The sequence below is a fragment of the Paramisgurnus dabryanus genome, chromosome 24 (genome assembly GCF_030506205.2).
Source record: "Paramisgurnus dabryanus chromosome 24, PD_genome_1.1, whole genome shotgun sequence".
NCBI lineage: Eukaryota > Metazoa > Chordata > Actinopteri > Cypriniformes > Cobitidae > Paramisgurnus > Paramisgurnus dabryanus.
Genome location: NC_133360.1, coordinates 19717060 through 19776024, shown reverse-complemented (window position 1 = coordinate 19776024; position 58965 = coordinate 19717060). Strand labels below are relative to the sequence as shown.

General features: G+C 37.4%; 2 protein-coding genes across 3 annotated transcripts; one reads left to right on the top strand and one right to left on the bottom strand.

Annotated features, from left to right (window-relative positions):
- Positions 1-3851: 3851 nt before the first annotated feature.
- Positions 3852-6886, bottom strand: nppc (natriuretic peptide C). The gene is made up of 3 exons (XM_065259874.1): positions 6713-6886; positions 4862-5160; positions 3852-4314 (listed from the first exon to the last, which is right to left on the bottom strand). Coding segments are annotated over exons 1-3 (393 nt in total). The 5' UTR covers positions 6806-6886; the 3' UTR covers positions 3852-4313.
- A 5427-nt stretch (positions 6887-12313) lies between these two features.
- LOC135741207 (uncharacterized) lies at positions 12314-24948 on the top strand. Of its 2 annotated transcripts, XM_065259872.2 has the most exons (7): positions 12314-12735; positions 13494-13583; positions 16620-16823; positions 16954-17061; positions 17425-18432; positions 21389-21557; positions 24554-24948. In XM_065259872.2, coding segments are annotated over exons 2-7 (1620 nt in total). In that variant the 5' UTR covers positions 12314-12735; positions 13494-13582; the 3' UTR covers positions 24684-24948. The 2 variants fall into 2 exon arrangements, with proteins under 2 accessions (XP_065115944.1, XP_065115945.1); XM_065259873.2 differs by lacking the exon at positions 12314-12735 and having other exon boundaries at positions 12756-13583.
- The last annotated feature ends 34017 nt before the right edge of the window (positions 24949-58965 follow it).

Below are 58965 nucleotides of genomic sequence, written 5' to 3'. Positions count from 1 at the left end.
TTCCACCTGTCAGAGAGTTAAAAACAAAATTCCCTACATTTACATAACACAGTTTATATTGAGAGAGGACTTTGTTATACAAGAGCTAATAATTATCAAAGAGCCTAAAACAGTGTTCCCAATCCTGGTTCTCAAAGTAACTAATCAGCCTCCTTCCAAAATGGTAAACATTTTTTCCTTAACAAGCTGATGAGTTAAATCAGATGTGTTGAATAAGGAGACATCTAAAACTTTTTGGGAGGGGGTCCTCGAGGAAACACTGGTATGAAGCTAAAGTCAAACACTGTTTCAGGATGCCATAGAAGAACTGTTTTTGTCTAAATAGTTCCTAAAAGAACCTTAGTTTAACATCCAAAGAATCTTTCTTTATCATCAAAGGTTCTCTGTAATGAATCTTTCTATTATATAAAGGTAAGAAAGAAATGGTTCTTTTGAGAACTTTTGAATAAATGATTTTGTCACTAAAAGGTACATGAAGATACACAATTGTCACTGGGGAACTACCTTTTTGAAAAATTTATACAATACAGTTGTACCTTAAAGGTACTGGTTCCTCAAATGTACATATCTGTACCTCAATTCTATAATGACCTTTTATAAGGTACCATCCCAGTTATTTTTGAGGGAAAATGTTTCTTCTATGGCATCGATATGACACCTTTTAAACACACATTTATTTTTAAAGCAAAAGTAAGCTCAGTGGGTAGCACAGTTGCCTCACAGCAAGAAGGTCCCCGATTCAAGCCCGGCTAGGTCAGGGGGCCTTTAATGAGTTTGCATGTTCCCTGTGTCAGCGTGGGTTTACTCAGGGTACTCCAGTTTCATCCCACAGGCCAAAAACATGCAAATTGGAGATGCCAAATCGTCCTTTCCCCAACCTGTATCTGGATTAACTTGTGTGAATAAACTTGTGAATTGATTAACCAGTTCTCGCCATCAATATAGCCATAGATGATTGAATGGCATAAAGAAAGAAAGAAAGAAAGAAAGAAAGAAAGAAAGAAAGAAAGAAAGAAAGAAAGAAAGAAAGCAAAAGTAAGGAAAAGTAAAGCATGGGACTGTATCTTTTAAATAGATTTTGTTATTATGTCTTATTAAGTATTCGCAAGGTTGAGCTAAAGGTGCTCTTTCTTTATCCAGACCAGGGTTTCTGGCCCTGGTATACTGCGGGGTCAAAAAAAAAATAAATAAAAAATGGGGAAAGGGGATAGGTTTTTTTTTTATTCATGCCATTGAGCAACCACAAACAATACCATTATGTTAGTTTAGTTAAAATTTTAACAGTCTTGATTTAAATTGAGAAGAGCTTAATGTGGCCACAAGATGGCGACAGTGCATTTTAATTAATTGGAAAAGCAGTGTACATCATAGTGCTTGCTTTGTGATCCTGTGTCTTCGTGTTTTTTCAATAATGCTAGTTTGTATTTTAAAGAGCCCCCATTTCATTGCTAAAAACAAAGTTATTTTGTTTATTTAGTTTAATACAATGTGTTTGCGTGGTTTATGGTTAAAAACACATTATTTTCCACATATTGTAAATTTTTGTAGCTCCATATTTCACTCTCTTCCTGAAACGCGCGGATTTGTACAGCACTGTGTTCCTGATTGGCCAGCTAATCTGTATGTTGTGATTGGCCTAAATACCTTTGACGTCAGCTGGAAATGTGACGCTCCTTACCATGTTTGAAAGATTCGGTCACAAGGCAATACTAACAAGATTTTACTTGCAAGCTGTGAGTCCAAGCGGGAGGAATTATGATAATGTCTGTCTTTTCTACATCACCAATCACAGGAAGTGTTGCCTACAATCCGTGTGCTTTATATTTAGCTAAAATGCATAGTGTTTGTACTGACATAAGATATAAGTGTAAAGAAACATTATTATTCTATACAATATAAATATTTTAGCACTGTTTAACAAATCAATTATCACAAGTCACAAAACAGAAAATAGGCTATGTAGCAATACAACTCTTGTGCATTCAAGTAAAACACTGTTCCGGTCATTAAAGTCCATAAGTTACTAATAAGATGTTGCTCAATACACAATGTACAAAAGCCTTAATGTACTTAATCTTCCCAATAGTCACCTACAGTATACAGTCACGTGTAAAAACAGCCTACACATTTTCCTTAGTCTGGAAATTTTGCTAGCTTCACATCTTAAAACCTTTTAAACACCACGAGAAAATAAATAACATTAGAAGCAGAGCAACAATTACAATTTCATCTAAATTTCATGAACTTTTGAAAGGAGATACCTCCAAGATCTCTGAGTTGATATGATCTGCTATAAATACTAACAACAGATACTAATAATATAAGTTAAAGTAGTCATTATAATTAACATAATCTCTTCCCTTGCAATACAGACCTACAGCAAGGCATTGTTATTCAAGGACATGATGTGGATTTTTCTTCCCCTGCTGAATTCTCCATTAAAAGCACACTGCAGAGATCATTTACAGGAGCTCAAAAGGGTATTCATTCATGGTAATGAATCTGATATTTCACCCCCTTAATGGGACGTGCATAACTGTGGTGAGTGATTTACTTGGTGTCCTTTTGTTATTTCAGCTATAGTTTAAATTCAGTAAAGGTGTTTCAGAGTATTTGGATGGCGTCAGAATCTTAGTGCTGCCCTCTGATGTTGTTTCAGTTTTATTCTTATTATTAAAGATCTTAAGGGGATGACAACTAAAAACATGTCGACAAAGGAGATTTTTAGTGTAGATGAGCTATAGTTCACTTTTTACAATCACCAGGAAAAAGTACACATGTGATGTTAACGGCTGCTGGCATTTTCTGATATCAAGTAACCTAAAAACCCCTTTACACAGAAACACTTTGGGGCAGTTTCCCGGACCAGGATTAGCTTAATCCAGGACTAGGCCTTAGTTTAACTAGTTTTAACAAACATGCCTTGCTAAAAACATTACCTGTGTGCATTTTGAGGTAAAACAAAGGGCACTGATGTATTTTAAGATATGTCAGTGCAAGTTGTTTTCAATTTGGAGAGCTTTAAAAGTGTTTAAGTCTAGGACTAGTCTAATCCCTGTCCGGGAAACCGCCCCTTAATCACTTAATGGGGTAGGGTTTAGATTAATCCAGGACTAGGAAATTTTAGTAGTTTGCAAACATATCTTACAAAAAAACAATACAGGCGTGCATCTTGAGACAAAACAATTGCACTGATATATGTTAAAAAATGTCAGATCAAGATGTTTTTAAGTTAAGGCAACTCAAACATGCATTTTAGTCTGAAACTAGGACAAGCCCTGTCTGGGAAACCACCCCTATATGTTTTATCAATACCATTAATAAATCTCACAATGAACCAGATACAGTAAATAGCCTTCTGTGCCATTGCTCGATTCACCCACTTACTATTTTAGAGTTCATGTAGCAAATTTGGTGCATTGTGTTGTTTGTAAAACTCATGGGTTTGATCCCCGATGAACACAGATATTAACATGTACTGGCTTGGATAAAAGCGCGTGCCAAATGCATAAATGTAAATGCATTTTACCGTAAGATTTACACTTAAATAATAGGTTTAGGTAATAAACACTGTCAGAAATAAATCAAAAAGTTGTCTTTAGCTGTAAATGGGGTGGTACATTTACATAAACTACTCATTTGCACAGAAAGAGCTCCTCAGAGGTACCTAAATGGTTACTATTAAGACCTTTTCAAAGGGCACCAGTGATAGCTTGCACCAATTTTTTTTTCGTACAACGTAGAAGCAACTGAATTAACCACCACTTATCAAAGCTTTAGAAACCACATTTAAAAATCAATGTTAAAATATCTGTATAGCAGTCCATGGCCTCTTCATATGAAAACTAAAGTAAACTTTACGGCTGCGTTTATTTCTTTCTTTTTGTGCATTTTTAATGGTTTTTAAAACATTTACAACTATTAGAGACGTAAAACTTACAAAGGAATTCATTTGCAGTTTGCATTCATTTTGAAATGTTACATAAATAAACATATTTATAAATATCTCTTTTATAAACATATAAATAGATTTTAAAACATAAATACATTTATGCGAGAATGAAATACATGAATTTACAGCAACAGCAGCAGCAACAATATACAGCTTTTTTATCCACATTATTTGCCAAGTCTTTTTATTTTATGCATATGTTTAATCTATTTTATTTTATTTCAATTGTACGTATCATTATTGTCCCCACAAATGATTCTTGTAGTGGCTTTCGTACCATTAGTTCGTTTCTTTTTTGTTTTTCCGCCGAGGAACAACATATGAGTCCATTCTATCCAAATCAGTGATGTCTGGGATACGCTCTGAAATAAAGACAACATGGCATTTTGTGAGATGAATTCATTGAGGCAGCTGATGCGTCACTTCAGCATCTTACACGCGTTCATGTCACTGACGTCATAATCTGAACAAGCAACTGACGAAAAATTCTGCATCATAGAGTCGGATATTGTTATCATCAGTTTAACTTATTTGCACTGCCTTATCCGTGGCTGACTAGTAAACGTACACAGTAATCTATTAACCAAAGGTCAAATCACATCACCTGTAATAGCCTTACTTAAAGACTTTTACCTCAAGCAGCGTTGTAATTATAGTAATTTAGAGAATGCAAAATATGATAGATGATAAATATCAAGTGCACAGGGCCTTAAAAGACAGTTGTGCCAATGTACCCCAGTTGCATCCCTGCATACACATGGCAGAGAAATGGAGATATTATAAATAATATATCCAAATGTTTCTCTCACAAACTGCTTTCCAATTATGCAACTCTTAATTTACACCTAAAATGCTTTAAATAGGCTAAAAAGATATAAGATCTTGTGTAAGATTACTACAGATACTCACCAAGAGAGATTGTTTACAGAGGGGTAGTGAGACGGTTGACAACCCATCCCGCTCATGGTCCCTATCCTATCCATCTTGTGTCCGAAGCATCCACTCCTGGCTGTTGCTCCTCCTTTCTTAGATCCAGCTTTGAGTTTCCGTGATCCGGGCTGGTCGTTCAGGATCCGAGCCCACATGCCTTTGGCACGCGTGTTCATTCGGATGTCCCGGAGAAGACGTAGTCTGTCTTCCAGCCTCCTCTGACTGTCATCCGACTCTAGGAACTCGGACAGCTCCTCTCCCAGCAGCGCCCTTAGGGACTATGGGATACAGGTATACAGAAACTTATTACAATATAAAAAAAACAGTGTTTAAGTGATGATACTGAAGTTTGTCCTCAGTTTACAACTTTATTCCAGATCTTACATTGTTACCTGTCCAATGTATGTATTATTATTTTTAATTTTAAAACTGAAAAAAATTTACAACTTTTACTTAAATGTTGATATTAACACTGTTAAGGCAAAATTGTGCAGTTGTTTTCTTAACCTAGAAGCATTTATCAAGAAATGTGTTTGGCTTTTTAAAGTTATCACTCTTTAATGGTTCAGAACTGAAATGCCTTGCACCAAATATTTGCACCAGATTGACATCATGGTTGATCTTCTATTGTAAATCTGAGCCTATAGAACAATTAAACCTTAAAAAGTTAAATTATGTTCATCTAAAATGTGGTAATATCTAAATCTGCTGTTTTTATTTAAGAAAAAAAAGACATCTTATGTATAATATACTAATATATTTCATTTTTCTCTGTTAATCTGTAAAGCTGCATTGCTACAATGCAAAACTGTGAAAATCGCTATAGAAATAACGTGGAATTGAATTAAATCGAATTGAATACACTTGACTGTTAAGAGTCAGATGAGGATGATGCTCATTTCTTAATGACTACACAAAGTAACATAAATCATTAAAAACAAGTACATCTCCCAGTCCAATATTAAACTTAAATGAAGACAAATCCAAGCACAATTTTATGGCTCAGATGTATTTTCATAACTCATGAGACTCAGGTAGACTTGAGTTCAAATATTAAGATGTTTTTTTTTTTAACTAAAATGCCTTGGAAGAAATTTATCACCATACATTTAGATTATAGTGTTACCCTAAAATGAACTTAAGATGGCTCAGATAATTTGTTCTTGAATGAATTTGATAAGTATTTGAGTTGACACTGAACTATTTTAAAAGCGTACTTTGGGTATCACGGCAAATCTGATCACAGTTGGAAACATTGTTGCAGTCTCTTCTGAACCTCTAGAAATAACCCTTAAAATCCTTGGATCAGGAGAAGCAGAACAGTCCGTTAACTTATTCTCTGTGTTTAATTTAAGTTCCATATAACAGAAACTATTAAGATAACGAAGTAATCTCACGTGCGCTTTTCTTTCCTTTACGCATATGCGCGTCTTTAAAACGATGTGTTTTCTTTCTTAAAAACAAACAAACAAATGTTTGTGTAAAAAGCTAAATGTAATGACTTGTTTAAATGCCAAAAATGTCATAAAATAAAGCAAACATTTGCTAAAAGAAAGTTTTAAGACAAGCATTGTGCGTGAACAAGTGTCCGCGAGTTTCTGACTCTCTGTGATGCTGATGTGAGCTCCGTTTGCGCGATGGTTAATATACGACCTGATGCATCATTTTGATAAAACAGTGCATTATCACCTAATCTCGTCCCGTCACTAGACTGTTCGTTTCAATTTACCGATCAGAAAAATCCGCGTAACGCAATTTTTCCACATTTTGCGCGTTTCTTTGTCGAGTCACACAAACTCTATTCAATAAAGTTGTATTAAGAATACTCACTCTCTGTTCTGCCTGCGTTAATGGTTTTGCCTCTGTGTTGGTTGTAAGGAGTGTCACAATAAGTCCACAAGCCACCAAATGCGAGATGATCATCGTGTTGAAGTTCAGTTGATCTCAATGCTTAAGTTTAAACGCAATCACAGCTCTTCATTTACTCCCAGTGGTCTCCAGCTCAACTCTAAGTGAACGCAATCCGGGCTCAAGGTTTTATAGCTAGCTGTCATGACATCATCTCAGAACCCCCCCAACCCGTTCCGGGCTTCACCTTTGCCAGCTTCTCCATTAGGTAGGCTACCTGCGTCATAGGTTACCATTCATTATATCAATGACCAATAGAAAAGCAATACAGTGCTTTTAATTGATCAAAGGATATTTGATGTAAATTTTAGTCATCATTTGCAACGGCCAGTAAAATACAGGCAGGAATAAATCTTGTGATTAGGCCTAACTATAAATCATCATAAAACTGAACAGAATGTAAAATCATTCACAGCATCAAACGTCATTGTTTTTCAAAGTGCTCATTTAAAAAAAATTGTTTTTACATTAAGGTAAAATACATATTGTTATTGTTATTATAGATTTAAATTAAAATGAGTGTGCCTTGACTAACGAAAATAATCAATAAAGTAAAATAAAACTGAACAGGAGTGAGTCATCTGCATTTATCAAATAAAAACCAGCAAGCAAATACAAAGAATGTAAAGTTGAAAATATTTTATTTGACACATTGAAAGCATACAGTGCACCACATGAATTAAATAAACTTTTGTATTGTGATAAACATGATAATCGCAACTGAAACTAAACTGGTGCTTAAATATAAAACACTTACATTAATACAAGTAAGCGTTATTTTTCATAAATACAGTTTAATCAAACCAAATATGGTTTGAACAGGATTAAAGGAGCACCATCAGTCACATCTGAAAGCACCTTCTCATTCAAGACACTGTGTGGCAGTATATGCTGTCTTGAAAAGGTTTCAGCCATCACTGCATCAATCCATCACTTTAGTTTTCATGATTCATATCCCCAACATTTTAAAAGAAGCATTGCTGTGCTTAAATGCAAACACTTTATATTATATATACATGCAGTAGGAGTGACCAGGACAGAACAGTTGTCATAGGGCTACCTCGAATGCACAAATGTGTTTTGGTTTGTAACACTTTAATTTAATTTTCATATGTCTTAGAATGTGAACAGCACTTAAAATATGAAGTCCTGTTATGGACTTAATGCACCTGTCCAGGGTCTTTCCCTGCATTTGACCCAAATTATGATGGGATAGAATCAAGCACTCCATGTGACCCTACACAAGTGCACTCTCAGAATAAACGGTACAAAGGTTGTCACCGGTACAGTACATTTTAAAAAGGTCACAACATGTACAAAAATGTACCTTTGAGGTACAGTACCAGTATGTACCTCTAAAGTACCAATGTTTAGGGTAACAATATTTAATACTACATCCTGTTTAGCTCAGTGGTAAAGTATTGGGTTAACAGCACAAAATGTCATGGGTTCGAACTCAGGGAGCACCTCAGGGAGCACACATAGTGATGAAGTCGGTTTGGTATAAAAGTGTACTTTTTGAAAAGGTAACAACTTTTGTACGTTATTGCACATTTATTTTCTGAGAGTGTGGTATAGAAAATGCATACATGGGTGGATGACAATAACAAATGTGGATTTTAACTAAAAGGTCGAACTGTGTTTGTAAGACAAGGATATTTTCCATTTCATTATTATGTTAGGTAAATTATATAAATGTATCATTAATAAAATAAATGTCTATAAATGTTTCAGAAATGTCAGTGGGCAAATTGTTGAGTGTTTATGTTATAATTTTATAAAATGATTAATTACAATTTATCTTAGCCAAAACAACAGATATGTTACCTTTCAAATTTTGCTGTTTCATAAATAGTTTAGTGTTTCAATCTGTTTACACCATAATACATAATTTTACATTATATACATTATTTACAAATACATATATACAACATTTTATTTGTTATTATTTCGTGCCAAGATTTTATTTATCTATTTATTTTTATTTAATAATGTCCTTAAGAAGCTAAATAAATATTTACATCAAGCAAGATACTCATAAACAATAACAAAACATAACAACCGATCAACCAGGTAACATCAATTCATTATCATGGGTATGTAAACTTTTGAACTGGGTTATTTTTGTAAATGCAGCTATTATTAATGTATTGTGACTCTAATGTAAGCATCTCTTATGTCAAAATAGACAGTAACAAAATTAAACACTAACTGCAATGTATGTGAACACTGCTCAGATTTTGCAAGGAGGTGTAAACGTATTGTCTTAACTGTACATTACACGTTTCAAACAGTATTTTTCCTCAAATTTATGTTAATAAACAGCAAGTTCCCTTTTAATGCGTTTCCTAGAATGTGACAACATGCCACAATACCGATCAACAAATAATGGTGAATAATCTAGTAGTACTTTTAAAATAAGACTTTTACATGTGTCTATACAGAAATTGACTTTGAGAAATACAGTAAGCCTAACTTGGGACATTTAAGTGGAGAAATTGTCTAAAATATGATATTTATTAATTTGATTTTTTGCGATATCCATACAAACCTCAGAGATTTTTATTTTTAGGTACAAAAGATTTGTCCAAGATTATGTTCAGTATTTACCAACAATGTACCTCATGTGAAGTTATGTTTCTCTGGCTAGTAAGTCAAATAATCTAGCAGTAAAAATGGCCACCTATAAGCAAAACTGCAGCGACAGGGATTTCAAATGTAAATGTTATACACAGTTGTCCGCTACAGGAATATATGAAACATGTCTGGAAAGCATGGGGTGCCAGGCAGACACAGAACAGCAATCTTAGCTCTCAAATGAATAATTTTGGTGGAAAGGTTCAAGGGGGTTCATATACACAGTAACACAATAGTTCTGATATTATGAGTCCTGACAGCCTGAAATTTAGTCTTCATAAATGTGAGCATATGTACTGAGAAAAGTGTCATTTAATAGACATGTTTTATTCCAAGTGACATTACACTATACACTGTTTGCAGGGATAACCTTTCTTCAAAGGCATAGGAGGTCTTCATTTAACTAACAAATCACTTAGATCATTAAATTGTTAGTTCATTATCATTCTTATCCTTTGGTTAACATAAACATGGATTATTTTATGATAAAGACTAATCCACTGAGTATGGGAACATGTTTATAACTGTTTTTAATAATGTTTGACAGAGTTGTTGGAAGCTTGGTGGTGATGACATTGAATTCGAGCGATCATGGTGATGTTCGTTTTTAGTATCATAATCTTTTGTTGATCTCAGATATTTTTGCAATAATCCAAAAGCATATGGAAAAATCCTACTGACCTTTTGCCAAGGAAACCCATGCGTAGGGTTGGCCTACAAAAATACATCATTCCTGCATCTCTCTATTGGAACGCCTCCTGGGAAACCAATGCCCAAAGCAGTGCAAACAGGCCAATTCTATTGGCCAACACAAGGTCAGGTGACGTAGTGTGACGCCGCAGTGACACCATATAAGGACATCCATATCACAGAATCCCAGGGCCGGCTTTTTGAAAGAATTCTTTTAATGAAGTCTACTTCAGTACCATAAATTTAAAATATTACAAAAAAGTGAATGTCCCACAGAAAAATTACTACTTTGCTCTCCTGACTCATCCCAGTGACCCGGGACAATGCATCAATCTTCTCCCACCCAGCTGCACTTGCACAGACATCCGCTGCCGGATTGTGATGGATGGCTGAATTCAATTAAATTATCATTATGTCAAAAAACCCAAAGACTCTGGTGCCCAGGGTAGAAACAAAGAAGAGAAAACAGGATAAAGAGATAATGTGATGTATGTATGAATGAGTTAGTTTAGTTGATCTATTTTGCATATTACTACACTGTAAAAAAAAAAAATTTTTTTACAGTTTTTGCCAATACATTTTACTGTGTTTTCCCTGTTTTTTTAAATTACAGAAATGTTTTATTAAAATTACAAAAAAAAACAGTTAATTGACATGTGTAATGTAATTAAACAGAGAAACTTTGTATAAATGGAATACAGTATATATCTGTTTTTTAAACAGATTTCAATGATAATTTTAACAAAACTAACTGTAAAAATAAAGTTTTTTTTATTAACCTGCTGGCCTCTTTTAACACATGAAATACTGTAACAGCTGTGTTAATTTCTGACACCCCTTAGCTTGTCACAGATTATCAGTGATCTGTTAAAAATTTAGATATCCTAGTTAAAAGTATATACTTGTGTTAAGCAGCTGCAGGCCTCTTCTTTTTTTTTTTTAAACCAGTCTTAAAACCCATATTTTCTCTTTGGCTTTTGAGACCTAGTAAGATGTCGACTTTATTTGCTTGTTTTAATTTGTTACTTTGAATGCTTTTATTGTGTGTGTATTAGTGATGCAACAATACAGTTAGTCCACGGTTCAACACAATTTTCGATTCTTGTCCACGGTTTTCGGTTCGGTTTCGGTTCTCATGACCTTGCTAAAAAAAACAGCATACCAGCATGTGTTGTGTTTTGGTGCTGGTTTTCTGGTGACCACAAACCAGCAACAAACCAGAACCAGCGCCTGCACCAGCACCAGCATCCCATGCTCGTCATACCAACAAGACCAGCATATGGTGTGTTTTGGTGCTGATATGCTGGTGACCACCAGCTAAACCAGCAACAAACCAGCATGGACCAGCATGGGAATTATGCTGGTCTATGCTGTTTTTTTAGCAGGGGACTTGGCCTATTAAATCGTTTTAAATTTTTCTATGCTTAGGTAACAGGAACAGTGAGATAAGAAGCAAAAAACTAGTTTTAATTGCAAATCTCTTTATTTTATGTAAATGAAAAAACACACTTCTAGTGTATAAACATTTCTAGTGTATTGATAAAATAATATAAGATATTATTAAATAAAGATATATAAAAATGATATCCTAATCAAACTGGGGAACACGTGAATTCTTACATTTACAAAATAAACACATGTAAACATAAATTGGCCATTTTATACCTGTACTGAGTAAATAAAACTTTGATGGCTATACCTTAATGCACTACTGTTAAGTCCAACATCATGCTGTCTGCGTTCCTTACTCAAGATTACTTTTAGCATCATGCAAATTCTCTTCTGGAGTTGAACTTTCCGCGGAAGACGTGTTTGAGGCAAATAACGCGCGTTTGCGGCAAAAAAAAGCCAATTTGGGTCATTCGCATTGCCCCGCGCGAATTTGCATCTTTACATTGATGTTGTATCATGTAATCTACTCGCGCAAATAATTAATCCACACCACAGAATTAAAAGACAGTAATGCTGCTTTTATTTGTTGTCGGATTTTTCTGCTCGTGATCACCATGTGACTGCGCGAATGAAATCTGACACCAGCATTGCAAGCAGTTAAAGCAGCTAGTGCATAGTGACTGGATATCAACTCGCTGGAAGGCGTTTAAGTTTTATATCCCAGCGCGCAGATCATGCGGGCACGCAACACACTGAAGTACAGGGAATATAAAACGGACAGATTTGAATGGATAAACCGAAAAACCGCAAATCACATGCGTGAATTGAACCGTGGGGGTCCAACCGACCGGTTCAATATTGTATTGAGAATTGTGGCATCCCTAGTGCGTGTTTATTGTACTTATGTTTATTTTTCTGTACAGCACTTTGGACAACTTTGGTTGTTGTATAGTGCTTAACAAATAAAGTTGGTATGGTAAGTTTAGCTGTTTAAAAAAAAAGACCGTTGCAATTTAAATAATAAGCTACAAAAACCAATGCAAAAGACAAATCAAAAACCTCTGTGTTCAGCGAATCATTTTCACGGCAATAATTATTTAAGCCAATCAGAATTGACACCTCTGCTACGTTGGTGGCGCACGCAGGAAGAAGCGCGCGACATGATGAAGACGGCGGCGCGCTGGTGAACTACTCTGCTGTTTTCGACGAAGCAACACTTGTGAGAGGTAACATCGAAAATATTTACTGATACATTCAAAAATTCAACGCAGTACTGACATAGCTACAGTATACATTAAGACTGACGACCGAAAAGAAAACAAGTAATGTATGTCAGATGTTGCATTAGTTAGGTTGCAGATGCAGTTTAGCTTTGTGTTAACGTTAATTTACCTGAACGCAATTTAACGTTGCATTTATGAGAACATTACCTTTGTGCTGGCTTGTATTTTTGTGGCCGTGACTGTGTGGCACGTGGCTGGCTAACTAAAAAATTTAGCTAACTAAAGTTGACCACTGCTAGCGACAGCTTTCAAATATGCTGCGCATTAACTGGCCCAAAACATGGTCAAAATTATTAGAAAAAGATACTTGTTTGGGTTAAAGTGATAAGTCAACGTTGACTTTGGTTTCAAATGGTACACTAACAGCACTCTCTAGCAAAAGCATCCACGATTCTCAAAAAAAGTCAGCAAATTTAGTGTAATTAATATAGCACTCTACAGCTAAAATAACATAAGGAAAATACTCGTAGTGTGGTGCTAGATAGTCACATTGTAAAGGTTTAAGAAACAAACACACTTTATTTCAATTTCTAAAGGCTTAACACTGAGTGACTGTTTCAGAAATGCCTAAATTACATATTTTTTGTGACTGAATCTGAGACTCAAGTAAATAAAGAAAATTAATGTTGCTGTATTACAATTTTTGTAATGTAATTTTGCACAAACATTATGCAAACTAATTTTTTTCATTTCTTTTTCAGTTTTTTGATTCAATACCAGGAATTGGAACAATAGCTATCTGGAACTTCTGGAACTGAGATCAGTCAGAAGCCTTCAAGCTCAAACATTAAGTAAGTTTGCAATATGGCAAGTGTTCTAAAAGCTTTCACATGTCCTACATGTGGCATTTCTATGGAAACAGTGAAAGGGTATGTAAATCATCAAAAATTACACACAAATGAAGCACATGGTGAATATGCCTGTTGTGTAATTGGGTGCAAATCAAAGTTTATCAAGTATAATTCCTTTAAAAGTCATATGTTGCGCCAACATAGGCGGTCATCTGTGTCACAATGTGAAACCGTACAGGGTCTGAAATGTGAAAAGCCACATTGCCAGAAACAATGCATTGATCTGAAAGATCTTTTAGGTCATTTAAAGTTGCATGTTTCAAAGAAAGAAGAGGTGAAGTGCCCATTTAAAGGCTGTGGCAAAGCCTTTTCATTGAGGTCCTCTTTTACGGCACACATTTCTAGAAATCATGAAAAAGCTGCATCTGTGCACGTGTCAGCTATGTATCTTGTTGATTCTGTGCCAAGCCAGTCTTTTGATGTTGCTCAAAGTCCGTCAGATGTAAGCATTGACGAGCCTGAGGATATCCTGGACCCACCAGATATGAAAGGGCTATATATGAGAAATTTGTGTATGTTTTACATGAAGTTACAGGCCAAATACCTTGTACCTTCATCCACTATTCAGATGATTGTGGAACAAGTAGATAGTCTCAGTGATGTGTGTCACCAGTACACAAGAAATCAGCTTAAAGGTGTCCTCCAAGCTAATACAAGACTGACAGAGTCAGAAATAAAAGATGTTCTGGCAAGTTTAAATGATTCTAGCTTGCATGCATCCTGTAGCCCTGCACTCTCTTCTGGGTATTTGAGAAGGCAATATTTTCAGACAAACTTCTCTTATGTGCATCCTCAAACTATTAGTTTAGGCACAGATCATAATAGAAAGGAACAATTTGCTCAGTATATCCCAATAAAAGAGACTTTGCAGGCTTTGCTAAAAGACCCAATTGTGTGGAAAGAATGTACAAAGCATGAAGATGACACTTCTGCACATGTTCTAAGTGATGTGAGAGATGGATCTGTTTACAAGAGTAATGCACTGTTTAGGGAGTCGGGTATAAGTATAAAGCTCATACTGTATCAAGATGCCTTCGAGGTTGTTAATCCTCTTGGGTCAGCAAAAAAAAAATACAAGATACTTGGGGTTTACTTTACACTGGCCAACCTTGACCCATTTTATCGTTCCAGTGTTGAAAACTTGCAGCTTGTGCTTTTGTGTAGGGAAGAACACTTTAAATATTTTGGCCACGACAAAGTGTTCTCCACACTGCTTTCAGATATCAAGGAGTTGGAGACAAATGGGCTTGTGATATCTGGGCATGTTGTTAAGGCATCAGTTTTTTGCATTGCTGGAGATAATTTGGGGTCTCACAACATTGGAGGTTTAACAGAGAACTTCAGTACATCCACTTACTTCTGTAGATATTGCCTGGTAACTAGAAGTGAGTTCCATGATTTCCAAAAAGGTGCACCACCTCGAACAGTGTTAAACTACAATGAGGCAGTACAACAGATAAGAAGTGGTGCCCTGACAGAATTCAGGGGTGTAAAATTTGATTCGGTTTTCAATTCCCTCACTTACTTTCATGTCAGCCAGCCTGGCCTCCCACCTTGTATTGGACATGATGTGTTTGAAGGAGTTGTGGCATATGACTTGGCCATGTACATCAAGCACTTTGTGAAGGTAAAGAAATTCTTTACTTACAGTCAGCTAAACCGGAGAATCAGGCAGTTCAGCTATCAGGGATCTGATGCCAGTTCTACTCCTTCAGAGGTTGTTGAAAAGGGAGTTAAAATAGGTGGCCAGGCAGCAGAAAACTGGTCTCTCTTGAGGCTTCTTCCTATTATAATAGGTGAAAAGATTGCCGAAACAGATGATCCGATATGGCAGCTGACAGTCCAGCTAAAAGAACTTGTGGAATTAATATGTGCCCCTAAAATATCTCACTCTCAAGTTGCTTTGCTCAATGTTCTCATTGTGGAGTATTTAGAAACAAGAAAGGAGATGTTTCCTGATCATAAACTCAAACCAAAGCACCATTACATGGGCCACTACCCTGCTTTGATTCTCAAGTTTGGCCCACTCATAAGATTGTGGACTATGAGATTCGAGAGCAAGCATTCCTATTTCAAAAGATGTGTGAGAAGAACACAGAATTTTAAAAATGTGTGCCAGACACTTGCAAATAACCACCAACTTCTGCAAACATATCTAAACTCAAGTTCTGTCTTTGCTCCTACTTTGCAAGTGAAACAATCCACCCCTTTCCATGCAGAGTTGTACAGTGATGCAGTACGCAGTGCAGTAGAAGCAAGCTTGCCTGATCAGTGTGCTCTTGAAGCATCTACTGAGATACAGTGGAAAGGCACTCTATACAGAAAGGGATTGTTTCTTTGCATAGGTCCTGGCGTGTCAACAGAGTTTGCACATATCGAACTTATGCTAATAATGGATCAAAATGTGCACTTCCTTGTAACTCCTCATGGTTCACAGTATTTACCTGAGCTTGGACTGTATGAAATTCACACAGCATGTGGAGGCATGATGTGCATAAATGGAGAGCTCTTGTTGGATTACTATCCATTGCCTGCTTATGCTTTTTGTGGAACTCGAGTAATTTCTCTCAAACATAGCAAAGTAGATATTGAGTAGGGAATTTAATGCTGAGTTGTGACTGTGTGAGCACTAGGTAATGTAAGGATGAGTACAGTAGACTGTGCAGGACTTGAGTATGGCTGAAGAGGTCCTTAAATGCTTGAAATTACATGCTAGAATTTAACTTTCAATAACAGAGTTCCATACATATTTTTATGTAGTTAAAAACAGCTAGTGATAAAACGGTCACCACTTCACACAGATGCAGAAACAAATCTACACACACATGAGGCTAATGTTTAAAGCTGATCATGAAATGGCTGCCTCTGAAGCTAAGAAATGAAGAATACATTACATTTTCCTTTTGGGCTGAATTGCACTTTGGATATTTTTTTGGGGCTAACACTGAATTACAATGTCTGACTATCTTTTCTTAGTGATGGATGATGTAGACAGTGGTCTTTCTGACTTCATTTACTCTGTGCTGCCAAATTCAAGTTCAAATGACCTGCTGTTAGAGGCTCTTCAGACCCTGGGTGTGGAAACCGTTGAAGATTTAAAATATGTCCAGGAGGCAGATCTTGTTAATACCCTCAGGCCAATTGAAGCTCGAAAATTGATTGCGACATTTAAAGCTTTCTGTAAGTATACTTAATTGTAAGTTGTAAACACATATTATATCCTCACAACATAATGGATCAGTTGGATTTGAGTTTTGCAAAGTGATTTTGAAAGATTTTGCAGGCCTAAATCCTATTGTCTTCTGTCCAGCTGAAAAGGATGCCAAAGAGATTCCTCATCTGCCTACCAGAGCTGAGCCAGAAAGATTGTTAAGCACACACACAGGAACAATGCCATGCAGAGACCATCCATCTACAAGTATGTGTGATGAAAATGTTTTGGCTTAATTAAAATATCACAGCGTATTTTCTAATTATTACTGTCATTTGATCTGAGACAAACAAGCCTGAACAATACAATAAAGGGATATTGCATTGTTCAGGCTTAGGGTTAGACTGTGATGTATAAATATTACAAATGAAAATGCGTTATCATTTAAATTCGATCTTAAGCCTGGTAGAATAGATTAGTGTTTCACATACAGTAGCTGTTTTTTTTTGTCGTTTTATCACACTCCATCAAAAATGTACTAGAGTTCTGGCATGTCTTCTGGTCATAGGCCAGTAGTGAATGCTAACATTTAATGAAGTATTTTGAAATATGTTTTTCTGCCCTCTTCAGGTGAATACAGTACAGATCATTCCAACTCTCCACAGTCTTCCTCAAGCTCAAGTGAACTCTCAACTCCTCATAGAAACACTCCAGTGGATAACAACTGGCACTTCAATTTTGAGATGCCCTGGAGTAAAATGCCGTCAGAACTTACCAGAAAGCTTGAAAATAAAGAGCGCCCAACAGGACGTGAAAGACGTGAAATGATTCGCCTGATGTTAGGAGAGATTCTAACCATCTGCCCTGCACCAGGGAAGAAACATCTCTGTGAAATTGCCAGGAAGATTGTTTTAAGATATCCTCTGTCATTTAGAGATGTTATTGAAGATCAAGTTGTTGGTAGTGGCTATGACTCCCTTACCAAGCAGCTGCAGGCTAGACTTGACAACATGAAAAGAGGGAAAACCTCACTTTACCTGAGAAGACAGACGTCCAGCACAAGTGACGGAGAAGACCCACCTTCCAAGAAAAGAAGAGTGGACACATATGGGTGCACAAATTGGCAACCAAAACGGCTGCCATTGGGTGAAACTGAGGAGACTCAGAAATGTGCACAAGAAGAATTAAAGAACATGCACAAAAACAAAAGCAAGAACACCAAAAGTATTAAAGAAAAAATGCTGGCTACTTTCTACACTCAGAGAAGCGACATAAGTAGAATGGAAATCCCTGTTTTGGTAAAAGAGTGGCCATATCTGTTTGAGATGTGCGGGATAATGGTCCACTTCAAAGAGCTAACAGATATGGATGTTGACAAAGGAGCCATCTCAAGTAAATGTGAAAGAGTAATTTCATATCTCATGTCCCATGACAAGAAGAACAGCAAAATGGAGGGCATCGGAGAAGGCATTGAAAGTGCCAAAGCGAAGCATCTAGATCCTTATCTTCCTGGATGTGTGATGCTGCTTCTGAAACATTTCAGTGAAGATCAGGCCAAGATGTTCGTGATGGTTGATGAGACGTGTCTGCCATCTGAAGTTGATCAACTGCCCAGCACGCCTTGCGTCGTTGTGTGTGGTATGTGGTATTTTATGTTTTATCCCATTTGAGCAAAAGGCATTTTTAAATTTATGAACGGGTTGATACAGGGATATTAAAGGAATACTCCACCGTTTTTTCAATATTTTACTATCTTTCTTACCTCAACTTAGACGAATTAATACATACCTTTTTTTCAATGCATGCACTGTACAGCGCCTTGTGAATGTGTTAGCATTTAACCTAGCCCCATTCATTCCTTTGGTATCAAACAAACGTTTTATTTTGTGGCACCATACTTACTGGTGTAACTCCTCATGTAACAGTATTTAAATAGGGAAAACACTGAAGTGTTTGGTGGCTTCTAAATGCATCCCTGTTTGGAACCATAGGAATGAATGTGGCTAGGCTAAATGCTAACACATTCACGACGTGCTGTACAGTGCACGCATTGAAAAAAGATAGATATGTATTAATTCGTCTAAGTTGAGGTAAGAACATAGTGAAATATTAAAAAACGTTGGAGTATTCCTTTAAATCGGGGGCTGGCTGGAGATTCTAGTAAACTTAAGTATATGTTGTTAATGGGTTAAGCATTTTCTGCAATTAGACCTTCATCACCATAGCACTAGCATTATGGAACTAAATTCATTATTTTTTTAAAGGTCATTAAAGGGGTAGTCAAGCTGAAACAGAAAATTGGCATTTATACATCATAATGTCATTCCAAACTTGATTGATTTGTTCATTTTTAGAACACCGATATTGCAGAAAGTTATCAGCTGTTTATGTATATACATTGATGGAACTTTTTGGTTACCATTCACCTTTAAAGGACAAGTTCGGCCTTTTTACACTTAAAGGCCTGTTTTCAGATTGTTTATGATGAAATAGAACGGTTTTGACTGAAATTTCGACATATGGAGCTGCCCCGAGAATTTTCGGCTGTTTCTGTGTCACCTCACAGCTCTACAATGGGTTTAATGGTGCACTGGAACAATCCTTCCTAAAATGCATTAAACTTTCGTTTACAAAGAAGTGAAACTCACCGAGTGGTCAGGGGTGTTCACTGGTATGCTCACACAAAAATCGCTGCAAAAGATGCTTTCCAACAGCTGTTTTAGCATTCGTTGTTAACTTGTGGACCTATTTTTCCAAACGCCTCACACCCGTACATTCTTCTGCTTAGAGCTTGGATAATAGACACTCCAGCCCAGGTGGTGGCGCTAATCCGCCATTGCTCATTTCAAGAATAGAGACAAAGTTCCCGGCGCGGAGTAATACCGTACCTCACAGCACATCTAATACAAGTCAATGGAGTTGGCAAAAACTACGATAAAACCTGTTGGAATGCGTATTTTGCAGCGATTTTTGTGTGAGCATACCAGTGAACACCCCTGACCACTCAGTGAGTTTCACTTCTTTGTAAACGAAAGTTTAATGCATTTTAGGAAGGATTGTTCCAGTGCACCATTAAACCCATTGTAGAGCTGTGAGGTAAAACAGAAACATCCGAAAATTCTCGGGTCAGCCGCATATGTCGAAATTTCAGTCAAAACCGTTCTATTTCATCATAAACAATCTGAAAACAGGCCTTTAAGTGTAAAAAGGCCGAACTTGTCCTTTAATGTAATCCACGTTACGCGTGTTTTAATTCAAGTGTTCTGAACAAATATGGTCACTTATGAGATTTATTAACTACAGTATCAAATCATAACACATTTTAGTGTACATCAACATCACATACAAAATGTCATATCTTTTAGCATAGAATTGCATTAATCACCATTGCCATAATGTATAGACAAATTTGGTTTCACTTTACGGCCTTATTTATTTTATGTGATTTTAAATTGAGTGTTACAACTGCATTTTATATTTATAAAGAGTAAAGTGATTGTATTGCTTCAGAAGACTTGAATTTAATCTCATGGGTCAAATGGATTACACTCATGCTTTTATCTTTGTGTATCCTCAATGTTGGTTGTCTTTCATCTACATTGTTTGGATCAAAACAGCTGAGAACTTTTAAATATCTTAATTTGTATTACACAGATAAACTGTCTGTTTTGAAAATACAGTTACTGTGAGAATTATTTTTTTGGTGGACACCCTTAACTTTTTAAAGGAACACGCCCACATTTTGGGAATTTAGCTTATTCGCCGTCTCCCCCAGAGTTAGATAAGTCCATACATACCTCTCTCATCTCCGTGCGTGCTGTAACTCTGTCTGACGCAGCCCCGCTAGCTTAGCTTAGCACAAAGACTGGAAATGCATGGCTCCAGCTAGTATACTGCTCCCAATAAGTGACAAAATAACGCGAACATTTTCCTTTTTATGTGGTGTGATTTGTATATTCACACCGTGTACAAAAAACAAGGTCTTATGAGACACAGCGATCTTTTAACAGTATACATACTGGGAACTATATTCTCAGAAGGCGAAGCACTGCTACTGGGTGGAGTGATTTGCACAACTCTGACCGAACTCTCTGCTCCTCACCAGGGGCTTCTCGTGTGCTGCGAGCAAATCACTCCACCCAGTAGCAGTGCTTCGCCTTCTGAGAATATAGTTCCCAGTATGTATACTGTTAAAAGATCGCTGTGTCTCATATCACCTTGCTATTTGTACACGGTGTGACTATACAAATCACAACACATAAATAGGAAAATGTTCGCGTTATTTTGTCATTTATTGGGAGCAGTATACTAGCTGGAGCTATTCACTTCCAGTCTTTGTGCTAAGCTAAGCTAGCGGGGCTCCGTCAGACAGAGTTACAGCACGCACGGAGATGACAGAGGTATGTATGGACTTATAACTCTGGGGGATACGGTGAATAAGCTAAATTCCCAAAATGTGGGCGTGTTCCTTTAACATGGAAAGGTAAAACCCAGATTAGTAAGGTTTTGTTGTTGTGCTAATTTGCGAGCCAAATAATGTGGTTTTTTTTTGACAGACAATGTTTTTGACTTCTTATTTTCCTATGTACTGTAGGGAGTTCTCCCCTCACAGCTGAAAACTTGATGATTGCTGTGGACCAGACCATCGTGAAAGATGGGGTTACAAATTGTGGTGATGCCCTTCTGATGATGTTCGTATCCTACTACTGCCTCAACATCAGTTATCCACTGGAACTTGGAGCAACTCTGGAGTTCATGCAGAGGTAAGACTTAAAGTTTAACCACAAAATGCATTTCCTGAAGAACAAAAAGTGTGTATATATGGCCCAAAGATGGATAAATAAACAATTATCCATTTAGGAAATTAATGGACATGAAACCGGTAACAGAAGAAAGTCTAGATAAATTTTATTTGATGGCAAGATCATTACAACATTTATTCAATGACAGGAGCAAAATGAGCAGACGCTGTGCATTTCTGGGGCCTCATTTATCAACAGTGCGTAGAAAATGTTCTATATTTTGTCCTACGAATGAAATTTAGTATGTGCGTAAGTACAAAAAAATCGGTATTTATCAAACGTGCGCACGTGGTTCGTACGCACATCAGTAAGTAATCCTTGTTGATAAATCCCGCGTGTTCTTAAGCACCAAGCTCGTGCACGTTCATGGTTCATTTGCATTCCAAAACGCCTCCAATAATCCATATATGGTGCCAACACCTCCCTTTTGAATTCACGTGGTTGTGCTTTTTCCCCTCACCGCAATAATGGCAAAGAAAGTGAAAAAAGGGACTTTACAGACACAGAAATGGAGTTGCGCGTGGATGAGGTTAAATCCAAATAACACATACTGTTTGGTTCACTTAGTGCGGGAGGAATGACTAACAAAAGAAAAAAATCTGCATTGTGAACATGTTACCAGTGCGGTTAATTCCGTTGGGTCTGAGGAGGACACTTACAGAAATAAAAAAGTGATTTGACATTTAAATTATCAGTCAAAAAATGCGTCACAGCACACCGACGTGAAATCAGTGCAACTGGAGGAGAACAGACAAAGACAGTACTTTCCACCTTGGACAGCTGCATAGCCAGCATCATCGGCTGTGTCAAGCATTTGTCTGAGCTTTCTTTTATAGGGGTAGACACCAATTTGACAACAAGTCACAAAAAAAATCATTAATTCAACACTGGTTTGCTGTTACTATATTAACAATAATAATTTTTAATACCTGCTTGTGGATAATAAATGCACACTTCTTTACACACTGTGGATGATCCGGTGTAGTATCGGTATTCTACCACTAGATGCTATGCGTACGCATCCTCCGAGCTGTGCGTATATTTACACACATTTCTACGTATAAGTGTAATTTGATAAATTCCACACTTTGCGTAAAACTGTTCCTACGCAAAATTTACGCACACTTCTGTTCGTACGCACGCTTGATAAATGAGGCCCCTGGCATCTGTGGGAAGACAACTGGTATTGGTACATTATTAACTGTCTATTCCGATTTAATAGATCACAATTTTTTCCATGTTGGACATTACATTTTTATGGCGTTTAATCAGACCCAAAAGTCGCGCGCACAAAAAACACGCGCGAGTGATATACGAACGCGCAGAACACTATTCGCGCGGGGAAAAGCGTCCTCGCGGGAGCGCACCTCCGCTTAGCGCGCACAAATGCAGTCACGCGAGCAAGGGCTGGGATGAGCGCTCGCTCGACTCGCTCTATGCTCGCATGGCTGCACCACATGCGCAGCCGCGCGAGCATAGAGAGAGTCGAGCGAGCGCTCATCCCAGCCCTTGCTCGCGTGACTGCATTTGTGCGCGCAGAGCGGAGGTGCGCTCTAGCGGGGACGCTTTTCCCCGCGCAAAATGTTCTGGGCGCTCGCGAGGACGCTTTCGCGCGCGCGAAGTGTTCTGCGCGCTCGTATCTCTCGCTTGCGCGTGGTTTTTGTGCACGTAACTTTTGGGTCTGATTAAACGGCATACATTTTCACCTTCCATCAATCTTGTGGTGCGACTATCACTGTGTCCTAACCAGACACGATGCGATAAGATTCCAGCGACAAGCAATTTGTCTGTCCACACCAGACACGATTACAAGATGCAACAAAATCAATCAAAAACCACAGCTAATCAGAACAGCGTGTGGGCGGGCTCCCGCGGCAAATGCACGGCCCCAGAGATTAATTTTGTTAAAAACATAATAAATCAAAATGTATTATTTTACACTTTACACCATTTTAAACTATTAAAAATACATACGGAGTTATTAAAGCAATCTTTGTTATAGAATGAAGTTTGAACGTTCTTGTTTCCATTTGTGAAATTGTAAGACCTGAGGTAGTACGGCTACAAGGTTGGGAACAATAAATGATATTCAAAGTCACATTACACGCTTTTAACATTAAATAAAGCACATAAACGGTACCTGAGATTATCATTGCCATACTTTGCTTCTATTTCATCGCGGCTGGAACTACAACACAGTTTCTAAAATACAATCATTGTTTGTCGCCGTCACGGCTGTTTAGGACATGGTATAACACTTCCTTTATGATCTATGGAGATGTTGACACTGGCAGCAGATTTTAAAGGAACAGTATGTAAGAAATTTAAACAGTTGAGTTGCAGCCCTCAACTGATGTTTATGTTGTCATGTTGTGTATTGGCCACCAGTTGTGTGATTGCAGTACCAGTTTTAGCCACAAGTTTTGTGATTGCAATACCAGTTTTGGCCACAATCCTACATACTGTTCCTTTAACACTGGTTGTTGGAATGCATCACAGCCATTGTAGGCACAGTTGCTTAATGGGAGATACTTGTTCACCCCAAAATAAAATTGTCATCGTTTACTTGCACTCATGTTGTTTTAAACCTGTATGAATTTCTTCTTTTGAACACAAAGATATTTTGAAGAATGTTTGTAACCAAACAGTTGATGGACCCCATTGACTTCCAAAGTATTTTTTTCCATACTATTGAAGTCAATAGGGTCCATCAACAGTTTGGTTACAAACAAATCTTCAAAGTATCTTCTGTGTTCAACAGAAGAAATAAATGTGTACAGGTTTGTAACAACTAAAAGTTGAGTAAATGATGAAAACTTTATTTTGGGGTGAACTATACCTTTAGATATGTCTGTCACCTGTGTAGCTCAGTTTAAGTACTTTTTACCTGGCTCATCACAATTGCTGATTATGAAAAATGTTTGTAGCACTATATTAAAGTATTTCTGTCTTCACAGATGCCTTTTCAGGATAAATCCAGATAGGGGGACCAAAGTGGAGAAGCAGCAATCTAAAAAACAGCAGTCCGTAAATCCTAAGGTTCTTTCTTTGATAACAAAAATTGCAGACTTTGAATGGCGAGAGTAGACATCTCACATGCCAGCTTCTTTCTGTTTCATACATTTCCATTTAGTTCATATACTGTTCTGTAATGTGTAAAGCGTTCATTCTGCTTGTATTTTGTGGCTCACTGTTATCTTGAGTGAGTGCAGCGTTTTAACGTGTGTTTACACGTTTTAAATTGTGTACATTTCAAAGTAAAGAGTTAAAAAAAGCTCCCAGTAAAGACCGGTAATTTTAACCAGTGGGGAGAACCAGTTTCATAAAGTGTGTGTGTGTGTGTGTGTGTGTGTGTGTGTGTGTGTGTGTGTGTGTGTGTGTGTGTGTGTGTGTGTGTGTGTGTGTGTGTGTGTGTGTGTGTGTGTGTGTGTTTGTGTGCGCGCGTGCTGCTAAACAATGCTTTGTTAAATGTTGATCACAGCATGTATTTGCAGATAACAAATAAAACAAAATTAAGATTACTGTTGTTGTTTTTATTATTAAAGCAAATCTTTGTTATTTTGCAGTCTAAACTGAAAAAAAAGTTTAAGAACTGTTATAAAAAAAAGTTATCACTCTTTAAAGAATTTTTATGTGTTTTAGGTGTTTGAATATTTTAACCATGTTATTTTAACAATGTATGTTAAAATTAAAAGATTTAATGGTATTATAAGGATATTTTTGTGTAGAATAACCGTAATAAACCATAATTATAGGATTAGAAATTACCGTTTTCTTACAGTATATCAGTTATTATCTGTACTTAAAACTTTTTTTAAAGACAAATTTTCTGTGTTTTAGAGGTGTATGACTGTACTTTAACAAATAATTTATGTTAAAATTAAAAGATTTAATGGTTTTATTAGGATATTTTTGTGTAGATTAACAGTAATAAACCGTAATTATAGGATAAGAAATTACCTTTTTCTTACAGTATATCAGTTATTATCTGTACTTAAAACCTTTTTTTAAAGACAAAGTTTCTGTGTTTTAGAGGTGTATGACTGTATTTTAACAATTAATTTATGTTAAAATTAAAAGATTTAATGGTTTTATTAGGATATTTTTGTGTAGATTAACAGTAATAAACCGTAATTATAGGATAAGAAATTACCGTTTTCTTACAGTATATCAGTTATTATCTGTACTTAAAACCTTTTTTTAAAGACAAAGTTTCTGTGTTTTAGAGGTGTATGACTGTATTTTAACAATTAATTTATGTTAAAATTAAAAGATTTAATTGTTTTATTAGGATATTTTTGTGTAGATTACCAGTAATAAACTGTAATTATAGGAAAATAAATTACCGTTTTCTTACAGTTTTTTTACAGTTTTTTTTCTGAAAGTATTTTTCCGTTTTTTAACAGAAATTTTCTGGCGCCCCTGCTGCCAGAAAATTACCGTTTTTTTACAGTTTTTTTTTTTACAGTGTAATATTAGTATTTATTAGTATGAACTAAATAGCTCTTATCAGTTTTTATTTCCTTAGCCCTAATATGCCATTGAGTAAAGCATTATATTTACTTCTGCGTCGATTGTATAGCATAGCCTTTGCATAGACGTGAAGCCTACGCCGTAGCCTGATGCACACCTCTCCAAAAATTTAACTGCTTGTCAATTTTACGTGGGCGACAAGCATTGTGATAAGTCTGCTAGTGTTGCATCTCCTCATACCTTCAAAAGGTGAAATGATTTGTGCACACAAAAACAAATTTAGGTACATTTTGGGGTGCATTAGATTAAAAATAAAACTTATCCACTGCATCCTCAGTTGCTCAGATTTTGGGAAAAAATTAAGACGCTTATGTTCACTCTTACATCCAATACAAGAACATCTAGGGCCCTATTTTAACGATCTAAGCGCATTGTCTAAAGCGCACAGCGCAACGTCTAAATGGGCGTGTCCGAATGCACATTTGCTAATTTAACGACGGGAAAAATGGTTTGTGCGCCGAGCGCATGGTCGAAAAGGGTAGGTCCTATTATAGTGGGAGTATTTTGGGCGTAATGTGCAGTAAACCAATGAGAGACTCAGCTCTCATCCCCTTTAAAAGCAAGTTGCGCTGGCGCTATGTCTAATCCCTATTTAGATGACGGACTTTGTAAACTGAAAAACTAAGCGGAGGAAGAAGATCCCCAGTTTAAGATTAATGTTAAATAATTGTGTTGTTTTTCACTTGTATTGAAATTGTTTTTATTAAAACCTTTAAAACCCGTTTTCTTTTAGTCATGGAAGTAAAAAGCAGGCAATTGCTTTAAATGTATGACTATCCAATATCATCAAAAAATAATTTACAAGTAGGCTATGTAAGATAAGGTTTGTACTCTAAAAATACTTTATTTGTAACAAACAGGAGATAAAGAATTTACAAACGGCTCTCCCTCCCCTCACGTTTCAGCACTCTGGACAGCATTTTTTTAGCAAAGAGTTTTTTTAAGCATTACTTAAAAATGTTTCTCATCTTACCATATCCGCAGGTACAGAGTCATCCATAAATCCGTGAGGAGCATTAAAAAAAAACATTTAAAAACAGATGCATTTGTTTAAAGCAAAACATTTATTTACTTACCAGGCTGCAGGTGAAGCAGCTCTTTGTGCCTTCTAACGTCTCATAATTAGTCCTCATTTATGTCCAAGAGACTCAATAATAATCTTTTACATTCAATCCTTTAATCTTTCACAATTAAAAGCGTTTTTGTGCTGCTGCGCATTCATGTAATTTGTGATAAGCAAACCCGCGTTGTCCCCCGTTTATAGGCGCATTTTACTAATGCGCTCTTTAAATAACATAAAACACATTGCGCCATTGACTTTAGACTTTAGACCAGGTTTTTGTTGGTCAATGGCGTAGTCTATTTTAGTTTCCTCAAAATAGCAACGCGCCAACAATGCGCCTGAACACACCTCGTTTTCAGACCAGAACGCCCATGGGCGCAAAAGGGGGCGCAAATGCATTTGCTATTTAAACAACGCGGCGCTAAACGTGAAAATTACAATTGCGCAGGGTGGAAACTAGCAAATGACACTTGCGTCGCGCATTGCGCTGCATTGCGCCGGGTGTAAGATAGAGCCCCTAGAATGCTTAGGAGACATTGGTCATTTTAGCTCCTTAAGCAAGTTAAAAATAATGGACTGCATACATGTGTGCCATTTAATGTCTTTGAGGGATGTACTGTAATATGCACCAATCAGGGATGTACCAAAAATTCTTGGTCCAGATAACATTGGGGGCCGTTTCATTAAGGTCTCTGTTTTAATGTGTATGCAATATTATTATTTGGGTGCATGTATTCTCATAAACATAACTTGGTGTATTACCCAGTTTTGTAAGCTGTGCTGAGGTTACCCTTGGCCTGGACATTGTGCTGTTTATACAGTATTGCAGCCTGTTAAGAATGTTTAAAGTGTAATGTTAGTGTGTGAGTGTTTGTGTATTAGTGTTTGATATTGTTTTTGTTTTATTTTTAGAATTGGGGTGGCGGAAGGCAGGAGATTCCAGATTGTGTTTCCTAATCATTTTTTTGGTGGTGGTATTCTTCACTCGTGCTTCATATTGAGGTGCAGTGTGAGTGCTTTGTGTTCACATGGGGTGGCTGTTAATTTTGCTGTGCTCTTTTTCTCTTTTGGTAAGAGAGTTTTGGGATTCATCACTGGGAGGAGCTGGACACCGAACCCTAATTTGAGTACTGTCTGTAAAATGATGTGGTAATGTTTTGTGAATTTAAATTGAAGCCTTTAAAGTTTTGGTTATTTATGTGATGTGATGTGAATTTGTACTCTTTAAATTGTGACTTTTGTTAATAATAAATTGTATTGAGTAGTACTTGTGTCTCTTGCCTCCACCGAGCTGAACCTGTGAGCTTAATTTTTTGTTTAGAGTAATTCCCCATTAATAGATCTTTGGGTTTGCATAGTCGGTTCTATTTAGGCTTCTGAATATAAATTTGTTATATGGTGTTGCCCTCTTTATACTTTGTGTATGACACAGTTATATATAAAGTGAGGTGTTGAAGTTGCAACAGCCACTCTACTAAATATGGCATTGAAGCATTTGGAGGGAACAAAACACGTTAGGCTTTTCATCTGCTTTTAATCCTCTACAACCTCATATTTTAGGAGATAAATTAGTTACAAACTTTGGCCTTGATCTTTATTTAATGGGTTGAGTCTTTAGATTTTTTAATTGAAAGAGTAAAAAATTGTCTTTGAGAGTAAACAATAGTCTTTCAGCCCACATGTCAACATCTACTTGTTCTTCCCAAGGCTGTGATATGTCCGCCTTTATTATGCAGTTATATACAAATAATATGTGAGTAAACATAATAACAGGTACTTTTCAAAGTTTGCAGATAAGAGTTATTGGGAGTCTACTGAAAAACAATGAAATGTGTCATGGTCCAGTGGTTGACGACTTTGTAAAATGGTGTAATAATGCTTGTTTACAGCTTAACTCATTCCCGCCAGCCATTTTTTGAAAAGTTGCCCAGCAGCATTTTTTTTGTGATTTTCACAAAAGTTTCACAAAATGCCTTCCACTCCTTTTAAAATTATATAAAAATACAAATATCAAATGAAAAACAGACTCTTATCTTCCTAAGAAACAAAACGAAAAAAAAAAAAAAAAATTTTCATCCTATCTATATTTTTTCTCTGATTATAAACTCTTAAATAAAAAAAGTTGAAATAATTGCATTTTGGTGAAGGAATTTAGTTAGAGATCAGATACAGAACGATTATCAAAACATACACAGAGTTTAAAATTAGTAAATAATGTTTTATCTTCAGTTTTTTCAGAAATTGGTTAAGTGGATAATCTAGTGGATAATCACGGTATTGCAGATTAACATAAAAATTTATCAGGAACACTTTTTTATGCAAATGTTTTCTCTTAACTGACGAGATAACTCCTCAATGGCGGTGAAAAAGTTAATGTATCCAAGACAGGGGTGGACAAGTTTGGTCCTAGAGAGGTTAGCTCCAACCCTGAAAATACCTCACCTCTGTAAAGGCTTACACTGTGTCCCAATCTGCATACTCTCTGTCCTAAATATTAGAATTAGTATATCCCAAATCATAGTACAGTATGTTGAAATGAGTATCCATAAAGTTCCCGGATGGTCTACTGTTTTCAGTGAAAATTCGAAGTGTAGATCCATGGACACTAGTCGAACGGCTGATATTACCCACAACTCACCTCGAGAGGGCCAGGTATAGTTGTGTTACACAGGATAACAAGTTAAATAAATTATACATCATTTAATCAATAAATTAAACTACAGCATAATAAATATCACATGACAAATAATAAATGAAAGGTTTAAAGGTATAATTCACCCCAGATGAATATTATGAAGCGATGAGAAAAATTTTGTCCGCAACGACAACAAAACTATCGACTTTATTCAACTATTTGTTTTCCTTTTTTTTTCTCGCATCCATGAGCAGACTATGAGTTCAAGGCCTCCTGATGTAGATGCCATGCAAATGAGAGATCCCGGTGTGAATTCATAGCATGCTCGTAAACTTATTTTTCCCTTCAGTTCTCACAGGTGTAGGTGTCCGGCCCAAATAAATATGTTTATGTAACTTAGGGTATTTGTGTGAATGTTCTTAGCGCCCCACGCAGCACTGGTCTGGTTTCAGACTCACTCGATTCTATCAAACCCCGGTGCACTTGCGTTAATCTCACATTATCATCAATGTGCACATACAAGAGGATGTAAAACACAACGCGACTCAGCATATGTTTTGCTTTTTTAATATTTTGGTGTTTTCATGCATAGCAGCGAGAACAACAGCTGCACATATGTGCTTCTGAATGCGGAATTCATCAGTTTTTATGGTAATGATAACAATAATGATCGTCGCCATTGACCAAAAGGCATACGCAGATTAATTTGCCTCCTGGACGAGTGCGCACCCGAGTCCGAGGTGCTTTCACATTCATGCAAACCGTGCCACAGTTCCATTGCAACCAAGCTCAAACCACCTCCTTCAGGTAGTCTCAGGTTCGGTAACCCGGTGCATTCCCGGTACCGCAAGACAAAGTTTTTATGCTAATCCATGCCTGGTTTCGAACCAAACTGCCACACGAAAGCCCTTTTACTAGCGTCATATCCAATGCCTGACATGTACACTAAAGGTTGGTCAACAAGTGTTTTTTAATAGGATAGCTATGCTGTATATTTAAGAATAACTGGAACATCACACACCAAAAATCATCCAGCCCTAAGACTGTCAATGTTTTATTACAGTTGTTATAAAATAGAAAGGAACAAAATATGACTTATAAAGACTTGATCATTTCCTTTCATAAAATAGTTACGACTAAATCCACCAAAGTTTTTTGAAAAATCCACAATGCTTTGTCCGATAATTTTCCAGATGTAAAACGAATAAAAGCTTTTCTGCAGTCTTAAAATGGAAACACAAGATATTTGGTGGTTTTGTTTAACAATAGGAAATGATACAGATCACAGATTTAATGTTAAATGATTGGACCCGAATAAGCTTGACTCTTGATGGTAAATAAATCTTAACAGTTATATAGAAAAAGAAAAGAAATGTAGAATAAATTATTAAACAGTTCTGGTTCTTGAATCTTACAGATTATAATGTCGTAAATAATATTCATTTGCTTGCATCAACCAATCATTGCGCTTTATAAAATCTTAAATGTGACCCTGCCTATAAAAACTCAGCTTTTTGTGATTTACTGTGAAAATATAACCTTGATATGTTTAATATTGACTGAGCAAGGTCATGTCAAACAAAAAAATCATAATGAAATAGGCAAAATCAAAATTTGATGCTTGTTATCTCAAAGTTCAATATCTATACTGTAGTCTGATTTTCACACGAAGGTTCACATATTGTCAGGGATTTATTTTGTGTCTTCTGTGCTCTTTTCCTCTAAAAAAAATGGCACCTTCAGCTTGCATTTTATGAATCACCAAGGACCAAGATTGCAGCTAAAAATAGTCTTAACTGTTTCACAATGTCACCTCCATTTTGAAAAGCCTGACAGTGAGTAAATAGCACATTTTCATTATTCGGTGAACTTGTGGCTTTGCTGATGACAAAATAATAAGTGATAAATTATCCTACAATTGATAAATAATTGCATAATAAAACTTTTCATAAAACTTTCATAATGAACTTTTCATAAAACTTCCAAAAATAATAGATAAAACAAGACTGAACACTGCTACTACTATGAATAGGGGACAATGCAATGCTCAAAATAGGAGATGGTCCTCACTGCGGAACACAACATCCAGGGGGCGGGGTTGAATCTAGATCCAACTCCTCCCACTTTATATACTTTTGCTGCGTTCCAGGCAACCTGTAACCCGTAACTCACGACTTCAAAACCACAACGCACGACTCTGAACTGGGAGTACATCGATCTACGAGTTCACAGGTGGGAAGTCACGGGTTTGACTGCCGTTCCAGTGCACTTTCACCGGTAGAAGGTTGTAAAAACACGAGTTACAGGCTGCCTGGAACGCATAGGGTCGTGAGTCGTGGTTTTGAAGTCGTAACTCACGGGTTAAAAAACCTGCCTGGAACACAGCATTTGTTCCGCCAAATGAACCAGTGTATTTGCGTTGTTGCAGCCCGCAATTAGTTGCAACCTGTGGTCGCCAACGTTTGCTGTTATCAGTTTAAGTGTATGTTTGATTAATAATATAGTTGAGAAAGATTCATAATTTAGAAAGTATCACAGTTAGGTGTAAGGAGAGGTACGGACACGTTCCCGACAGTTTGATATCACTGAAGAGATTTATTTGTACATTATCCCACTTATAACACGGCTATTCCTACGAGTAAATATAAAAACAAATTTATTTGATATCTTTTATTAGCAAATTAAAAAAGTAAACCATCTACGAGGGAAACCTGTTTCCTAATGGCTGTAAGCAAAGACGCGTTAAAACAAGTTCAAAGTCCATACAAGATAAACATTCAATTTATTAATTTCTAAATAACATGCCATAGCCTATATATTTTAATAATTATGCTTATTTATACTGTATCCATTAATAGGTCTTAAACTGCATGTGGTAAGATTACTCATAGTAGGCTTACCCGAAATGTTTTACTCCAAAACATTATAGCAAAAAACTTACATTTCACCCTAAAGGCACTACTTTTATTGTAGTCATAAGTAAAGTTAGTTTTTATGTCAAAATAATAACTTAATTTAGTTACGACTTAATGCGGAAATGGTAACGCAGCAACACGTGTATCACGTGTCTTGTGGTAAAACTGCCGACCAATGGGATCTCTGGATCGGGATCCAGCTCCGCCCCTGGATCTAAATCCAACCCCGCCCCCTGGATGTCGCGTTCTGCAGTGAGGCGCTACTGCAAAATGGCCACTCTAGCGACGGAAGTCCCGCCTTCCAGTTAAAAGCACCAATCAATGATCGATAAAGACTGAAGATTGTCTGTGGGAGGGGCTATATACAGAGTCCATAGACCTTCATTCTTTCTAACAACAAAGCACCTGAACACAACAAGCTCGTATCACAATTTCAGAAATAAGAATTACCAATAGCCTTAGTCGTGCCTGACTGGCCCATAAAGGACTTTGCTTTAATAATACTAGTAATATTAACTTTTAAACTCTTCGGCAAACATTTAAACACATGACTATGGATATACTTACAAGAGTCTCTGCAGACCCCTTTAACGTCATACTTATATCCTCTGTACTAGCTCATACTTCTCTGGCCAAACCCCTTAACTTCGTGTTGCAGCTTTTCCAACATTACTGTCTCTTCATGATGAATCACTTCAGATGAACTCGGTTTGGATAAATGCATCAGTGTAAATATCTTCAGAGACACCGGTTGCACTTAAAAAGAATGATTATGCCCCTTACCCTAAGCTTCTTGTCTTTAAGCTTCTAACTTCTTTAAAAAACATTGTGGTCAGGCTCACTGGAGTGCCTGCCGAATTCATATGAATTGCTCTTTGGATTCACCGGTCTTGTGCTGATGTCATAAGTACCTAAAAGGTGAATCTCAAGAATACGTCTACCCCACAATCAAAAGAAAGAAGTACAAAAAACAGATGATGTATATTTGACTTTTTTCTGACACAAAGAGTAACTTTCTTCACGTTTACACCTGGTATTTTAATCCGTCTCTTTTGTCCAATTTTTTATTTTATTTTGAATTTTGCATATAACAGTATACATATAAGAACATATAATGAAAAATAAATTAGTAGTATTAGCAACAAAAAAAGGGGGGGGGGGGGGTCTGGCTTGGGCATAAAATTACATTTCAAAGAAAAATGGTAAAATCAAAATGAGTGATAATAGATCACTGTTCTGGTTTGAGAAGATCCACAACGGGTTGCCATACTTTTTGGAATTGCCGTTGGGATTTAGGGTCCAAGGAACATATCCTTTCCAATTGTATAACATAAAATAGTTCACTCATCCAGACTATAAAACATGGGGGTCTGGTGGTTTCCAGTTTACAAGTTTTGCCTTTTTCGCAAGAGTCATTCCTAAGGGGGACCATAAGTGCCATTTTCCCGGGACGCGTCCTGGCCAGGATTTCGAGTGCGTTTTCCGGAAGACGTATTTGTCGCATACATCATTAAGGTTTATTATTTCAGGTTCTTTTCAGAAAAGCAATTATTACATTTCAAGGTAAGAATAAAACTACAATTACTGTTTATGTTTTTTACTCAATTGTAAGAACCTTGATGACGTATACGGTCAACAAAAACGACTTCCGTAAAGACGCACCCAAAATCATAGCCTGGGGTGCGTTTCCCGAACAATGATGTAACTCGCTGCTGAACCACCATAGTATGATGCATAGTTGGAGAAACAAACTACCTTGTCACAAAAGCATAGTAACTTTGTCGCACATTCGTCGTCTGAACCATGTTGGTTTGCCAACATAGTTGATGATGTCACATGGGAGGTGAAGTACTAATTAATCTGTGCAAATCAATTTAATCTCAGATTATTGCTGTAAATAACATATATCGCATCGGAAGACTGATTTTGTAATTGCGATTTAGTTATCTGTTGTTTATTTTCAAGATATTTAATTCACGCGCAAGTTCCTCCCAGGGATTCCTCAGGGTCTTGAAGCTCTGGGGCTGCGCACATGCGCAGTTTTCAAATGCAGCGCTTTTATTCTGTTTACAAATTTAAAGACGTAAAATAAAATTTTTATATATTTAGAATGATGGATATAGACTGTACTACATGTTTTTTGTTCAAAAGCATGATCAACGTAAGTCTACATATTATAATATCAAGGAACGCTGTAGTTCCAACGACACAACTTTGCGATGCAGTTTGCGAATGTCCGCTGGAATGATGGTTTCGGGAAACACCCGCATTGGTGAACTATGCTGAAACGATGGAACTTGCGACCGTAGTTGGCTAACGATGCTTTCGGAAAATGCACCCCAGGACATGAAAATGGCATGTATAGTCATTCCCATCAGTAAGAATTTTTGCTGCGGATTTGGGAGAGTGCTTAATGTCTCAGATGATCCAAGAATTGCCAGACTGATCTGGCTTAACCTCCCATTGGAAGACTTTTAAAAAAAGATCAAAGAGTCACTTTCTTACTGCATGTAAACGTAATGGTATCACATCTAAGGAGCTTTCAATTTCACATACAACATACAATTTCACCATCAGTGTTATATATTTTAAAAGTACCCCTGTTTGTGAATACTTTAGTATTACTATAATATTACTGTGTATGCTTTAGTAAACTGTAGTACAATTCCCAGATACTGTAGTGTTTTTTAATCTTACCATAGTAAATATTAAACTATTTACTAGACTCTATCAGTTTACTACAGAGAATACTTAATTTAGCAGAAGCTTGGAAATACAGTTCAGTTTTCAACAACATGCCTTATTTAAAACGGCAAACGGTGTGAGACAAGTTATGCACCAAACTTAGAGTTACTCACTTACTGTTTATAGTTTAAATCCTACGTACTGTATGAAAATAGCAATACATGAAAACTTGTCGTACACACTTCTAAACTAAGAATTTTATGTTTAATTTATTTTAATTTAAGTTTTATTGAGCTTCAGACAAATTTCTTTGCTGTGTTTAAAGTTGGGAATACCAAATTAGACATATTCTCATACATTTAATGATGTTGTAGATTTTTCCCAATGACATCATGAAAAATATCTAAGAGCATTTTTTAACCCTAACCGCAAAATGTTATATGTCTAATTTTTAATATACTTTCAGCTTTCATGTGGCGGGAAAAGCAGAGAGGTTTAGATCTGTATGCAGAGCAGCAAGCAGCATGCAGTGTACCGTTCAGCTCCATGCTAAGTGTTTTAGCAAGCAGCGACTGTGCTGCCCGTTTGGTGCCTGTTCAAGACAAACTACATGTCTGTTAGAATGCTATAAATAACAGTTTTATTATGCCTCTTTCTGAATGCTTTTTACAAAGTGTGTCTCTAAAAGCTTTCACATGTGGGACTGTTCAGCGGCTGCTACATTCAGGATGGGAAAGGAACGGTGATGTAAGGGGTCAGCGCAGCGGTTGCGCTCGTACCCGGGCTGAGGATATTTTCATAGTGTGATACAAAGCACATGGATATGCCCAACTGCTATTCCCATCACTGTCACAAAGTGAGGGTAACGAATAATGTCATTTCTGTGTTGGATAGACCGCAATACTCATACCCCAAAACCAAACCTGTCTGTCTTTCTGATACTGTATGTTAATGTTTACTTTCTTTAAAATCATATAATACGAAATCTGGTATAAGCAACAAAACACGGAAGATGGGGGAACTGGAAAATGTCTAAACATAGTGGACAATTCGAGATCTGCAAATGAGAAAAACTTCTTGTCTTGCTAAAAACCTGGATTTATTTTCTATTTGTAATTATATTTCCGTACGAAAGTGCCCAAACGAATCGGTTTGACTGAAATAACATGTATATATTAAAAAAACAATAAAAGAATGAACAGTATAGTCCCTCCTCTTAAATCCAAATAACAGGTTGCTTTGTTTCAGAAAGGAGAGCATGTTGTTCTGTAAGTGATCCTAAATAGATTTTGTCCAAAGAAATGTAACTACCAAATGTTCAAGCTTACCCAATGACCTAATCCTTATTGGGGGTAAGGGTTACAAATAACATGGAATATGCAATTTTTTCGGAAATAATGAGTAATGTGTTATCGCTTGAATTTATATCATAATACCATACCAAGTAGCAGAATGTTCCAACTGGTTTTTACTGTGTTGCTATGTGGTCGCTAGGGATTTTTGGCCAGTTGCTGGGCACTTACTGGTCTAGGTTCAAAGGTTCAAACCCCCAAAGACCAGGCTTGGGCCCCTTCATAATTTTTAGTCGTTTTTTAAAATCATTGCGCTAAAGTAACTTAAAAAGTGTGTTTGAAAGTGTCAATGCAACAACATGTAACTACCGAAAGGGGAAAAGCAATAAATAATGTTTCGTGTTGGTATGAAAAAATTATATTTAATTACTGTCAGTTCGACCTTGGACATTGTTGAACTCATTTAACTGCTGACAACTTTGACAAATCCTCTGCATTACGAACATTAAAGTTAGTGCCCAACTCACAATTTAATGAGGTGTTTCATTGGTTTGTCGAACAAACTTGAGAAAAGTCACCACAAGATGAAAACGTGGTACGCTACGCTTAGGTCAACAGCTATTCCAGGGCAAATATTAATTTGCCTGCTGCATCTCAAGTCGGGTTGCCTGGTTTTAATATTAGTGTGGTTTGTGTTTAGGAGCAATAACTGCAAAAGCATCTGTTATGGCTAACATGCACTGTTTTAATACAAATGCTGTTGAGAAATACATTTATAGTTTTAAATCAAAAGTCACAGCCAGTTTTACCACATCATCATTATTTTAATAACAAACAACGCGAAATATTTGTGTGTTAAGTATTGTGTTAACATTTGGTATCACTTTGCAATTTGGTAATCACTTTTTATTTATTAACATTGATTATTAATGTACTTATGAGAACTAACTGAGCACTTTACTTACACTTTCAAAGGTACAAAAGTTGTCACTGTGACGGTACCTCCTAATATGTACCATTTTTGTCACAGATATGTACCTTTGAGGTATCAGTATATGAACCTCTAAGGTACAAAAGGGTACTTTTTGAAAAAAGTACCGCCTCAGTTACAAATTTTGTAACCTCTTGTAACTTTTGGCTGAGAGTATTGTAAAGTGTTGTTGAACAATTTAGTGTTTGAATTCTGTTTTTTTTTTGTACATTCCTAAACACTGTCAAACAACTCATATTTTAAAGGTTTGGGTGAGACATGTTGTTGTGAAACGAAATGCAAATGGGACATTTTCAAGGAGTTATGTCATTGTAAGTTAAGGAATTTAAGAATGTGTTTAATGGTAATATTAAAGTCCCTTTTGCAGGGACAGGACTTTGGTTACCCATATTCCCACATGGTCCCGTGTATAATCTACTATAACTATGTTGCAAGGAAAACATTACTTTTTGTAGATGATGTACCAGATACATTTTAAAACACTCTTGTAAACTGAGCTTTTGACAATCTGCATGTTTGGTGCATATTGTAGAAAATTCTTGCTAAGAAGCACCCAGTTATATGGCAAGGGCTTATCACCTACATTATATTTTAACCCTCATATTATGTTCCAGGTCAATTTGACCTGTTTTGATATTTAAGTGTTTGGTAAACCAGTTAACCTGTGATTTTATTCTTGAAATGTTGTGACTTTTTCCTCATTTATGGCCATGAACATGCATGCAAAGTTTGGACATGCTGATATGTTTTGAAGTGTACCAAAATAATTTTTTTTGAGGGTCAAATTTTGTTTTGTTCCAAAGCAACTGTATAGACCTAAATTAAATATATATTTTTAGTGTTTGTTGCTATATTGGTGTTTTACTAACCTGAAATGTGGGTAAAATGCTTCTCCTCACTCTTTTCAGTAGTGAAAACGGCTTTTACAGACACAGATGGTAAAAGTGAGCTATATAATAATGTGATATTTAATGATTTGCATTGAATTTAAATCCTCACAAAAATTGAACACAATACAAGGGTTAATATGATATACAATACCAAGTGAAATTAACACGGAAATTCATGTCATAGTCATGAAAAATTTGATTAAATTCAGATTTTTTTGTGCCTTTGAGCACGAATGTCTTTTTTCGTGTCACTTGCACAAATTTCTATAAATAGTTTTCATGTCCATGGCACAACATTCCTATATTATATTGTTTTCTCATATTTTTTTCCTATTTTCTTACCATTGTCCCTTGGGGTTAGAATCACTTTCTTTTACATTTTAGATATCCTAACCCAAACCCTAACTCCAGGCGATAATAGTTTTAAAAGAGGAAGACTCATGTAAGAAAGTTTAAAAGAGGAAGAAAACATGTATAAACCAATACATAAAAGTACATCCTAATCCAAACCCCAAATCTAACCCCAAGCGACAATGATTTAAAAATTGGAAAAAATAAATAAAAAAATGACACAAAAAAGAAAGTTGTGGCACGGACACAAAAACCTATTTATAGAAATTTGTGCTGAGTTACACGAAAAAGACATTCATGCTCAAGGCACAAAAAAAGCTGAATTTCGTGCCATAGACACAAAGACATTAATCAAATTAATCACTTGCAGTGAGATCATGTTGGAAATTAATATTTACACTAAAATGTAGATACAATAAAGTGGTTTCTTTTTTTAATTGTTGGTTATTATAGCATTACTTGTACATACAAAAAGAATTGCAAAAGTGCTTTGTGGCATGGCATTGCATTTGGAAATACTTAAATACCTAGTGAAGGCAAAGAAAGTGCAAGAAGCATGGCCCTGCAGCAAATTCGTATGGATTATTTATAATATATTTCATTTTTCTATACCATCAAGGGTATTCTATGTATTTAACAAAAGTAAATAACAATCAAAACAACACTACAATATGGAGTTACCAAATTGGTTATTCCCTAACACCACTCCAGCATCTATGACAAGAACTGGTTAATTTAAAAGGCGTTTACATGCGTTTTTAGACATAAATGTATACACAATTTAATCCTTACACAAGTTATGAAGGTTAACCATGGTTTTACAGTTAAAATAAAAAACATGTACCTTTAGGTAAACCATGGTTACCACAAAATAACCATAGATGTGCGGTAAAGACCATGGTTAAATCATGATTACTGCAGTAAAACCATGGTTTTGCTAATAGTAATCAATACACCAAAAAACCATGGTTACTACAAAAAATACAGTTAATTTTCGTAAGGGAGTACAATTTGCCATCTCCAATTCACCTAACCCGCATGTCTTTGGATTTTGGACTGTGGAAAGAAACCAGAGTATCCAGACTAAACCCACACTGAAACAGGGACATCATACAGATCATGACTCATGATCCAGCCGAGGCTCGAACCAGGGACCTTATTGCTGTGAGGCAATAGTGCCAGCCACTGTGCCACCCCTTATGTTTTAACTATAATAGCTCAAATAACTGCATTTTCACATTGAGTATATTTAGATTTATGTGGACGTCTCTGGACTTCGTCCTGGGTTTTAGTCTCACCCAACATTACTTCATTTCACGTGAAACCTGTGGCTTTGGTTTGAACTGCAAAATGCATACGTATTTGGTGTTAATCATCTTAAAACTATGTAGGCGAGGTGCTTGAATTGTCTTTTCTATGCATCACATTGATTTGGAGTTAAAGTCAACTGAAGCTGCCTTCTTTATGGATTATAATCAAAAACATTAACAAAATGATCACTGGTTTCAGTTTAGCTTCTGTGACTTCTGTTTCTAATTCTTTTACACACACAAACCCTTGTGTGCAGTCTGGAGTATGCATGTAGTTAATAAACACAGTTTGAAGAAAAATATCTCTCTGTTTTGTCAACACAAACATTTGACAAATATTGAATTGATACGTTGTGAGCCAGTCTGGCATTTCCATGGATCTTTTCCTGCAATATTCCCTGACAGTACTATTATCAGGGTTTATTAGGCTACTACGTAAATAATACATTTGTGCAATCAAATCTGGCTTAAAATTAAACTGAACTTTCACTCCACAATGTAAAAAATTACCTTAGTATCTTAAGTGGATGTTAACCAATAAAAATACATAAATTTTAAATAAATGTAAAATTAGTTCCCATATATTTAATTTTAATATGCTTAATAATTAAATTAAAATCAAATTTAATTTATTTTTTGATATTTCAGCCTTGTCTCAATGTTAATATTAATATGTAACTTTAAAAATAAATAAATAAAATCATAATTCTTTGTACTGTACCTAGATGCTGCAAGGGTATGGACGTATTGGCAACATTTATAGATAACATTATTATGTTTTTACAGCTATGTTTCATATAATATAATTTCCCTTTTACCCTTTATACTAAACCCTGTAAGGCATGAGACAGAGAGGAATCTGATGCAACAAATGTTTCTTAATGATAAACAGCGAGAGGGGTTTAAGTCAATAATCTACTGGAAACTTCACGAACACTATCCAACTTGGGTTCAGGAATTTGATGTTCAATACACAATCCACAAAGGTGCTTTATCAGGATCTCTGCTTTTAATACACAAACCACGAGGGTATCAGGAATTTGGCTTTCAATACACAATCCATGAAGGCCTTTCAGGAACTGGAGTTTCAATACACAATCCACGATGCGTGATGAACACCATAGGACCAATCGGATCTTGTCTGAAAACGAGACACACCGATGAGAAATGTACGTGAGGAATAAAATGTTCGCGGTTTTTTACTGTACCAAGATCAAAAGTGTCAGTTCCAGTCTAAAGGTGAGACTCGCTGACAGAGGATAATCCGATACGTCCAAAAGGGAAATATCCACAGAGACAGGAAAGACAGAGATCCAGAATAACCAGGAGAGAGAGCAGGAACCGAGCAAGAGCATAAACCTCAACCGAGTCCTGGAGGCAAAACACAGTGAGTACAAAACAAATAACAGGATCAATGACCAACACGAGTCAGACACAACATGGCAACGATCTCCCGGTAGAACAAAAACGAACGCGCACAGAACACAGCACACCTGAACCTAATATAGAGGGAGACAAACACGCTGTAGAAAACAATCAGGGATAACGAGAAGGGAGGAGACAAGGAGTGCGCACGTGAGACACAAAAGGTAAACAAACAGAAAGTGCAGCCGATCACACCGAAGTCCTAACAGTACCCCCCCCATGGCCGGCAACAGACGGGCCAGGAAGGGACTCACCCTGGTGTTGGCGGTGATCCTCGATCAAACCGGGGTCCAAAATATCCCAACACCTCTCCTCCGGACCATAACCCTCCCAGTCCACAAGATACTGGAAACCTCTACCCCATGACAAACGTCCAGTAACCTCTTGACCGAGTAAACAGGAGTACCGTCCACTAACCGGGGGGGGGCAGGGGGTTTAGGGGCAGAGACGGGGGATTAATGGAGGCAAAAATCACTAGTTTAACCTTGGATACATGAAAAACAGGGTGAACCCGACTAAGAGAAGGGGGTAATTTAAGCTTAACTGTCACCGGACTGACAACCTTAACAATACTGAATGGCCCATGAAATCTTGGAGTCAGCTTACGAGAAGACTCGCGGAGAGGCAGATCCTTGGAAGACAGCCAAACCCTTTGTCCACAGATATAATGCGGAGGAGGTCGTCGGGGACGGTCAGCCGCAGTCTTGGTTTGTCTGGAATTGCGTAATAATAAGGTTCTAGCCCTCTTCCACGTTTGTTTGCACCTACGGAAAAAGGCTAGCGCAGACAGAACCGCTGTATCAGGTTCTTGTGATGGGAATAAAGGAGTTTGAAAACCCATAGAGGTTTCAAATGGGGATAAATTAGTCGAAGAAACAGGGAGGGAATTATGAGAGTACTTGACCCATGGGAGCTTTTGGCACTAGGAGTTCGGATTACGAAACGACAGACAGCGAAGCGTACGATGGAGATCATGATAAGCCCATTCAGATTGACCATTAATCTGCGGATGATAACCAGAAGACAAGCTGGCGGTTGCGCCTATCTGTCTGCAAAACTGCCAGAAACACGAGATGAACTGAGGACCCCTATCTGAAACCACGTCAGTAGGAAGGCCATGTAACCTAAAAATGTGGTTAATCAGAACCTGAGCCATCTCTTTAGCAGAAGAAAGTTTGGGCAGAGGAATAAAATGGACCGCTTTAGAGAAGCGGTCCACCACAGTCAAAATAACAGTGTTACCATCAGACGCCAGTAAGCCAGTGACAAAATCAAGAGCTATATGAGACCAGGGGCGGGAGGGCACGGGCAAAGATTTAAGCAGACCAACAGGTGGTAGATGAGAGGCTTTATTACAAGCACAAACCTGACAGGCTAATACAAACTGTCTGACGTCAGAGCCCATGGAGGGCCACCAAAAACGTTTACGGATGGCTGCAAACATTCTCCGAACACCAGGATGGCCGACAAACCTGGATTCATGACACCACCTGATGACATTCGAACTCAATGCCTCAAGAAGCCACAGACGACCCACCGGGCACCCCTCCGGAACTTCCACCCCTCATCCGGCCTCTCTCACCCACTGTTCGATGCCCCAGATTATAGCCCCGACCACCCTCCCCTCCGGAAGAATGGTCTCGGACCGATCGGGCTCCGAACCACCGAACAGACGGGAAAGAGCGTCAGGCTTAACGTTCTTAGAACCAGGCCGTTACGAGAGGGTGAAGTTAAAGTGTTCAAAGAAGAGTGCCCAGCGAGCCTGCCTAGATGTTAACCTCCTGGCTGAACAGATGTACTCCAGGTTCTTGTGATCCGTCCAGACCAGGAAGGGCTCAGAGGCTCCCTCTAACCAGTTGAGCCATTCACCCAAAGCGAGTCTAACCGCCAGCAACTCCCGATTACCTATGTCGTAATTACGTTCAGATGGGTTTAACCGGTGAAAAAAAAGCGCAAGGATGCACTTTCCCATCAACAGGTGACCGCTGACACAAAACGGTGCTTACACCGACATCAGAAGCATCTACATCCACTATAAACTGGTGAGCTGGATCAGGAATAGAAAGGACAGGCGCAGAGATGAAACAGGACTTAAATCCATCAAAGGCTTTCTGAGCTTCGTTATTCCAACGGAAACCTACATTAGTGGAAGTAAGGGAAGTAAGAGGTTTAGCAATCTGATCAAAATTTCTGATAACTCCTTACGTGTGTCGGGTACTGGCCAATCAGCGACCGCTTTGACTTTAGCGAGATCGGGGCAAATTTCACCAGCGGCAATAACAAATCCCAAGAACGTAACCGACTGTTTGTGGAACTCGCACTTCTTTGCCTTGACAAATAACTGATTCTCTAATAGCCGTTGTAAGACTAGGCAAACATGTTGGGTGTGTATTTGCATGGAAGGCGAGAAGATGAGAATGTCATCTAAATACACAAAGACAAACTTGTTAATCATGTCTCCCAATTCATTAACCATAGTCTGGAAGACAGCTGGAGCGTTCGCGAGCCCAAATGGTAAAATTGAATATTCCCAGTGTCCTGAGGGTGTATTAAGTGCTGTCTTCCACTCATCGCCCTCCCTTATGCAAACCAAGTGATAAGCGTTGCACAGATCTAACTTGGTGAAGACACTAGCTCTCTGTAATAATTCAAAGGCGGTCGACATTAAAGGTAAGGGGTATTTATTCTTAACAGTAATATCATTTAAGCCTCTGTAATCAATACACGGGCGAAGGGAGCCATCTTTCTTTTTAAAGATAAAACCTGCCCCGACAGGGGAGGTGGAGCGGCGAATGAGACCGGCGGCAACTGCTTTGTTAATATATTTATCCATGGCCTTTCTTTCAGGACCAGAAAGGGAATAACGCGACCCTTCGGCAGAGAAGTACCTGAGAGGAGATCGATAGCACAATCATACGACCGGTGAGGAGGCAGGGACGTGGCTCGAGACTTACTAAACACCCGGTCTAAATCAGAATAGAAGACTATTCTGCCAATCAATGTGAGGATTATGTTTAGTCAGCCAGTCATGTCCTGAAAAAATTCCGGTGCAGAGGCGTGTTTTGTGGACGCTGCTCTTTCGGAGTATTGGGGTATTCCTTCGCTACCCCTAACTGATTGTCGGTCCGCTGTAATGCTAAAGGGGCAACACATGACAGAGATCACCCATCGCACTACCTCTGTAAGTCTCTTTGTTTCTGGCAATCATTGTGAGGATTTCCAATTTTTGCTTTTACCATCTTGTCAGTCACCTGTCAGCCACCCAGAAAAAATTGGAAATCCTCGTCAGAGTCTAAGAGTGGAATGTAGAGTTATTGTAGTTGATGGAGATGGTCAACATAGTACGAGACCGGGAAGAAGAGCTGAGATGAGAAACGCCCACCGATTACTGAAAGTAACACAACAAGGATACTTAGCTCCCCAAACCATTCCCCAATCTCGCGCTCTGCCCGTCAAGAGTGTAAGGACGTATGCGACCTTCGATACCTCAGTCGCATACCTCCAGGGCTGGAGCGTGAAGAAAAGGGAACATTGGTCGAGGAAGGCTCTACAGGACTTAACATCTCTGTCATATGTGGGTGAGTGAGTGATTTGAGGTTAAGGTCCGCTACCCGGGATCTCGGCTGGTGGTGTATGGCCTCCTCTCTCTCCAATAACCTGTGCCACCTGTTCCACCCTATTGTGGATGTCAGTGAGTCGACCCGATAGGATCTGGAAGTCGCGTGAAGTCAAAGTAAGTAGTGAAGAGTGCTGGTCCAGTACTGCCCCCTGCTGGGCCAAGGTTGCTTGGACTGATTCCCCGCTCGCTTGTGCAGATTCCATTTTTGGCGCATTCGTCCTGTAAGGCATGAGACAGAGAGGAATCTGATGCAACAAATGTTTATTAATGCTGGAAACTTCACAAACACTATCCAACTTGGGTTCAGGAACTCTGCTTATGACACACAATCCACCCGAAGGTCTTTCAGGAATATGATGTTCAATACACAATCCACAAAGGTGCTTTATCAGGATCTCTGCTTTCTATACACAAACCACAAGGGTATCAGGAACTTGGCTTTCAAACCACAATCCACGAAGGGCTTTCAGGAGCTGGAGTTTCAATCCACAATCCACGATGGGTGATGAACACCATAGGACCAATTGGATCTTGTCTGAAAACGAGACACACCGATGAGAAATGTACGTGAGGCATAAAATGTTCGCGGATCTGTACTGTACCGAGATCAAAAGTGTCAGTTGCAGTCTAAAGGCGAGACTCGCTAACAGAAGATAAACCGATACATCCAAAAGGGAAATATCCACAGAGACAGGAAAGACAGAGATCCAGAACTACCAGGAGAGAGAGCAGGAACCGAGCGAGAGCATAAACCTCAACGGAGTCCTGGAGGCAAAACACAGTGAGTACAAAACAAATAAAAGGATCAATAACCAACATGAGTCAAACACGACATGGCAGAGATCTCCGGTAGAACAAAAACGAACATGCACAGAACACAGCACACCTGAACTTAATATAGAGGGAGACAAACACGCAACAGCTGTAGAAAACAATCAGGGAGACAAGGAGTGCGCACGTGAGACACAAAAGGTAAACAAACAGAAAGTGCAGCCGATCACACCGAAGTCCTAACAAACCCATTTTATACAGAAAAACATGAATTTATTGTTTTTAATATTCTGCAACGTAATGGACAGAAATGGCAATTTAAAAAACTATATAGCATTAAAAATATATATTTTTTAACTGCTAATACAAACCTACCAAAAACTATTTCTCAAAACCATGCACCATTATAAATAAAAGCATAACAGACCTATATAATCAGTAATTTATTTATTGCAAAAATGTCAAAAGCGGGTACCAAATTTTTTTCAAATAATTATGCAGTTGCAGTCATCTCTGGGGATATATAATACAGATAAATATTTAAGATATTAATCCATGTAAATCTGGTTTCACTTCGTCAAGGCATGTATTTTAAATAGCAAAGGCACGCATTTTTTGAAAATTAATTTCTTAAGGATTTCAAAAACTAAAATAAGGACATAAACTGTAGTATGAAACCAAATCAAACAACACAAAAGGCTTGCTTCCATTGAAGTTAAAATGTAAAAGTCAAAGTCTTCCTATACACATAAGTGGTCTGTAGTTTTAGCAAAGTTTTGTTGAAATACAGTATGTGCATTGGCATTAGAATGGAAGTAAAGTTTATGTTTGTTGGTGCAAAGTTTGTGTCTGTTGCCTAAACCTCAGTTTACAGTAGGAAGGACAGAAGTTTCTGGTTAACCACTACGCTAAGATTACCAGATTACTGATGGCAAGCACGTGCTGTGGTTCAAACCCAGCATCTTTTGGCCTTAGGGTTACCATGGCAATTCCATGGAAAAGCATTTACAGTGACTCTATGGCAATATTGAGTTTCCAATAGGTCTTTCGAAGAATATGACTGTTGTAAGGGTACACTCTAAGAAAGGAAAAGTTCATTTTTATACACAATTTTTTGTGTTATGCTATTCTCAATTCAGACTGAGAATTCAACTTGAACTATGAAAAAAAACGTGCAGCTATAGACGGTTTTAGCAGTATCAACATAAACAAGTGGCTTTCGTGGTCAACGCGTAACTTCCGATAAACTCTGCTAAGAATAAATAACAAATAAGGTCCTTTTAAAGTAATTATACTTTAGTAATTTATATGTTTATATAACAAGCAAAATAACCAACACAAAGATTACCTAGGAAACCAAAACATTTGATATTTTCGACAAAGTATTTGTTCAAGAGTTCAGTTTAGCAACTAGTCAGAGCATTAAAAAACTGAAACCAGAAGTAAAGTTCGGACTAGACACGTATCATGTCACCGCACGTGCATCCAATGAAAACGTTTATAGGCCTTCAGGTACAATTTTAATGTCAAATCCACTTGTTAGTTCTGATATTTTGATTCAATGAGCATGAAATCTTTTTAGATCAATTAAGATCCTGATAAAGCATATAATAATAGCTGACACTACAGCATATTGAGACCAGAGGTGGAAAAAGTAATAAAATATTGTACTCAAGTAAAAGTAAAGTTACTTTAATAATATTTTACTTAAGTAAAAGTAAAGTTACTGGTCTAAAAATCTACTCAAGTAAAAGTAAAAAGTAAATCATTTTAAATTTACTCAGAGTAAAAGTTACTTTATTTACAGTGGGTAGAGGTGGAGGATTCTAGTATACTGTAGTTCAAAAACGACATGGGGATATAAATCTCAAACTAGTTGTTTTTAATTGTAGGAACATCTTTACAATTAAAGTGCAATAACAAAAAGTTAATAAAATAAAAAGCTTTTTTAAACTAAGAAACATTTATATAATTGTTTAATGATTTTTACATGTGAGTTATGCACTTTTGAAGGTGGTCAGCAGCTAGTAAATACAATCACTATAGTAAGGTTGTAATTGATGTATTGCTGGTAACATACATTATTTTATTAAACTATATATAGTTTAAATGAGTATATAATGAGATGAATGCCATGGCTATATACTTTTGACACGTTTATTGTCTTCTAGCTTCCATGGGTACCTGATGTCAGAACTTTATTCTTCTTTCACTCTCTCTCTCTCTCTCTCTCTCTCTCTCTCTCTCTCTCTCTCTCTCTCTCTCTCTCTCTCTCTCTCTCTCTCTGTGCAATGTCCAATGACCTGCACATTCTCGAGGACGTTCTGAAGTTGTGTTTGACTTGACGCGAAGCTGCTAGACCTCGGAAGATAATGCGCATCATCACGAAATTGCCGAGCGTGTTTTTACCGCTCATATGCACGACGCGTTTTTAATACACGCATGTATTAAAAACGCGTCGTGCATATGAGCTGTAAAAACACACTCGGCAATTTCGTACTCAAAAGCTTGAATCCTACCTTTCATAGAAATGAAATGTATGACAAAACATACTTAAGTAAAAGTAAAAGTACAGATTTTAAAAACTACTCAAAAAAGTAAAAGTACACAAAAAAACTACTCAATTACAGTAACGTGAGTAAATGTAATTCGTTACTTTCCACCTCTGATTGAGACCCATTCAGAAACTAACTAAACTGTAAGATTACTGAGATAAATAAATAAATAAATAAATAAATGTAATATACATTCGTTACCCTGGACCATAAAACCACCATTATACAAATTTTTTTGCCAAAAATGCCAAAAATCATTAGGATATTAAGTAAAGATGATTTTACATTAGGATATTTTATAAAATTCCTAACGTATATATCAAAAATCTATTTATCATTAATAATATGTGTGGCTAAGGACTTAATTTGGACAAATTTAGAGGTGATTTTCTCAATATTTTGATGTTTGCACCCTCATATCCCAGATTTTTTAAATAGTCGTATCTCGACAAATATTGTCCTATCCTAACAACCCATACATCAGTTTGGGTTTATTTACCTTTCAGATGATGTAAAAATCTCAATAAAAATACCTTATGACTGGTTTTGTGGTCCAGGGTCACATATGCACAATTAATAACATATATGAGATTATTACAGTTTTTCTCAATTGCTAAAACACAATTTCTGAAACCTTGCTCCTTTTTCTGAAAACATTAAACACAAAACCTCATCTTCAAACACTATTTGCAAAACCTCTGACTTTTCTTGCAAAATGAAACTTTCGCCCCAAAACAGTTTTACCTGTGTGCAAAATTAAACACTGTTCTTAAAACAGTTTTACCTGTGTGTAAAATCAAACACTGATCTCAAAACAGTTTTACCTTTGTTCAAAATTTAAACACTGCTCTCAATTCATAAACAAAGTGATCAAAATGATATACACTATCAAACAGTGAGTAAACACTACACAAAAAAATAGAAAACACATGGTTCAAAACATATAGTTCTCAGGGAGTAAATTTTTACATATTTACAGTGTAACTCTCATTGTTTTGGACAAATTTGATACAACCAAGCAGATGATTATGTACAAATGTTTGCTGTTTGCATTTTCAATTAAATTTTCATGAAAATACATTATTCTGGTTTCTGTTGAATAGTCTTACACGTCAAAACATTTAGGAATTAGTTCAGCGTGCATAGCATGAAGTTGTTGACCATATGTGTCATAATCTGTTACTGTAAGCATGAAGCATGTTTTTTTATGGGGGGGGGGGGGGGGTGTAAATGTGAACTGAATCGATAAATTCCTGTCAAATGAATCCTGAAATTTGGAGAAATTTTTTTAAAATTGTTATTTTTACTGTTATTTTTTTTTTACAAAATCACAATTTGTGTTATTTGTTTACAGAAAGGTGAATGTAAATTCATCCACAGTTTACATAAAAAAATACTGACATATAATTGTGTACACTTGGTATATTGACAACATGGCAACATTTTGATGATAGCAACATGTCTTGTTCATGAACAATGACACACAGACTTGCCATTTTGATGGAACTGACATGTTCACTAATGTAAAAATTTACTTTTGAGAGATGAACTCAGACTTTTCACCCCTAGTTTTACAGTACTGTACCCTGCATTTCACAAACTTGTCCTTTGTTTCTGTGATACTTTACAGTTTTTTACGATTGGTTACACACAAAATCTTTTCATGTCACACGATTTTCAAAACCTCTCACTCAAAGTGCAAAACTACATGCCAAATCTTCAAAACCATAAGCTATTTCTTAGCCTTTGACTCAGTTTTCAATTGCATAAAACACTTTTTTCAAAACACTACACACAATTCTCTACCTAAAACACAAAGATCTATGAGGAAGTCACTTGCTTTCCTTTTCCAAACACAACCAATCAAAATGCTACACTCATTCACCAGGTCACACAGACACACTCCTCACATGTGCAAACACTAAATGCTTTACTGATCACTAACCAATCACTGCTTTACTTTACAGTAGTATAGATATGCCTATAAATAGGTCAAAGGTCACTGTTTTGTCAATCTGCACCCCCCCCCTGCCAATTCCTGGAACAGGACCCCACACACAATTTACTGTATTCTACTGTAAAGAATATACTTTTGGTTTACATGTTTATAGTTTTGTTGTATGCTAATGTATACAACAGTAATATTTGGACTAATAAATATTTTCTGTTTCTACATTGCATTGGCATCTCCGGTGTACTTTTTACCCCTCTCGGCAGATTACTTTCACTGTAGAACATTGTATTGAAATGTAGATATAAGCCCATGAAAGACCAAAGAGCTTTAGATTTTGAACAGCAGTGTTTACATGGTATATCCAAAAATGTATTATTTTGAAAGAAGTGTTTGCCATTTGATGCAAATGCTTCATTTTGACACGTGTTTGTGGCATTTTGAATGCAGTGTTGCATTTTGAAGGAGATATGTGCTATTTTGCATTTTGTGTGTGCAGTTTTGAGAATTGTGTGTAGAGTTTTGAAAAAAGGAGACTTAGTTTTGAAAACGTGTGTAAGCAATTGGTAAAAACTGTAAAACAGTACAGTCAGTACTGTTAACAAAAGGAAAGCACAATGTTCAGGGCCATACAATTTGTTCATTGTACAGTATACAGTCTAAAATGCACTGTAGTTCTGTATACAACAGTGAACTGGCTTATATTGGTTGTGTCACATCATTTGAAACAGGTTAAATCCATTTTGAGTGGTTGTGTTTAATCAATGACATGTGTGATGACATTTGTATTTGATTGTTGCTGCTTGTGTTTAGCAATATGCATGACGTGTGCATTTGAGTGCAGATTGTGTTTTGAGAATGAGTATGTGTTTGGAGTTTTGCTAAAAAGTCTAAGTGAAATCTGCAAATTGTGTTTTATGATGTGAAATGGTTTAAGGTATTGACAACAGACTGCACAATTAGATAAATGAGTTCAGGCAACTGAGAACTTTGTTCAGCCAATGGGTTTTAGTGTTTTAGCAATTGAGAAAAACTGTAAACCAAATTGCAAGTTGGTCTTATTTGAATTTTGTGCCTTGGCTTGAAGAATTTTGCTTGATACCTTTGTAGGTGTAAACGACTTCTGTTCTTTAGCCGAACACCTTTAGATATTAAATGATTTTCTGCCTCTTCCTAGCTATGGCATTGAAAAGTGACCATGTTCTTGAAACATTCATCCATCATCCACATGATTCCAGTAGGTTAATATCTGTCTTTTATAGCGGAACAATACGATTACAAGAAAACATTTCAAATTCTGAGCTTATTGAGAAATTGACAAATTGACAGTAAGTTTGTATGATTTCAAATGGTGGCATGCAAGCTCAACCCTGTATCACGAAATGATGTACCTATAGTCATGTTATTTTGTGAGTCTTTTCCGTGTCACTGACATGATTTTCTGCCTTTTTGCCTAAACGTGTCACGTATTTCTCTTTATGTGTCATTGTCACGTATTTGTTACTCAACTGTTTAGTCCTATTTTCAAACCATTGATGCTTCGGTTTGGGGTTAGATTTGGTGTTTGCATTAGGTGTCACTTAAAGTATTGGTTTATACCTGATTTTTAAACCATTGTCGCCTGTTATAAGGATTAGATTTGGGTTGGGTAAGGATGTCATTTTATGTAAATCTAACCGAAAGACCGAAGCGACAATGGTATGAAAATAGGACAAAACAGTTGAGTAACAAATATGTAGCAATAACACTTAAACAGAAATACGTGACAAAACGTGGAAAAACGTGTCAGTGTCACGGAAAAGACTCAAAAATTTACGTGACTAGGTACGTAATTTCATGATACTGGGTTGGCAAGCTCCACACCAGTAAGACTAAAAAAGGTGCTAAAAGTGGTTTACTGGTTTGTAATCATAAGGGAACCATTTTTAGTGTCAAACTTACTTACTTACTTAGAACCTGTATAGAACACCACATTATAGTCATGCTTTAGCACCCCTTATGGTTCTACAAAGGTGCTATATAGGTGCTGTATAGTGCTAAAACGGTTCCCCAATGATTACAAAATTTTTGTGCTATTTAACAACATTTATTTTAGAGTGTATCATTGGTTTTCATGAGTCTTGTGACAACATATGACAACTATTCAATGCCATTATAAGGCTATGAAGAGAGATGTTATTTAATACTGTATAGCTCAATATGTATTCAAGGAAAGAAAGTCATACAGTATACACTTAGGATCGCATTACGGTGAATAAATTATGGATTAAATAATTTAAATTTTTGGGTGAAATATTACTTTAACAATCTAGAAAATTATTTGCTATTTTAATATTTATATTATTAACATAATAGGTTATTTTAAGTCGCATTTAATGTATGGGTTGCACTGTAGATTGCTTTTAAAGAGTAACACGAATAAATGAGTACACAAAAGTAAAAAATGTCAAAACTAGTTAAAGTTAAGACCATACACTAGCTGACTCTCATGGACTATGATTCGACAGATGGCTTTTGCTTTGCTGTGCTCAAATTCAGAAAACGACAATGTGAACACTGCATTAACCATAAAACCTTTATTATATCCAATTTAAAGCCAGTTTTCTTATTTTACTGTTGATTTTACTTTTGCATTTTACTTTTGTATGGCCAAAAGTTAAAATTCTGTCAACAAACCTGTGTGAAAGCTGAATTCCTATTTAAATTCTCAGTTTAGGTTTATGCATTAATGTATCATGTTACACTAAATAATATGTTTACGTATAATATGTGTAAACAATAGTCATGAGAGGATAAATGTCTCCTATTTTTGTTACTTAATAGGTACTTTCACCCTTATTCTTTTTATTTAAAAAATATGTATTCCTTATTAATGCCCTGTAGAAACAATCTTGGTTAACTTAATGCGGTCTGATCATTTTTTTCTGGTTCATATATTCCATGACTCATGCAGTGTGTCTTACAATAGCTCAAATTCACTTTTTAGGCAAGAAAAAATGGGAAAATTGGGTTAATGTTTTATATGTTTAGCCAGTAAAGTATATTGAAGGAGCGGAAGACCTTGCAGTGACCGGGAACGTGGGCAGCTATAAACTAAGAGCTCTCAACTTTATAAGACTTAAGGCCCTGCATCTCTTCTGGAAGTGTTTTTTCTTTTCTAAATTATTACAATAATTTGTCATCACATTAGCGACTGGCTACGATCATGAGAGGCTGCAATTGAAAAATAGGATTTGCACAATCAGAATTCACTTGACATGTATGCCTTTATAAACTTACAATGCCTCAAATGTAGATTGTTGAGGAGAAATCTCCTAATGCTGGGTACACACCAAAATATTTTTTACATCTTATAAGATTAAAAAAATGTGACCACAAACATGAGGATAAAAAATCCTAGATTTAACAGTTTTGCTCCTATAGTGTGTGGTGTGCCATTATGTGTCAAAGACAGCAAACCACACACAAACAGATTTTTAACCAGAGTCTCGACTGTGAACAAAGGAAATCGCACAAAATCTCGTGAGACTTCAGAATAAGCATGGCGGACGATATGCAGGAAGACATTTCAATGATAGTGCTTGGAATCATTTTTACAAGACACCGTGTATAAACATTCATGCTGTTGCCACAAATCAACAAGCTGATCCTCCATTTCTGCTGTCCACATCAACTTCACTTTGTCCGTTTCTCAATCCGAAGGCTGCAGCCTGCGGAGGTCGCAAATGCAGGCTGCATACGTCATGAAACCTGGTTTATTCAAGTTAACTGAGCATTACATTCGCAAGTCATAAGTATATTACAACAATATACGATAAACTAGGAATAATAGTCAATTTTATAACTGTTAATATTCTGAAATAAGACAGATGACGTATATGCAGCCTGGAAATGCGACCTATGGATTGAGAAGCAGCCTTTGTGCTGCGCCATGACTGCTTTCGTCTTCCCTCATCTCGCTTTCTGATTGGATACGGTCTCGTTTCACGTAATAATCTCAATAGCGTGCTCATGTTTGTCCTCTGGATTCCCCACACACATCAGTACGTTCTCAGACGTTCTTTTGAGCAGGTTCGGACACTCTTAACACACCTCACACGAAGGGACAATCTGATAAAATAATCTGTGGAACCATCGTGATACTCGGGACATAGCTAGGATTGTCGGAAGGGGGGAAATCGGCCCAAAATCAGCGCGATTATCTTTTGGTGTGTATCCAGCATAAGTGAATATACTTTCACTTTATTAACTACCTCATAAAAACCTCATGGGTGAATAGATTTATATCAGTAGAGAGATCTGATGCCATATCTAAAGACCAAAATAATCTACAGTGTTTGGATACTTAATGGGTGGGCATTTCTAATTCAGGACAGTAAAAAGGCTATTTTTAACACCCTTGCAACCCTGGAAACCACCAAAGCACTTTTGGTAAAGTAAATTAATTATTTGCTCCCACAACAATATATGTTTTTTAAAATAATGACCACACTTTCGGGTGAACTTAAAGCTAAATCTGAAACTTTTTTGAATAAAAATAACCTAAAGCAACTCATGGTTACGAGGCAACCCTTTTATATTCAGAATAATGTGCACCTACACAATTCCCGGACAGGGTTACCATTATGTAATTATGATAATGACCGTCATGTCCATGTCAACAGGCAAAGGAAGTTAACGGTTGCCTACAATCCGTGTGTTTGTTGAAAAGAGATTTACATTGGAGATGATAATTTGCATCATTGTTACCTTAGGGGTTTGTAGCTTTTGCATTTCATCATTAACATGTCCTAAAAACATTTTACATTACATTCACATTTTGTCATTTAGCAGACGCCTTTGTCCAAAGCGACTTACAAGTGAGGTAAACAATAGAAGCAATTATGGCAACACAAGAACAGCAATACATAAGTGCACTGGAAATAGTCTCATCAAGTCCAACACAATATACATAGCCAAGGGTTTGTTATAAGGGAGGGAGGTAATGGCGGAGGGGATGGGTTTTTAGCAGAGTCTTAAAGACAGCTACAGTGTCGGCAGATCGTGTCACGACCGGCAGATCATTCCACAGTTGTGGAACAGTTCCTGAGAAGGTACGCGCTAGTGTTTTCTTTCCTTTTTGAGATGGCACCATAAGCCGTCGCTCGGTGGCAGAGCGCAGTGATCGAGAGGGTACATAAGGTTCTATAAGTAATCGAAGGTAAGGGGTGCTGACCCAGTGGTGGTTTTAAAGGCCAGGAGCAGAGCCATAAATTTGATGCGAGCTGCTATAGGAAGCTAGTGTAACTTGACAAAGAGAGGAGTGACGTGCACCCTCTTTGGCTCATTGGGCCTTTTTACACCTGGTCACTTCATGCGTTTTCTCTGATCGGATAGCTATCTGATTTGTTAAAACTGTTCCATTTACATTTGGCCACATAAATGCGTCTTGGCAAAACGAATATGAATCCGATATTTTACCCCCGCCCAAAATGCAAATACACTATTTATTACTCCGCCTTAAAAAACTTAAGATGACGTTTACGCAACAATATGCAGCACTTACTGTATGTTGTACTGTATGTTGGGCAGGGGACGCGCATCTCCTTGCTCGGCATGAGCTAAAGCGCGCAGTACAGCACACAAGGAGAGTGACAGCGCGATGATTTAATGCAGGTCCATGATGGGAAAAGCATTCACAAAACTCTCTCTTAACGTTATATTTCTTTGTTTAATATCATTAGAGTTTGTCATTAGACTCTTTTATTGATTCTAGGAAGCTTTTTTACCCGCTGTCATCACTCCATAAAGCAATAGGCGTGTCACCTTTGTTTGTTTGGCGCTCTTCCAGCTTACTTGCGAGTGACGTGTTTACGTTTGGGAGGAGTAAAGCGCGACGTATGTGGTTTCATCAACCAGATGCATTTACACTTCTCTGAAATGCGTCCCAGACCACCTCCTGAAGTGGTTTGAGCGATCGGATTTAAATCCGTCTCGAAATCGTTTCAGAGGGCATTTACACCTGGTCTTTTTATGGTCAGATAGCTATCCGATCAGAGAAAACGCATGAAGTGACCAGGTGTAAAAAGCCCCATTGAAGACCACCCTTGCCGCTGCATTCTGAATCATCTGTAGGGGTTTGGTCGTGCAGGCTGGAAGCCCTGCCAGTAGCGCATTGCAGTAGTCCAGCCTTGAGTTTGGACCAGGACCTGCTTAGCATGCTCATCTAGGAAAGGTCTAATTTTCCTAAAATTGTAGAGGATGAATCTACAAGAGCGAGCGGTGCTTGCAACATTCTCCGTGAAACTAAGCTGATCATCAATGACCATTCCCAGGTTTTTGGCCGTCCTGGAAGGCGTGATGGTTGAGGAACCTAGCTGAATGGAAAGATTGTGATGAATGATCCTTCATCCAGAGTGAGATGTCCCTCAGGCATGCCGAGATGCGGGCAGAAACCATGGGATCATCAGGGTGGAATGACAAATGGAGTTGAGTGTCGTCTGCATAGCAGTCAGTCAGTCAGTCAGTCAGTCATATTTATTTATAAAGCACGTTTAAAAACAACAGCTGTTTGCCAAAGTGCTGTACAAAATGTAGACATATAACAAAATACAAGAAAACTACATAAAACACGGCAACAAATACTACACAACAATTATGCCACTTTGCTTACTCATGAGTCAAGACCATAGGCGACGGTAAATAAATATGTTTTAAGAAGAGACGTAAAATCAGCGCAAGTTTGTGCTGATCTTATATAGAGTGGGAGGGTGTTCCATAATTCCGGAGCAGCGACAGAAAAGGCACGATTGCCTTTCGATTTAATCTGTGTCCTTTGAACAGTTAATTGAAGACTGTTTGACGAACGGCAGTGGTAGGAAAAGGCATGTTTTCGAAGGACAGAGCCCAGGGATGTCATGTATATAGAAAAGAGCAGCGGTCCAGGCACAGAGCCTTGAGGCACCCCAGTATCAAGACGTTGTATTTCGGAGATGTCACCTCTCCAGGATACCCGAAATGACCTATCTGAGAGGTACGACTTGAACCATAGAAGCGCTGTGTCAGAGACACCCATAGACATGAGGGTCGACAGGAGGATGCGTTGATTGACCGTGTCAAAAGCTGCAGATAGATCCAGTAAGATCAGCACAGATGATTTGGAGGTTGCCCTTGCCTGCCTTAGGGCTTCAATGACTGAGAGCAGCGCAGTCTCAGTGGAGTGACCGCTTTTGAAACCAGACTGATTGCTATCCAGGAGGTTATTTTGTGTAAAGAAAGAGGAGAGCTGGTTGAACACAACGCGTTCAAGAGTCTTGGCAATGAAGGAAAGAAGAGAAACGGGTCTGTAGTTCTCTAGCATGAGTGTGGGTTTCTTCAGCAGCGGGGTTATCCGAGCCTCTTTAAATGCTATGGGGAAGGTGCCAGTGGAAAGGGATGAATTGATAATGTGAGTGAGAGCAGGGATAACTGACGGAGAGATGGGTTGAAGGAGATGGGTGGGTATGGGATCTAGTGGGCAGGTAGTCGGATGGTTAGAAGCCAAGACCTTGGAAACATCTGCTTCGAATAGGCGAGAGAAGGAGGGGAAGGAGCATGTCTCAGAGGTTTGAGCATGCGCAAGAAGCGGCGGCTCGGAGAATTGACTGCTAATAGTTTTCGTTTTCTTCACAAAGAAGGAAGCTAAAACATCAGCCATTAGGTCAGAAGAAGGTGGAGGGGCAGGGGGACAAAAAAGGGTAGAGAAGGTCTTGAAAAGAGTGTGAGAGTCAGGTGAGTTGTTAATCTTTGAATGGTAGTATAGGGTCTTAGCAGAGGAGACATCCTTGGAGAAGGAGGCAAAAAGAGACTGATAAGAGACAGAGATCAGAACAATCATTCAATCTGCGCCACTTTCTCTCTGCAGCCCTGAGTGTGGAGCGATGCTCACGGAGAACCTCAGTTAGCCAAGGAGCAGGTGGTGTGACCCGGGCCGGTCCAGATGTCAGAGGGCATAATGTGTCTGAGCAGGATGTAAGAGTGGAACAAAGTGTGTCAGTGGCGTTGTCAGTATCTAACAGAGAGGGTTGGCTGGGAGCGGGGAGCGTGGAAGCAATCGCAGAGGATAAGCGAGAGGGAGAGAGCGTGCGCAGGTTGCGCCGGACCGTGGCCAATGGGGGATCGTGTGGAGTGACAGGGGGAGTTAGGTCAAGCTCGAGAGTAATGAGGAAATGATCAGATGTGTGAAGTGGGGTGACCTGGGTGTGGTAAGTGGAACAGCAATGTGTGTAGATAAGATCTAAAAGATGACCAGACCTGTGTGTTGGTGAAGTAGGGACTCGTTTGAGGTCAAACGACGCAGGTCAAAACACACTGACACACCAAAGGAAATGTAAAATTATGAATCAGACTATAGTTGCTCTTTAAA

Bases quoted from the DNA above. Each gene is read 5' to 3' on its own strand.
- nppc (XM_065259874.1), bottom strand. From the start codon at position 6,805: ATGATCATCTCGCATTTGGTGGCTTGTGGACTTATTGTGACACTCCTT. The intron at 5,161-6,712 runs GTGAGTATTCTT...TGTATCCCATAG, and splicing joins TAACGCAGGCAGAACAGAGA to TCCCTAAGGGCGCTGCTGGG.
- LOC135741207 (XM_065259872.2), top strand. The intron at 16,824-16,953 runs GTAAGTATACTT...TCTTCTGTCCAG, and splicing joins TGCGACATTTAAAGCTTTCT to CTGAAAAGGATGCCAAAGAG. The intron at 18,433-21,388 runs GTATGTGGTATT...TATGTACTGTAG, and splicing joins GCCTTGCGTCGTTGTGTGTG to GGAGTTCTCCCCTCACAGCT.